This window comes from Grammomys surdaster, unplaced genomic scaffold, assembly GCF_004785775.1.
Source record: "Grammomys surdaster isolate TR1022 unplaced genomic scaffold, NIH_TR_1.0 259, whole genome shotgun sequence".
NCBI lineage: Eukaryota > Metazoa > Chordata > Mammalia > Rodentia > Muridae > Grammomys > Grammomys surdaster.
This window is the reverse complement of record NW_021604700.1, coordinates 263,029-319,891: the sequence shown is the minus strand read 5'-3', so window position 1 is coordinate 319,891 and position 56,863 is coordinate 263,029. Positions and strand designations below refer to the sequence as shown.

Here is a 56,863-nt window from a genome sequence, read left to right as displayed (position 1 = left end):
ACCAACCAACCAACCAACCAACCAACCAACCAACCAACCAACCAACCCCCAAGTCTACTTTGTGTTATCTATATGCTCTCTAGAGGATGGTCAAACTCTCAGTGGCCTGCTTCTTAAATATAATTGTGTCCTTCCCTGCCCACATTTCTGCCAGAAGCCATCAATTATGGAGAGCTATTCATCAGCATCTCTGTCACATATATTAAGAATACTGTTTGGTGATTTCCTGTTTAGGCTACTATTTTATTTTATTTTTATTTTTTTGCAGGGCTGGGGATTGGTGTGTGGGTTGGGGGTTGTCACAGAAGCCTTCCATGTGTCTCCCTTTCAACTGTATATGTGTAGTCATCCGTATCACAGCAAAAGTAGTCTCCACTCAGTTTCCGGCAATAGCACAGACCACAAACATGTCCCCTGCAGCAGTAAGACCCAGACCCAGAATAGGACCTCAGAGGCTGTCCACTGTCTGGCTCCTGGACATCAACAAGGCTCCCAGTGGCAGCACAGACAATGGACTTTTGTGTGGTCTTTGGTGGTAACTTGGACTGTGGACTTCAACACAGACCTTGGCTGCAGTTGGGTGGATCAAGGACCCAGGTATCACCATGGCCTCGGGTGGAAGTGCAGACCATTTACATGACTATGTATTCCCTTCCCCATACACATGGAGCAGCAAGGCCCCTGGATGTGGTTGAATGCTGCAATACAGATCATGATGCCCGCGTGGCCCCTTGGTGGTAACATGACTTACAGTGCTACAGATAACATTCTGGTCTCCAGCAGGGCATCACTGGCCTGACTGTCTCTCAGAGGTACTGACTCTTTCACAGAGCACCCACCCTAGGGGTGGAGGTGTGGTTTTGCATGAGATTCTGGCCCAGTTGCTGGCTCTTTCTCCCTTACACCTGCCTGGTCCAGGGCAGGGGTGGACCTGGGTCCATTTAGGGACTTTTTACTCAGGGATTTTCCTGAGACCGTGGACTAGGTCTTTTTCCTTGCTTTGGAAGGTGTTGGGGCCTATATGCTACGTTTCAAGGTCAGAATTGTGCCTGCAACATGGCATCAGTTATGCTAATGTCTAGGGTCCTGTTATATTCCTCAATGGTCCTATGGGCATGAGAGAAATGATGAACTCATATTGTGGCAAGGGTATTGCATCCTCGGTACCAATAATTTACCAGAATCCTCACTTTGTTTTACATAATGCAGTAGGCAGTTGAGTAAGCCGGATCCTATAGTGTTGCTAGGAGCAAAAGGATTAATGGCCCAACAATTGCTGTAAACAGAATCGTTAACCAGGAGGATTACAGAACAAGGATGCATTCTTTGTTTCATTAAGAAGTCCAATCTCAAAGAATTTCCTCCACTAAGAACTATCTGGGCTTCCAGGTGGGAAAGAGAATTTTCTAGATAGACTAGGTCTACATCTACTGATCACAGAGGGGAATAGGATAAAAGATGGCTCATTTTACATAACAAAGATCACAATTTTGATTTACGTGGGCCCTGGCTTTTTCTCCATTATAGATGAACATACATAGCATACAAGAAGACACAAAGGAGTGAGGTCTCCTCCAGGGCAAACAATTCACTGGTTAAGCTGTTAGTGCAAGCAAGCCAAGTATCTGGGGCCTGAAAATATATCCAACCATCATTCCTGAAGTGAAGCTACTATATTTGGCTACAGGAATTTGTATCAGGGAATTAGCTATGGGATGTCTTGGGGACTTGAAGCAAGCATCAATTATTTGGAGGTCTCCCAGGATAGTTTAGATTAGTCCCATTATGGTTGGCAAGATTGAAAGTGGAGGGAATTAATTCAAATCCTAACAAAATATGGGAGTCAAGCTGGATGATTTTAGGGGCAGGCTTTGTTAGAATAGTAAATTTACTACATGAGTTTTGACCATTACACATAACCTGACATATGCCTCTAACAGTGTCAGTCATACTAAGATCTGGGAGTGTGTTAACAAAAGAAATGGGACAGTGAATTAGACATATGCTATACTACATCTAAAAGAAGGGAAGCACTGGTTGGGTCTAGGGAAACATAGACAATGGTTGTCTTTATCTATCTCCTAGAAGGCAGGGGAGGTAATGTTTACATATTCATAATTTTTCCTCTAATCTTGTTCGTGATATGTAGATGTTCTGGAAGAAGACCCAGCAGAGTTTAAACAGGGGTTAGGATTGGTAAAACTGCTCATGTTGATGCACACCCCTACAATTGTGTATGTGTGAGTGTATGTGTGTGTGTGTTTGTGTGTGCTGTTTTTGCATTGTACGCCAATCACCAAAAATCACGTCTGTCAAATAATATATGCTCAGTAAGCTTTGCTATCTGAGTAAAGTGTACAATATGTTTTAATGTACAATATGTTTAAATGAACAATATGTTTTAATTTAACCAATTAAATTTTTTCCTAATCTTTGAAGCTGAATTCTAGCTTCTGGAGTATTTAGAGTAAATGCCCAATGAATTTAACTGATATTGTGGAGACAAAGAAGCATAACTATCTTATTGGAAAATTTAAGAAATAAAGACCTTAAACAGATAAAAAGAATTTGTACCATTAAGAAAAGGCCACCTCCAGTAGAAAGACAGAACATCAAGTGGAGGGATGGGATTGACATCCCACAGTAAAAAACTGTGAACCAGAATAGTTTCTGTCTAAAAGAACTGGAGAGACAAAAACAGAGAAAAGACTGTGGTTGAATTAGGGAAACATTGAAAGAAGCTGAGGAAGAACTATAGCAAGACCCTATAGCAAGACCAGCAGTCTCAACTAACCTGGAAGCCTGAGATCTTTGAGACACTGAGCCACGAACCAGGGAGCATGCACTAGCCGGTCTGAGGGCTTCCGACACATATACAGCAGTGGACTTCCAGGTCTGCCCTCACCTAACCCTGGAGAGACTTAAGGCCCCAGGGAGTAGGGAGGTCGGCTGTGTGTATGGGAATGTCCTCTTTGAGATAGGGGGAGGAGGAATGGAATGAGAAACTGTGGGAGGGGAGACTGGGAGGGGAACAATGGCTGGATTGTAAAAAAAAAAATTAAAGTAATAAAAAAATAAAGCGCTAACAACTCTGCCTCTTCCCACCCCTACAAATCCCCCAAACCCAATCCTTTGTATTTATACAATGTCTGCCACATAGTTGCTGAGAGGCTAGTTCTGGTTTTAGTTCAGGAAGCAGCACTTTGAACTCTGTGTTATTCTGAACAACCTGTGATGCATGATCACAATGTATTTGCATACCTATCAATAAGGGATACAGAACAAGAAAATGGTACTTACAAATTTTTATAAATCCAGCCTTCAGACACCATGAGTGCTTTCTATCACTGTATGTATTACATATGAGGTTAACCATATGAAAATTTATGCAGAATATCAAGAGCCTTCTGACTTCACCTTGTGGTCCCTTTATTGTGTAGGGAGATCCAGAGAAATTCAATATTTAATTAGTAGAAAAGAGACTATAACACTGGTTGTTGGGAGAATTTGATGGTAATGTCCATGTGGTTCACCATCCTCCCATCCTCACTATAGCTAGAAACCCATTAAGTACCCAGCAAAGGTTTCTCCTAAGACAAAAGAAACAACCACTGACAAATTTAGTGTCACAGATTCTTACTATCTGTTTCTGTCCCCTGTGTCCTTCTCTTTGATCTTGTCTCTCCTGTAATACAGGAATTTAGCAGATTTGAAATAGTCATTATCTGAAATCTCAATTATATCTTCGTACTTTTTGATATTAGATTTTTTTACATATGATTCACCTCTTCATTTACTTAATATTTATTTACCAGTTACTGATCCTCTACATCAAACCAAGTATTTTGTAGTTCCTAAGATATTTTAATTAGAATGAAAGACAAATATTTAAATTTTAGAAGAGCTTTACAACATGGAGAAACAGACAACAAAACAAATATATACATATGTATGCACGATTTAATGAGATGTGCTCAGAGAGAGAAAGGAAGTTGAATACAGTCTTGGGAATAAGAAGTTAAGGAGGCTGTCGTGCTGTTAAACTTTATCAAGATGGAAACTCATGCTTGGAACATTTAGATTAAGGATTTTAAGGAAGAGGTGGACTATAAAATCTAGAAGAAGTAAAGTGTTCCAGGTCAAGGTGCCAGCTGGTAGAACTTTTCAGAGACAAGAGCTGATTGTTTCCATGGGTAGAAAAGTGGTCAGTGCGGTTAGGGGCAAGCAAGAATAGCAGAACATGAGACGGGGACTAGTAATAAGGATGTATAGGGTAGGATGTGTGGTATGTTCCACTGGACAGTTTCAGCCATTCTAAATATGTTGGTGTCTCCTCTGAGTGCTTGGGGAACATGTAGTCAAGAGGTAGAGAAAAGAGAGTTATGATGTAATCTGCACTTGACAGTTTCAGTCTGCCTTTTGTGTGAACAAAACCTGAAGAGATGCCAGGCAGGAGAAGGAAAACATGTCAAGAGAGTGTTGTTATTCCCCAATTTAAAGATAAGTACTCACTTAAGAACAGGTAGAGACACATACTTGGTGATAGATACTGATGGTATAGATACAGGATTCGCTCAGGAAGAAAGACTTATGTGTGTTTGCACTCAAAAGATGTAAATGCTGTAATTCATGCACCTGGAAAAAAGATGATGGTCAGATAAATCCTGACAGCAATTGTGATCCATCTCAGTGGTTCCTCATTCTTTGAACTCATTATCTTCCGTAATGCGACTTTATTTTCAAATTTCAAGATGAGAGGTAGGTGTAATGCCAGTATAGAACTTATGTCACGACACCAAGCACTTACAAGTGTTGACAAATATTTTGATGTTAACTCTCCTAAAATTTTTAAACAAGGCTTTAATTTCAAATAGAAAACCGCTAACCACCAACTTTAATTATATATTTTGCCTTGTAATACTTTTTTAGATGTGAAAGAATATTTTATTTTTCCAAATTAAGTACTCCAATCACCAATTTTATCCTGAATCTTTACAAAAGGATATTTTACTATTTTTAATTCTATGTATGTATGTGTGCATCTATGTATGTTTGCATGGATGCATGTGCAATTGAGTATAGGATGCTCTGGAGGCTTTGGATCCCTTGGAGCTGGAGTTTCAGGCCACGGTGAGCAACTGATTGTAAGGGCTGGAAACTGAACTCAGATTCTCTGTAAGAGCCATGCATGCCCATGTCCTTAACCACTGAGCTATCATTACAGTCCCCCCCCCATACTGGCTTTTAAATTTTAGATTTTCAGGATTGTCCTCTTTGATTTGTTGGTTGTATGAAACCACACTTGAGAATTAATGTGCATGGCAACAGCCACAAAGACACAAAAAATGAAACAAATGAAGCAGAAATAGATTCTAATTCAAATTAGAATATGTCTGGAGCTTAGAAACATTTTCTCATTATCTATATATTCACAGGATAAATTTCTCTAAGAAAATGTAGGTGTGTGGTTTATTTTCCTCTCAGTTTTATCTGTATAAAATACCAGACTGGATAAGTACCATGCCAAGTGGCAGAATGACGAAGTGTTAGCAACCAATGAGTAATTGATTGATGAACGCACCTCAGAGGGCTTTTGTAGTGAAAATACTCTATGCCCAATGTTTGTTGTAAAGCTCATTTCTATTTGTGTTAACTCTCTTTCCTTTTTAGCTTATAATTTAAGTACAACTGTTCTCTCTGTCCCTTCCTTTCTCTAAATCCTCTCATATAACCTCATATAAATTCAAAACTAGTGCAAGAAACCTGATTTTTTTCTTTAAATATGAACAAAGAATCTCCATTTGATTTCTTGTAAATCAAAGAGGATGCCTTTAGCAGAAGATGCAGGTAAATGCTATTTCTTCAAAAACCAAAGTACAATGGAGATATAAGAACGTATTGCAGCACTGGGGAAACCAGCCATAAACAGAGTCTATCTCCCTTAATAATAGTGGCCTAATATTTCTAAGAATAGAATTTTAAGTAGCAATAAAGCAACAACTGAAAGCTCTATAAACTACAAACCACAGGGCACAAGACAGTGAATGCCATTCACATGATTCCTGAAGGGACACTTACAATTTGTTACAATGACATGAATTCTTTCTTATTTTTCCCCACTTAATATTCTTAACATATCTGAAAATGATCAATTACTTTATGTTATAATGTTTTCAGCAGACTGTTCAGTTGTAAGGTTATTTGTGACATGGTTTTTTTTTTTAAGACCAGATGGCATTTTATTTGTGTTTTCAACGTGTTACAAACTGAATACATTTCTGGCCCTCAATTTAGCAAGGAAGCAATCGATCTATTTTAATTATTAACGTTCTCCATTTCTTCATGTCGACACACCAGAAGGAAGAATGTCAATTGCTACTTCAAATAATTTCATGTAGTTTGTCTAATCATTTCAGTGTAAAATAGCATTCTGACTGGTTTGGAGGGGCAAACATCCACTGAGAAGAAAGTCTGTGTTCTCTTTGGTCTCTAAATTGCCTTACCATGATCATTGGATCCCTTTGTCAGACTCATAAAAATCTCAGAACTCTTTCTACAAAAAAGACTTTTTTTAAAGTATAGAAGAAAACACCCAATGCAGATGTGGATGCTTGGAGCCGAATCTCATACTGAGGTCAAGGAACCTGGTTGGGGAGCTGGCAGAAAGACTGGAGGAACAGAGGGGGATTGCAACCCCATTGGAAGAACAACGTAGGTTGGCCTGACCACCCAGTTCTCCCATAGTCTAGACCACCAACCAAAGAGTGTACCTGGAGGGATCTCTGGCTCCAGATACATATGTAGCAAACTATGGCCTTTCCTGACAGCAGTAGGAGGGGAGGTCCTTGGTTCTCAGGAGGTTTGAAGCCCTAGCATAAGGTAATGCTGGAGCGGTGGGGCAGGAGAATGTAGGTGGGTGGGGGAGCACCCTCATATAGGTAGAGGGGAAACGAGAGGACTTATGTGTGATGGGGGTTTGGTAGAAGGGTAACTGGAAAGTGGGATATCATCTAAGATGTATAAAGATGGAATGATTAATGATTAATAAAAGAAGCACCCAATACTACAAAAGAAATCAAACATTGAAATTCAGTTCACACCAGAAGGCTTCTGGGATTCCACATGAAAATCATCAATTCTAGCTAAGAGTCATTCTTATAAATGCTATGACTTAAAAAAAAAGGGGGGGAGGGAGTAGGAAATTTAAGCCAAGTAGGCTGATTCTACCTTTTCTCATCTTTTCCCCAGCCTTCTGTCATCTCCACACACTTATGCCTAGTTCCCGATCTGTGGCCTTCAAAGCTCTGAGTCCATGGCCAGTGAAGTGGTTTTGTTCAGGATTCCCTCTTGCCTAGAAAGTATCTCCTTCCCTCTCCCCATTCTCCAATTCCACCCTACCTACTGTCTTCTTAACACCCACATATCTATCTTCAGACCTATGTTTGGGAGCCATATTTGTCAGGTCGTCTCAAATAAAAACAACACAAATGGCCTGGATTGGACGCTTTGAACAAAGTGAATAGTCTTATAGAAATATTCTCTAAAGAGAGTAAAGTAGATAAATTCCAAGACACAGACTTTAAAAGAACAATTATGGGCTTAATAAAAGAACTCAAGAAGTTTAAAGAAGATTATGGATAACATAATAAAAATCAAAGCAGAAATCAATTAAATAAAAACAAAAATAAAAAGCATCAATTAATCTAAAGTTTGGTCCTTTGGGAAAATAAATGAGATGAACAGATAATTGACCTAGCTAATATATATATATATAACCCAAAGTGAATCTATAATGAACAAGGAAACCAAAAGACACAAAAGAAATTCAGTATATTATAAAGAAATGCTTCAAAAATGTGTACTCCACTATACTGGCAAATCTAAAATAAATTAATAAGTTTCCCGATTCATGCAAACTAACAAAGTTAAATCAAGAAGAGATTAAGGATGTCAATAGACTCAAAACAAATGAGGAGATTAGAACAGTAATAAGAAGTCTTTTAGTTACAAAAAAAAAAGTCCAGGAACAGAAGGATTCACAAGAGAATTTTCATAATAAATTCAAGAATATCTACAATCAATACCTATTAAATTATTTAAAACACAGAAACAGTTGGGACACTCAAAAACATGTTCTATGAAACTAGTATTACTAAAATATGAATCTAGTATTACTAATACTAAAACAAGATAGACTCAACAACAGCAAAAGCAGCAGCAGCAGCAGCAGCAGCAAAGCTTCATACCAATATGTCTGAGAAACACAGATGCAAAAAGTAAAATATTAAAAAGTTGAATATAGGCCCATATCAAGATGATTATCTAGCACAATCAAGTTGGCTTTACTCTGGGAGTGCAAAAATGGTTCAACATAGATAAGTCAATAGATATAATAAATTATATAATAACATTTATAGATAAAAATTACATGATAATTTCAATAGATACAGAAAAATACTTTGGTAAAACAAACACACAAAACAAAATAGAAACATGCTTTCATGATGGTAAAAATCATAAAAGGAGTAGGAATGGAGAGAACATACCTCAACATAATAAAGATTACATATGACAAACATATAGCCAACAATATTCTAAATGAGCACAACTTTAAACAATCCCATTAAAATCAGAAAGAAGACAGTATTAGTATTGTTAACTGTCTCTGCTCTATTTCAATATAATGTTTGCAGCACTAGCTGGAGAAATCAGAAAAGAGAAGGAAATTAGATTGATACAAACAGAAAAGGAAGAAGTCAAATTGTTCCTATTTGCAGAAGATATATTATATCTAAAAGATCCACGAGTCCCACCAAAAACCTAAAAATGGTAAAAAAAATTTCATCAAACTAACAGGATATAAATCCTCTTAGAAAATTAGTACTTTCTGCAGACTACCAACAAACATGATGAAAAAGAGACCATGGGCACATTTTCATTTACACTAGACCCAAAGACAATAAAATATCTTGGAATAAACCATGACAGCAAATGCTGGTGAGGCTGTGGGAAAGAAGAACCACCATTCCCTGTTGGTGGGAATCCAAATTGGTACAACAAATCAGGAACTCAGTATGAAAAATCTTCAAAAGCTAAAATAAAACCAATACATAACCCAACTCAACTACTCCTTGGTATACACAGAAAGACCTTGATATCTTACTATAGATACTTGCTAAACAACATCTGTTGCTGCTTTCTTCACAATTTCCAGGAAATGGAAATAACTGAAATGTTCTTCAGCAAGTGAATGGATAATAACAATGCGGTAATATGCACAATGAAATACCCTATTTTGTTTCAAAGAAAAATGAAATCATGAAGTTTACAGGTAAATGAGTCGATCTGGAAAAGGGTTTGCTGAATGATGTAAACCAGACCCCCCCCAAGACAAATGTCTCACATTCTCTCTCATGTGAGTATATCATTGAAGTAACTGCAGAAAAGTGAACATAGGAAGGGATCATGGATAGTGTAGAAGCTCTAGAGATAAGTAACAGGGATCCGGTGATATGAATGGGAAAAATGAGGAGGGAGCTCTAGCTGGGAAGGACAGAGGTGAACACAGCATGAAGGAGAAAGGACAAATAGCACCACGATTGCCTGATGAAACCTAAAGGGAGAATATTATTTTATATTTCTTAAAACCATATACAATACCTATAAATGTATATTTCTCTCATCTCTCTCCACATATAATATACAACATAATATTAAGTACAATACATAATTATTATATGCTAATATTATATTAATATACAACATAATGTATGTCATCTATAAATGCATGATATGTAAATATTAGAATATATAATGTTAATAATATCTAACTTATATAATATATATTGTATTACATAACTTATATAATCTATAACATATAATACATGATATATACATATATAAATACAAAAATCTATGTATATAAACACACACACACACACACACACACACATATATATATATATATATTTGCATATATTTTAAGTGAAGTTTGAAGTTCTGTCATTTGGACTTAAAATACTTTCTGCAAGAGCCATAGACGGATCATCTCACAAAAAGTCTAGTATCAGTGTGAGAAACTTTATTTCAGTTATTTGTCAGGGTAGTCCAAATCCCTCCAAGCCAACAGAAACTGTTGCTCTTTCCCTCAGTAGCCTAAAAGAAGTTGAAGGTAAGCCCCAATTGATATCGACCCTACACACTCAGCTGACAGGACTCAGATGATTTTAGCTGGAAATTGTAGGAGGGGCTAAGGTGGGATGAGTAAGGAGAGGAAGAGGAGGAGTTGGGAGAGGAAGAGAAAAAAGGAAGAGGAGGAGCTAGAGAGGGCAGAGATGTAGGAGGATGGAGAACCGCACAGGTATGGAGAGCGCTCGTGGGAACAACTTATAAACTTATAATTAGGTTAGCTAATTGGGATACAACTCTCTTTGTATGGGCATCTTGTTATTAATCATTATCAAACATATAAAGGCTTTAATTAATCTATAAGAAACTATAAGAGTCTCATTTTCTTACTGGGCCCGCATGGATGGTGGAATGGTATGAGTAATGCCTTGCCTTGCGAAGACAGTGTGGAAGATTGGCAGCGCCATCTCTCACGCTGGCATCTTGTGGGTGGCAGGGCTGGTGTTTCTGGCGGGCTGGTTCTAGCTGCAGCACGCATGAGGTCTCCAGCCGAGAAACATGGTGGCTGAGCTAGGCAGAGCCACTGCAGCTTAGATAGTCGGATTAACCAGAGACTGCATTAAATAATTACTACAACAGGAACTAACCTCAAAACTTCCTTCCTGTGATCCGGCTTCAGTAGTACCATAAGTACTATGTAAGCTGCCAAGGGAAGGATATAATCAATAGTTCTATCCAGCTGTGAAGCCTTTGAACCACAACAGTGTCCAGCATGACAAAATAAAATAGAAGCACTTTTATGCTGGTGGTAAACAATAGTTGTCTAATTAAGACTCACAGTGGAAACCCAGGCAACTCCTCAGGACTAGTAGTAGCAATGGATCTTAGAAGAGAACCGATTACTGCTGCTTTACCAGCCTAGCACAATTCCTAACTACAAATGTAAAACTTATACCCACAAGTAAGTGTACATATACCTCCTCATCACAGAAACTCCCTTTACAGCAAATGAAGACCACTGTAGAAAAATACGACTGGAAATAATGTAGAGATCTTGGAGAGACCATCCCTGGTTGGGTACGACAACAACACAGTCTTGTATTTAAGGCTCAGAGAACATTGTATAAGAGAGGATGAAATGGTTGAAGAGGATATTTGCTGCAAAACTATCTCATGGACATGGCTATCTAATAGGAACTAAACAATGATAAAACATTCGCATGAGGAACGGCAGAAATCTCACTGGATCCTACCCTTGACAAGCAACCATAGGCAGTGAGTGACTAAAAAGAGAGAGAATTAGTCCAATTCGATAAAGTGGTCAGCTTTGAAATTGTATACATGCAAACAAAAGAGACAGCTTCAGCAGGTTGTGATTATACACCTCTTCATAAACATACACATACATTGCAATAATAACGACTGCAAAGGCATATCTCAAACTGCATTGGTGTTGTGGGATGGGGAGGGATGAGTTGGAGGGAAGGGGGATGGGGAGAGATGGAGAGAGTAAAATGAAAGGGAGTGATGTAATTAAATATATTAATTAAATATTTTAATATATAAATTAAATATATATATTTATATTATATATTTTAATATATAAATTATATATATTAATATATAAATTAAATATTTTAATTAAATATATTAATAAATAAAATTAGCATTTATATTCTCAGTTTGTATGTCGTCAATAATATCCTATGTAGTTTATGTTAAGGTAGGTTTTCTCAAGGTTACCTTATTATCAAGCCAGTTTAAGTATATGTGCCAGAGGAAGCTTTGTTTCTTGGGGATTTTAGTGCTTGAATCTATCCCATTGTTGATTATCCTAGTTGGAGGGCTAATGTCAGGTTATGTAATATCCTGATTTAAAGATACCAACAGTGAAATCCTTTTTGGAATGATTCATCCACATTACTCCAAGCTTGTTATTCCTCCATTTGGATATGAAACATCTACGGTGCCCTTCCGGTTCCTAATTGGTTTCATTCCTGGACTTCTACTATGGACTCTCCCAGCATTACGTGAGCTGCTAACCAGTGCTAACAATGCTAAAGCTACTCAACCGTATTGAACAGAATATTATAAGGTTTTTATTTCTTTTCCTATTTCTGTGATAAAATACCATGATAAAGGCAACTCAAACAAGAAAGAGTTGATATTGGCTTACAATCTCATCAGGAGGTTATAACCCGTTAGGATGGAAGTCAAGGCAGCAGGAGCCTGAGCAGCTAGTCACACTGTATCTTCAGTCAAGAGGCAAGGAATAATGAATACTCATGTTCTGTTCCCTTTTCTTCTTTACACATAGTCTAGAATACTGGCCAATGAAAGGTGCCACCTGCAGTATGTGGGTCGTTCCACTTTAATTAACCTATTCAAGATACCCTAATTCCAGACATGCAAGGAGACTCCTCCTCCAGTGAGTCTGGATCAGACCAAGTTAAAAATTGAGATTAACCATCACACTATAGTACCAATCTAAGCTATCCTTGGTTCTACTTTCCAATAAATAAAATATTGCAGAAATTATTATGTACTACTCTATAGGGTGTGAGAGCAGAAACTGTAAATCAATCGAGTTATATGATATTAAACCCAATCAAATTTTGATCAAAGTTTCCTTACACATTTTACTCTTAGAATATGCTTTAAAATAAACCTAGCAGTTCAGAGATCTGGTCTTTTTACAAATCACTTTACATGGAAAAATAAATAAATAAGTTTGGCTGTTTGTCCTGGCGGCTAGTTCCCACATTCAGTCCTTTGCTGGCTTTTGTCTATGGTTCATCTTGGCACATCGCAATGCAGATGGGCAAACTAATGAGGACAGATGGCCATGAGAGTGATCATGCCAACACAGCATTCTGCACATTACATGTAAATACGCAGTAAGAACTAGCATTTCTTTTGTTTCCATCTTTTTTACTCAAGAACCTCCACATGGCACAGTGGGGGAACAGTCAGAATTTTGAGTGGACGTCTCCCACTCAGAGTTAAAAACAATAATTGCAAAATCTGGCCATACAAAATAATCAATTTCTATGTTCAAGAAGCAATAGCTTCAGGGTAATCTTAAATAATTGAAGGGGAGACATGAAATAATGCCAAGAATATAAACATACATTAACTTCTGTTTGATGGAGATTTTCAAGTTATGGCTAAATGATTTTTGGGTCTAGATTTATGTTTTGTCAAGTAGACAAAATAGAAGCAGATACAAGGCTGAATCCCACTGTGAGAAATTATGGAAAAAAATCTTATTTTATTATTCTCTGCCCTCTGGGTTATCTATCAGAAACCCAGAAAGAAAAAAAAAACTTATAATAAAAACACCCTTGGATCTTGGCTGGGAGTTTGAATATCATTCATATAGAATATGCAATTATAAAAACCACATTTCTCATTTTTAAGTGAACTTGCTTTTCTAGTATAATTAGTTTTAAGACACAAGATCTCAATAATTAGAAAGCAGAACATAAATGAAGATAGCGGAGAAATGCTTTTTTTGCTTAAAAAAACATCGATCAAAAGAATCATAAAACTTTACTTTGTAAAAAATATCTGCCACGACAATGGATATCTTAGCTTTAGGTAAAATGATGATTATTTTGTTGGAGATGGAGAATTGTAACATTTGCGGTTCTTTTAGCCTTAAATGCTTTTTCTGCCTGTCTGATTTTGTAATCAGAATCTGCCACAATGCTATTTACATGTGCCATTATTTGCAGAAGCAGAAACACATTCAGGGTGTCTGAGTTGATAATGCATAAAGTGAAGGCCCTTGCTGTTTTTACTGAAACTTTGTTATTTAAGTGCAGTCCTGACTAAGATGAATCGTGCTTCTTGAAAGTGAGGCTCATCCATGCACAATTGGGCAACTTTCAATTATAGAATTCTTGAGGCTTCTCTTGAATAGGACTAGTTATTAACATTGGCCTCACACTGAGATAAAGCTACATTTTTTAATCTTAAAATACTCACAGTGTTTAAAGCAGCACCACTGTGAGAGCTTTGCCAGAGTCCTACTGTTTGGGCGCACATTGTCAGTATCCTGAGAAACCTCATCTTTGTGCACTCTCAGTTGATGGCATTAGGGAATATGGCTGTTTACATGGGAGTGCGTGTTTAATGCTCTCCTCATTAACTCATCTCTGTGCTTCCAAGATGCAAATGTCTTTTATTATGATAGAACTTGCTATTATCTTTTGGGCAAAAATACTCATTTCTTCCTAAGAGATGGGGTGGGGGAAAGTATAAATGATCATAACGGAGATTTAGAGAAGTAATTGTAAGTAGAACTATTTTTGAACTGCTCCTCTGACTCAAAAAATTGGCCATCTATCAATGCAGTAACAAGAATTCATTAGAGATACTGTGAAGTAAATTATGATGTAAAATGACTATTCCTCAAATGAGCAAATCTCTATTCTTTGTTTTCATTTGGACTGAAGTAAAGGAAGTAGACAATTAACTTGCTATATAAAATAAAGCTACACAATAATTAAACTAGAAAAAAAGGGCTTTTAGGTTTTGATTACACAAAGCAAATGGTCCCTTCAAGCTAATGCTAAGATAACAGCAAATGTTCCAATTCTCCATCTCCAGCAAAAATAATCATCATTTTACCTAAAGCTAAGGTAATTGTCATGGCAGACATTTTTTGCAAGGTAAAATTTTATGACTCTTTTGATTGATTTTGAGTTTGTTAAGACCTGAGGAATAGTTACTGTTAGCTAAGGTCTTTAAGGTGAATTTCATGTTGAGTATTAGAAGCATGAGAAGATCTTCCTTTATTGTGAAATGATCTTAGAGAAGATGAGATAAAAGAAACACATTACAGGTAGCAATGTGCTCTGACTAACCAGGATCTATCCAGATACAGCAATGAGTTAGAGTTTTCATAGTGAGGAAGGACTGGAGAACTGAGGCGCAACCTACAGCTTGGCAAAACTGACAGCTTTCCTTGCTTCATGAAATTCTTATGAATATCACATGTTCCCCAGATTCAAATATGTATAAAGCTTCTGATTGTCTCTCTCTTTTTTCCCCTCTCAACTGGATCTTCACACTAGGAAAAAGTTAGATTCTATTAAGTGCAGTATATATTCATTATAAAATATACAAACCCCTGTTTTGCTTTATAAGTAAACATTTGACGAATTTGGTGAGAAATATAAATTGAGTACTCAAGCATCAAACATAAATGACAATATCAGACCTAGATTAATGCTGAACATATGACCACCAAAACAACATATCCAAGAAATATTTGCCTCCATCCTCAATGTACAACTTGTATCTGAGGTATCTATTGTATAGATAATAGGTTGTTTAAATGTAGGTGTTCAAGATTGTGTACCATTGAGTGGAGGAAAGGTATTTTTGCTATTGTTAGACACAATTTTATACCTTTGTTCAAACAATGAATTAGGGATCACACTTCAATGAGAGAAAAAGCAGCTGAGCATCACTTTCTCAGAAAGAATTGAAGCACAATAAATTTGTTATGTAGCAAATATTGACCTGGAAAGTCTGAGACATATTGTGAATATTAGATTGTGCTATTGATCTGTTTTGAATTTACTGACTCAGTTACCTTTTCAGTTTTCAGTTTTAGTATTTCCATTTGGCTTCTATTTTATAATTTTAATTCATCTTCTCATGTGATTCTTTTTTAATTCAGCAAGGCTATAGTTTTCTGTACCTCACTGGATTAAATGATAAAGCTGCTTTTATATTTTATATATTATTAAAGTTTTTCACCACAATGCTGATATATATTTATTGTTATTTTTCCTGAAAATGAGTAATGCATTTTTACATTGTATCATTAATATAATTATCATGATGTAGAGCCAGGACTCTGTTAAATTATCAGAAAGGCCTTCTTTTTAAAAAGTGGTGTTTAATATTGTATTTAAACTACAAAAATTACTTCTTATGATGCAATCAAATCAGAAGTTCATGTCATTAACACTTACATAACGACTTTGAATTTAGTTGAATCACACACAGTTTCAAAATAATTCAAATCTTTTGCAAAAACCTAACAACAGTATCTAGGACTGTTCTATTCTTTCTGTTGTTAATTAAGAATTTACCTTGAACTCATGAGTAATTGTAATCAACATGCATTTTTTTTGCCTCCGGTCATTAAGGCCAGAAATTAAATATTTACTGTCATAGAATGGTATGATTTGAATACTTGCCTCCTTCAAATATGTGTTTACTTTTAATTTTGTGTGTCAGTGCTTTCCAGATTCTGACTACTCGCTCTTAGCCTTCCTGTCTCCCAGAGCTGTGAGCTGATACATTTCTGTTCTTTCTAACGTATACTTGACATACAGATTTTTTTGAAGTAAGCTTCAACCATCTCTCTAACTGGAATTCTTTCTTTAAAAATAAAATTAAAATTATATTTATTGTTTATTTATTTATATTTAGTGACTGCATTCCCAATTTACTGTGCTGGCCTCTGCCAACACCACCTCCTCCTCCTCCTCCTCCTCCTCCTCCTCCTCCTCCTCCTCCTCCTTCTCCTTCTTCCTTCTCTTGTTCTTTTTTCTTTTTCTTCTCCTTCTTCCTTCTCCTCTTCTTTTTTCTCCTTCTGTTCTTCCTTCCCCTCTTTCCTCCTTTTTGTTTCTTTTCCTCTTCCTCCTCCTCCTCATCCCCCTCCTCCTCTTTTTTTAACCTCCTTTATTTTACTGTTTTGTGTGATTGGATGTTTTAACTCTGTGCATGTCTGCATACCATATACATTAAGTACTCTTGGAGGTAAGAAGTATTATCTGGTTCCCTAGATCTAGAACAGTTGTAAGCTTCCATGGGGGTATTGAGGATCAAACCCAGGTCCTTTAAAAAAGAATCCAATGCTCTTAACCAATGGGCCATTGCACCAGCCCCAACAATTTTTGCTTGATATGCCATAAAAAGTACAGAAAATGATAGGATAAGTGAATGATGGAATCGTTGCTAGGACCTCCTGCACAGTAATGGAAGCAATTGACAGAAACAAAGGAAAACAAACAGGATAGGAGGAAATATCTGCCCATTATATACATAGTAAAAAGTTAATATCCAAATTATGCAAGTAACTTTTACAACTCAATAACAGTAAAGTTAAACAACCTTATTTAAGCATGAACAAATTCTCCACAGCAAACATAAGTGACTGTCAGGATTAAAAAAGATCATCAGTAAAACCATCTATCAGAGAATATAACTTAAAAGTCAATGAGATATTACTCAAATATTTGTAGGAATGAGAAAGTTTGGGATCTTAGTATACTAAAAGGTGTAATTATTCCTCACCACACACACACACACACACACACACACACACACACAGATATATATATGTATATATATATATATTCATATGCATATGTATAGATATATATTCATATGCATATGTATATGATGTATATGTATATGATGTATATGTATATAACAATTCTACTTCTTGATATTAATGTATTTAAATAGGGATCTCAAAAAGCTTTTTTCATTTTCACATTTGCTGCCCTATTTGTCACAGTAGAAAACATATGGGGAAAACCTAAGTGTTAACAAAGACATGAACATATAAAGAAAATGTGGCATATTCACAGAACAGACTATTATTTGTCCACAACACAAAGAAAATTCTGCTCCTTACATCATGTTAAGCAAAATAGACTAGTCAGAGGAAAAAAATCCACTGATTCCATCCCAGTTACAATGTGTACTTTCTTTTTTTTTGCTGTTCTTTTCAAGACATAGTGTTTATCATTAGTGTCACTATGTAGGCTTGACTTACACAGAAATAGCTATATACTCTAGGGTACCATAAACATTACAGACATGTTCTTGTTTCTGTTTTCCAAGTGTTGGAATTAAAGGTGTACACCACTTCTTTCTTCTTTCTTTTTAATTTTCTTCCCTCTGAGACAAGCTCTCAAATAACCCAGGTTAACCTTGATCATACACTGCAGCCATGAACAACCTTGCATTGCTGATCTTTCTCCTCACCCCTCAAGTACTGGAATTGCAAGAGTCTTCCCCATGCTCTGTAAGATTGCTTACTTTCCTTGATTTCTGAGAGAGTGACTTTTTTCAACATTATATAGACATAAAAAGTAGACTTCATTTTAACATATCTAACTTTATGTTTAGTTTTATAAAAGTAGATATCTTCTAAGCCACCTTATAGCTACTACTGATTAAGAAGAACATTCTTTATACTTTACATTTACTTCCCCTAGTTGAGAGGGAGTCTTACAGAAATGCTCAAGATATTTTCCCACTGCTAAGCCTTATACTGAGTGATATGCAGTTAGCTCAAATGCAGTCACTGCATAAATACGGTTAAGTGAGACCTTTCTATTTGAATTCTATTCTGTATTCTGCTTACTTACTGGAACATGCAGTTTGCAAAACAAACAAGGGTTGAGGGCAAAATGGCTGACATTTTGACTCTTTTTACTAAGTACTGAGAAATTGACCCATGTGATTTTAAAAGTACAGTGCCATAGAATTTAAAACATCTCTGGATATTAGTAGTATGTGTGTGTGTGTGTGTGTGTGTGTGTGTGTGTGTGTATTTGTTAATGTGTGGAGTATGTGGGAAGACAGCTGTGTCTCATCAATCAATGTTATTTTGGGCAGAATGTTTGCTTCTCCTTGGGTGACACATATACCAATTATCCATGGGAATTCAATGCTGTCTCAGCTGCTTCCAGGCCTTATTTATGGGTTTCTCTATCACGCAGACTTTTCCTAGATATGTAGCAATGTCTGCATATGTCTAGAGATGTCAATTTCACCTCTATGAGACAATTTTGGTAAACACTGTACCTGATGAGTCAAGAATAGTCTGAAAATAGAGAACAAAACTGAGTATCAAATATTTTTTAAAAAATTATATTTTGATCACAATTTCTTTGGAACATAAACACTTATATAGTAATGGTAGCGACTGAATCTAGCATATGGCCCTAAAATTGCACTCCGTTTTCTTCTTTGAAAACACATTGCACAGGAAAAACTATTTACACTCAGAATAGATATTCCATTTTAGATTGTCAAACTGTTATCATTGTTCTGAATGAAGGTTAGTAAATATTATATTTACTTCTAGACTCTTTATAGTAAAAGCCACCACCAAAGGCCAAGATAAGCAATTGAAAAGAAACAGATTCTGACAAAATGGTATATCCACTGGCTACACAGGAAATTTGGGTTATTATGCTTCTTTGATCTAGTTTTGTAGATTTGACTATAGATTTAAGATTTTAGTTTTAGTCCATTACTGTACCTATACAGCAATATATTTCTGGAAGTATTACAGTACCTTCTGAATCCCAAAAGCCATATGATAAAGCCCTAAGTAGTGATGGGTAAATTGCTTTTTCTTTCTGAATCAAGAACAAGTTATTTTATCATAGTAACAGACTATTCATGGTATTCTTCTATGTATGCACAGAGTTTTGATAGTTATATGTTTGTATCATGCTAACACAGTGAACAAGCTAATACAGGGAAAGTGTTTACTAAAACTTATATTATATTTTTCTTATACAGTTTTAGAAATTATTTCATTTCTAATCTAAAATGTAGAATTGTCCAAATCACATTTTGGATAAATAGTAAACTTCTGTAAGTTAGTTTTAAGTTCTCTAAAAACAGAACCCTATCTTAACTGTTAGTGTTAACACATTTATAGAGAAAGAGTTGCCAATCAGAATATAAGCTCAATGACTAAGGCATCAAAGTTGCCTAACCTGTCTTGTGTCTGCTAAGTTCTTCACATAGTCATTCATTAATAAAATCTTTGAGGAAAATTCATCTTCCCATCCACAAGGACAGTGACTTGAACTTCAAGGAGAGGTAATAATTTGTTCAAAACCTACAAAGTACATAAGCTAGCATTAGGTTCTTCTTCATAAAATTAGTTATTGTTCTATATTAGTAACTAGTCTTTTTGGTGTGAAAACCAATGTGACAAAGAAGACTTAAGAAAAGCAGGCTTAGTTTGAGTCTCAGTTTGAGTGTGACATTGTGGCAGCAAAAGCCTGGGCAGTTGGTCATGTTGCATCTACTGAGGATGCAAAGAGAATACATGCTTGTACTCAGTTTACTTTCTCCCCTTTCTGTATCCAACACTCCAGTCCATGAATGGTGGTGTCCCCATTTACAGCTGGTCTTGCCACCTGAATTAATTTAATTTAGAAAGTCTCTGAAAGACTTGCCTAGAGGCTTGTTACTTCAGTGATTCTGGATCTTGTGAAGCTATCAAGTTTAACTTTTGTATGTTCCACCAAGCTTAATCTCCATGTAAAGATCATTTATATGCAGTATTCTTATCAGAAATAAATGCCTTGGGATTAAGTTTACTAAGGAAGTAGTTCAGGAATCTTTGTGTAAATTGTCATGGATACAAAACTAGACAATACTTTCAGCTAATCTTTTATATCTACTACTTGGTGGCAATTGAAATAAGTTATTATTGAATATAACATGTATAAATACAGTTATGTCAAAATTATTCTAGAAACATCCCTCTCCCAGAAGGTTAAGTTTAAGAATGGGATTTAGAGTGCAATATGGAGAAGATAATATACATGAACTGACCAAAAATTATCAAGTATATAGAATCTGATACAAAGTAGTCATTATTATCTTTTCAATGTTTATTTTATTTACTAATTATGTATATATGATTCTATTTTTTATAATTTTCTTGAATCATAAGTATCACCATTAGCATTTTTGAGAAATAGTAGTATTGGCAAGTAAATTGAGGAATTATGAAGAAAGAGCTGGCTGGGGAATATTATTTTCATAATTATAACATCTATGTTTGTTTTTAGTATTTTAAGCACAACATTTAATGGTACTAGGATTTTGTTAATTACTTTCTCATTCCTGTTTCAAAATATCTGGTAAGAGCAACCTAATGGAGGAAGGATTTATTTAGACTCATAGCTTAGATGTTAATAGCCTTCATAGTGGAGATGCAATATTGTTATCACAGTAGCTGAAATAGATTGGTCAATGTCTTGGTAACTTGCAATGGCTAATCATTTCCTGGAAGATCAGATAGGTAGACCTCTCATGCTGAATGTGTGACTAGGCTATATAACTCTGAAAGCCTGCCTCTAGTGGTGTGCCTGTCAGCCATGTTTCCTGCCCAAAATGTTCTATAACCTCCTCTAAAAGGAACACTAGCTGGAAACAAACTGTTTAAAAACCTGAGCCTGTAGCCATTGCTTTACATTCAAACCATAGCTATTGTTATCACCATAGGTGCATTTAATTTTTTAAAGGCATCTCAGAGAAAGTAAGGAAATTGTTTAATCTTATAAAGCTGTTTCTATATCTTTAAATTTTATAATATTTAAATTTGGTGCAGACCTATTTATATTCATTTTCTGGGGAAGATTATAGATTTCATCAACTTCTCAGGGGAAGAAGATATATAAAATGATATTATGATCTCTCTTGTTTATACAAAGAGGATATTGGTACAAGGAGTCATCACAGTTCGAGCACGGTGTAGACTCTAAGAAAGAAAGTTCTGTGTGGCATGTCTCCCTTTTAAGGTCTGGACTTTGTCCACACAGAATAGGGCAGCTTAAATAAGCAAATATATTAATGACAATGGATAGCTGCTTCTCACTGTTGGAAGAAGTACTTGCAAATGTGAAGTAGTGGAAGCTGAAGTGTAATTGCATTGCACTGCAAATTGTTGATGGTCTACGGTTTTCAGAATATGACATATATTGAATATATATGTATAATATTGAATATATATATAAATATATGTATATATGTAAATTTGGATATGTAAATATACTAAAACATATTTATTGTCTTCTGCTTAATCCAATTGCTTAATCCAGATAGTTAGACCTCATGTACTGTACTCTTTGACCACACTGCTATAGAATGTAAAAGTTTGCTAATGAGTAGAAAGTGAGTGTTAACACTTAATCACACTGTGAACACTGAGATTGTGTTATTTACTGAAGAAAACTAAAACACAAAAATATGTTTTTAACTGTGGTATGACTCAGCCCTTGGTACACACCTTTCATCCCAAACAATGGCGGTAAAATTAGTTTGTAGAAGGAAGCATGATGTTTTAAAATGACATCTAATTGAATGGTAGACAAAGTGATGAATCAGAGAAAGATTTAACAGAATAAGAAAGAGGAAAAGGAGGCTACCCAAGAGAGAGCAGCACAGAGAGAAAAAAAATAGGGGGGGGTATTTTACCAGGAGAGTCTCACAGAGATAGGTTGAAGGAAAAATATGTTAGATACGGGTGAGGACAGAACAAGCCAGAGCACGTGAAGGAGACAGAAGATTACAACATACTGTTAGAATTAGTTTGAGGCCAATCACAACAAAAAGTCAGAGGCTGAGAGAGAAGGCAGGTTGAATTAGTCAGCTTGGAGAGAAGTTTTGAACCAGTTGAGTTGGAGCAGCCAGAGTCCAGAAAAGACAAGGAAAGGGTGAGCTTGTTCAGCAGCAAGTCTAAGAAGCTGAAAACATTCTAGGTCTACGTTGATTGCATGGAGGTTACAATCTTCTAGGACTATGCCTGGGTTAACAGATTTAGGTAGTAAGGCTCTCTGAGATCACACTTAAATCAGGCAAGTAAGTTACTGTAACAGGTGAGAAATAATTTTTATCTGCTGAAAATAATTATTTCAAAGCCTTCAATAAAATTTACATTAACTATGAAAATCTTTGTTTCTTTCAGTGTTAATTTGCAAACCTATAGCTTAACATCTGTTTTTCCAGAGTGTTCCTATTTTTATTACCTTTTCACAGTAGAATGTGTATATATTTTTTGGAATTCAGATATTTGCATAAGTGAATCTAATTAAAAATAGTAGTTGCTCAAGTTTCAGAAAATGCAATAGCTAATCAGTGTGGTACCATATTTTGTAAACTTTCTCAGTTAATTCCTACAAGACCCTGAATTTGGGTCTGCTAGTATCATCACTTTATGAAGGATCAATCTCAGTGATTCTGTTTATTAATCTGATCAGATAATTTATTTTAGGCTCTGTTTCACTGATTATTATTGGATTATTATTACATTTACTCTGGAATCACAAGCCTATGATATTGTCACTCAGATTTACTGGATATCCATGGGAGAAGAAATTGGGTTAAAATATCTCTCTATTTTTCGAAAACAAAGCCTTTGTGGGAAGTGAGTTCATGACCCCCTTTTATAGTCTGTTTTACCTGGGATGGATGAAATTTTATGATGTTTTAGAGGAGTGCTTTTAGGAATTTAGGATAGTTGAACATGAAAGCTCATACAACTTTCACTACTCAACTTACTTTGTCTTTCTAGATATTGTGATTTTACTGTCTAAAAAAAATGAAAGAAAGAAGAGTTATTTTATCATACAGAGATAGACCTACAGGCAATATGCTCCACATGCTTGCCCTGACACAGGGACTGTCAAGTGGTGAAAATGTTAGTGACTAGAACCAAGGATTAGAAAGGCTTTTAAGATATCCAGTTACACTGTACTTACTGAGAAGGATGTGGAAGTATAAGTCCCAAATGACTCAACTGAAATCCCTGTAGAGATTTGAATCAGCTGTAGTTAGAAATATAAAGCAGACACCACGGAAATACAGCATAGACATAAAGCAAATGGCTGCTGAAAATAACCAAAGCTAAGTTTGAGATGAAAGAAGGTATCATCCAACAGCTGGCAAAAGGAAACCTGAGTCTCTAAGAAATTAGAATGGGGCATTCAATGGAACACATATGCCTGAGTAGGTACTGTATGGGGCAGTTTGTATGGGTGGAAGTTAATGTATCAGAGATACCTTACTTAAATAATTACATACTATCAGTTGTACTAGATCTTGAATGAGATTGGGTAGAACAGTTGAACATAACCATGGGTTAAAAAAAAAATTACAAAATGTTGTGAAGTATACAATAGCAAAACATAATTGGGCCAGAAGAAGCCAGTTTTAGCTGGGTTTTAAAAATATTTTCTTTTTGAAAAATTTTATTTTAAATTATTTTTATTTTTGTCTGACACTTTAATTTTTATTCACTCTTTTCTATTTGTACATTTAAGTAGGAACTGTATGATATTTTAATGCATACATTACAGTGGATAACTGTCAAATGTGGGTGATTATCAATCATTTATATCAAATATTGATCCTGTCTTTAATATTGGTACATTTACAATCCTCTTTCCAGTTATTTTGAGATTGACAATGCATTAGTGTTAATGGTCTTCACTCTGTTGTGTCAGAGATGATCCACCTTTTTCTATTTGAAGATTGTACCTATCATTTGACTCACAAATAGAGTGTAAAAGAATTTGTCTAGTGGAAGTCGAGCATGTAATAGTAGTTACCAGGACTAGCAGAATAGAGTAGGGTGGATAGAAGGGCTTGATAAGACCATGCTTTAGCACGTATCTAGTCATTAAAATTCAAGCAGCAGGGTCAGAGATTCTCCAGGAAACCTACCTCATACATTGCTGTCATCACTATTAACTGTCTACTCAGAGTACATTTATTATAATCGATGAATCTGTCTTGATACACTGTTACCAGCCATACTCATAGTTGATCTCAGGATGTATTGGAGATTCCACAGGTTTTTTTTCAAATGTGTGATAATATGTATCCACCATTATAGTGTCAAGTAGAATATTTTCAATGTCATAATTATTTAGGATAGGATGCCATGTTCCATTGATCCCAATTTATTCTCTATTTGTTTTTTGACTGTCTCCATAGCTTTGCCTGCCTAGTGTATCATGTGGTTGGAATTATATATAATATAGGCTTTTTGGCTGTCTTCCTTCTCTCACTTATATGCATTTAAATACGCTTTTCGTTTCCCTTGGTATTTCAATTCTTTTCAGTATGTAATATTCCTATTGTTCGGATGAGTGATTCCAAATCTAGGCAATTATAGGAAATGCTGTCTTCTAGAATAATCTAATCTCAGAGTCTGAGATACACATACAAAATATCAAGAGAATCAAGAAAAGGGAAATCATACAAGTTTTGTGTTGGGCAATAGTGCTTTATCAGATGTACCTTTTACAGATATTAACTACTGGTCTTTGGTTAGTCTTCTCATTCTTTTGACCTAGTTTTCCAAACAACAAAAGTATCTTATTTTAATGATGCTCATTTCATCAATTATTTGTTTTGTGTCCTAAGCCTTTGTCATTATAACTAAAACCATATCCCAGAGTCACAATGATCTGGGCATGCTGTTAGGTTATCCTCTTATAGTTTATAATTTTCAGTTTTCTGGAAGACGCTGGATCTGTGTTTATCTTAATTGGATGTTGATAATCCTTTTCTGAATGACTACCGTTGTTCCTGTATTGGATTTGCTTTTTGTCAAAATAACTATGCCTGAATGGGATATTTCTGAACACTTGGCTTACCTGTTCTGCTTCGGTCTCTATAATACACTCTTTTGCTTAGCACAGCTTTATAGTAAATCCAGAAAGCAGGTAGCTGAATTCCTCAAGCTCCATGTTTCCCTTTCAATGTGGCATTAGTGATTATAGATTTTTGCCCCTTAGTAATAAAGTTCAGAATCAGGAAACAACTTACCAAGGTTTTGTTCAGCATTGCTATGACTCAAATTACTAAGAATTTGTTGATGACATGTAACTCTCTTATTGCAGATATCAGTCTAGTTTTGTGGCTTTGTTTTTGTTTGTTTGTGTTTGGTTTTTGAAATTTTTATTATTTGTAGTGGGTTAGCCTAATGCTGCTTGCATTCTAAAATTAATTAATTTAGATTTGGGTCTCCCAAAACTGCCTCATAGAAGAGAGATTCTGCAAGTAAGACACTGAGTGACCCTCCCCGCTGTTAATTGTGTTGGTGAATAAAGACGCTAACACCTAAAAGTTGGGAAGAAGAGAAATCGATGGGATTGAGTTTTCATGGGCTTAAGAAAGGAGAGCACCACGAGGGAGAGAAGAAGGAAGCCACCATGGAATAGAAGAAGCACTTGCAGGAGGTGGGGAGAGAGAGAGAGAGAGAGAGAGAGAGAGAGAGAGAGAGAGAGAGAGAGAGAAGAGGTCGAATAAAAAAATGTGGCCCTGTTTATGTCTTTCTTGCACAGGACACACAGGACACATGCTAATCCTTCGATGTCATAATTTTAGCATACATGCTGTCAAAGGAAGTATTCTTAGAATTTTTAACCCTTGGGCATGACCAGAACAAACCTGCAGAAATGTGTTTAGTCTATTTCAGGGTTTCCTGTCTCAGCATCAGTTTTTGTGGTGAACTGGGCTCCCTGTGTCTGTTAAGCTCTTCCATTCCCTGTCCATCTCTCTCATGCTGATAGCTGAGACTCCTGTGTCTTCTCTCCTCTCAAAGCCAGAGTTGTGTATTTTTTCTTTTTTTTCTTTCAGTTTTCTTAGCTGTTTTACGTATTATTCAGGCAAAGTGGCAACATATAAGCTCCTTATGTACAGAAATAGAAATGGGTTGTCTGGCTGCTTATATTTGAAAAAAAAATGGTTTCCAATTATCTACACTTGTCAAGTATTTTTTTAAATCACTTTTTTCCAGACACAAAACTGTAGTGTGCAAAATATATATGTATGTATGCCTCTTGAAGTTTATTTTCCAGCAAATTAAGATGCAGCTTAATTTTCTGAATGTTGTTGAGCATATATCAGTTCAGTTGCCATTATAATGAGGGTATTAAGATTAACCCATAATTTTATTTGTCTTGTAAAAGAAGGGCCATAAGCTACACTATTCTATAATTAACTACTGAAAACTTTAAATAGGAGTGTGAATTTAAAATGGGAAAATATTAGTTCACTTTAGTCACTGATACATTTTATCAAGACTTGGTATAAATATGTGAATGTCTGAACAAAGCTTGATTGTTATCACATGGGTCATAACTACATTTACCATAAATAAGTTATATAAAGAAGGGCATACTGCAGACATCCAGCATATGGAGTGGTAGATTTGGCTTCAGCTAGGGCTCTCACTTGTCCTCTTTCAGAGCAAGTGTAAATGACTCCACTGAACATCTTTTAAAATTAAATGTGTAGGTATTTGAAATTCATGCATTCAGAAGTTTTATTGAAGTAAACTCTCTCCATATATTCATATCACTGAAAACATAAACCTGCAAGGAAAATTGCATGATATGTTCTACACTGAAATGTTCAAAGATGTTTCACTGTTTCGTTTGTCAAACTGATATAAATTTGAATAACAGAACTAAAAATGTTTTATGTTTAGTCAATTTGATTCCAGGATTTATATATAAAAGAAAACAATCAATATAAAGTCTTAGAACGCTATTTACACATAACATATAGTAAATTGACCTATATGAACTGAACATTAACTATGATGCCTCCACTATCACAGTTCTCTTCCCCCCCTTCTTTCTTGCTCTGCCTCTCTTTCTCTCTCCTTCTCTCTCCCTCTCTATTTTTTCCTCAGCAACTATTTAATTTTGAAAAGTATCACAGGGTTTATATGACTTTATAAATTAAAAGTAATAGGCAAGGTAGTTATCTAGGTCTTACCTAGTAAAGATAATCTATGGACCCTCACTATATCTTGGATATTAATCTGTGCTGCTTTAAAATCACAATCCAAGTTTTTGCTTCTTTTCTTCAAACTGTTTCTAACCATGCACATGTCCATAAAAATATAAAGGATTTTCATTGTTTGAAATGTCACATATACATAAGTTTTATCATATTCAAACTTCAGTCCTGCTTCCAGCATGCCCCATGCCCCTATGTCTCCCTTCCTACTTTACAGAAATTATAGCAGAGAAATGAGGAAGCTCCTGAGGCCTTTCCCTAGGCAAGGAGTTGTTAGGTGCTAAGGGGAGGACAATCATTTTTCTTTCAGTGTGTGGTCACTGGTAGGCTCAGCATGCCATCATGGATGACCCCACACTTCATGCACATATGGGCTGTACTAATTGGACTCAGTGGGTTAAAAAATATTTTGAAATACACATAGGGAAGACAAATCTAAATGCAAAGGAAGTGACAGTATCATGACTCTTTAAGAGGCGTCCACAAAAGAAAGTAAACGGAGTGTCTGGGGCATAGTATGGTGTTATTTTCTTTGAGACTTTAATATATTAGTAGATTTGGACATAGAAAAGGGCTGATGAAAAAAACAATTAAAAATGGAATTCTCTCTGAGAGGCTCAGAGTATGGACTTGACGTTAGATTTCCAGAAGTAACATGCGATTTTCTGCTGTTAATTTTGAGTAGTATACTCTATGCTCTTTCTTATTACTATAGATAGAGACAGAAATCTTTCAGGAAGAAATGAGTCACTAAAATGAAAAGAGCGATAACATCATTAATACAAAGTGAAATAAGTAAGTTAAAAAATGTTCTTGATTCATGGTTGCCAGAGTGTTATTTTTCCCTTCTGTCCGCCCTCTCCCCTCCCCTCCCTTCCCCTCCCCTCCCTTCCCCTCTCCTCCCTTCCCCTCCCCTCCCCTCCCCTCCCCTTCCCTTCCCTTCCCTTTCTCTCTCTTTCCTTTCCTCTTTTATTTCCCTACTCCTTTTTATTGTCCTCTCCTCCTCCTTATTCTCTCTCTCTCCCTTCCCCCTCTCTCTTTTGAGTTTAAAAAGATGACACAGGGCAATGAGAGAGCTCAGCAGGTAAAGGTCCTTGCACCCAAACTGATGACCCCATTTTGATGTGTGCAATCCCAAATGTGGAAGGAGAGGCAGACTTTCTCAAGTTGTCTTCTGACTTCTAAGTGTATGCCTTAGTACACACACACAAACAGACACACACACACACACACACACACAGAGAGAGAGAGAGAGAGAGAGAGAGGAGGGTGGAGGGAGGGAGAGAACAGAGATGGAGAGACAGAGATAGACCAGAGATAGATTAAATAAATAAATATTATACAGCATATTGAAATAGTGTCTTCTGTAAGAGTAGTGTATATGCTGGCAAACATCTCTACAGCCCCATATCACATACATGTTTAGGAAAGAGTTTAAAGTGGATAAATGTTAAAAACTACACATTTCACACACCTATGTGTTTACATGCCTGCGTACATGCTTTGGCATGCAGAGTAACCTTGCAGGTCCTGAGGATTGAATACAAGCTGAGGCTTGGCAGAAAAAATCTTTACTCACTGAGACATTTTGATATGATTTCCCAAGTCCTATAGGTACGTATTATTATTATGTTATTGGATAATAATGAGTTGATAATGTGGAAACTGAATCCCAGTATAATTTGACTCAGGTGGTGAGTGTAGCAGTGCATGGGGCAATTATAAGATCCTCAGTCAAGCTGCTATGCTATGCTGCTTTGAGTCCTGATCTGGTTAAACTTAATCCCGCTCACAAATCTGGCCTTCTTGTTTATTTTAGACATTGTCTACATCACAATAATGTCTTAAAAAAACAATTTCAGCATGAAATCTTTTTTCTCTTATATTGGAAGCAAGTTTGTACGAGTACTGTACTGCTAAACAAGTCAAAAGAGTCAGCTATGAATTCAAAGCCAACCAATGGCCCATTTCATAAATCTCATTTTTCACTGAGACAAAACCTTAGAAAGGAGAACTATAGAGGAAATTCAGTACAAGAGCTACACATCTGTAAATTATGATTCACATTCTTTTGACAGAGAGAGTCAAAGGCATTCAGAATGGTGTTCAATTGTCTGAACCATGGGGAATGGAGAGCACGGTTGTTTCTAATATAGATGGGGAGAAAGAAGTAAGGTAAAGTGTTAGCTCAGGATCCTAAGGACCAAGTTCTCAGCACAAAAGCAAACTATTTGCCCCAGAGAGATACAAGGCAGGGAATAAGAGACAAGAACAGGAGATAGAGGAATAGAGAGAAAAGGAAGGGAATGCTGGAGAGGGCACATAGATATTTGTCTGAGAGGAGAGGACAAAGGACTGCCATTGGATAGAGTGTAGAAATAATTGGCTTTATGAACAGGGCCTTGGTCCACTTGGATTCTCTCTTGACTTGTTTAGCAAGACATGGCACATAAGAAAATGATGGTTTATAAAGGCAAAGGGGGATGAGATGTTTAATTTTAATTGGGCATATAATTGGGCGTGTTAATTAGGTGAGCCAAAGGGGGCTTTTGATTGCTGGACTTCATTACTTTGAGAGTTGGACCTAGTTGGTCAGCTTCAGAGGAGAGAAATTGTTCAAGTAAGACAATAGACCTTGGTGGTTAGCTGTAGAAATATAATCTAACGATTTTCATCACGGCAAAAGAAACCAGAGAGATGTGCAAAGCCTGCCAGGGCCATGCTCACCAAGCTCCAGTTGTCTGAGTCCTGTCCAAAGTGGCTTGGTATCATTTGCTGTAGCTTGCTGAAGGTGACCTTTGGTGGGTAGAACACAGTTAAACAATGAAAATTATGTCTGTAGCAGGGACTAGAGGAAAAGAACAAAGGGGCATCAGACATACCTGGAATTCTAAAACATTTAACCGTGAGAAGGAGATAAAATTAGGTTTAATAAAGTAGGAACTGGACATCTGCTGTGGAAATTCCAGCATGTTTTGACATGTTTCCCCCAGTTGTAAGGAATGATTATTTAGTAAAATAAAATCTGCTTGTAAATGCTTGCCAGTGCAAACCTAATTGTTTTATTAATACTTCCCTAATTATTGCTCTCCAGTTTTCTTTGCATTCTTTTCTCTTCGAGCATTGTGTATTTTAAAAGGAGCATGTTGATAAACCAACCATATAAGAAGCGGAAGGTCAAGTATTCCTATTGGCTTTACATTGTATTGTTTATTTGCCAGATTTCCCATGCTGCTTAATGAATTACCAGTTTAGGAGGCTAATGAGAACATTCATGATTTGTGCTTGACATTGCTGTGCTAAACTTGACTATTTAATCGTCAAATTAATTTAATGGTTATAACCATAGTATTGCACAATGCTTACATTTTAAACATCTGGGGACTTTAAAATAGAAAAGTGCTTAATATTCCTAATTGTTTCAGTTTGTACACAGCTATGGGATTTAAAAGTCTAAGAAACACACAAACAGCTATCAATAACCGTGCACTGTTGATTTAGTGCAAGAGTTTTTACCACTGTTGTGTTTCTGATGACATTTACCTTTGGATCTTAATTGTTCTTTATATCTTTAGTATACCTGAAAACTGAATATAATCTCAACAACAGCTGGCTTTGGCATGGAATAATAAGAGTAGCATTTAATAATAATTATGATGATAAAGCTTTCATGAAAGGTTTTTGCCTGAAGTTAATGACCCCTCCCCACTAAGTATTATTTTTTTATGTTCAAAACACACTTATTTATGAAATCATCTGAAGTTGACTTGCATAATTTCAGCAAGAAAAAAATTTGACATACAACGCACTTGTCATTAGAGAAGTCTTATTGACACACCGAGGAGCCAAGGTTTTCCTTTTCTTTTCTAATGCAGATCTCTGCACAACATCCATCAAGCAGCCTGGTACTAAGAACGCTTCAGCAGGGGAAGCCCCAGTCTTCTCAGTCATACTCAGAGAATCGAATGTGCTGACTGGCTTGCTGAGTTTTAACCAGTCTAATCTTCTCAGCTTTGGTGATTAGCTTTTCTGTGCCTCTTTTCTTTTCCCGAGGTTGATTAAGTTTGGCCTGTCTATCTACCAAAATCTTCTGCCAGTACCTCTGCTCGTGATCACCAGAAAGGACCTCCAGGTTCCAACAGTGCTTCTTTCTAATTTCAGTCTGTGCATTCATTACTGCCTGAGCATCCTCCGGGGTTTTGAATCGGGCATGGCATTCGGTATCACCTTCTAGCAAATCAATGTAAACAACTTCTGAGATTGTGGCTAAAATATCCTTGACTTGTTTCCTGCTAGGTAGAGGCTCTGCACTCAAGATCTCCACAATCACTCCAGTCATGAACTGTGGGCCTTGTGCACTCACCTTCTCCTGGGTGGAGCACTCTTGAGCACTGCCTGCTGTAGGCGCTTTACAGCCTGTTTCCATTTCCGACTCCAATTTTATTTGAGCTATTGATTTTTTTTAAGAGAAGCCATGCTAGCTTTTTGCAATGCCAAATACTCTTTCTTCAAATCCATCCATTCAGTCTTGGACAGCACTCTCAATGGTATAACCTCCTTGCCCATCTTGTGTCTCTCCTTACGTTTCTTCTTATGCTTCCTCTTCACCTTTGAGAGCGAGTCACCTTTTCCATCTCCTGTCTCCTTCTCCTCCTCCGTAGAGCATAGTTCTAAGTCTCTGCTTGGAGACTTCAGAAGCAGCTTGGCCAGAGCCATCCTTCTGAGCCCTTTTCTTTGCTTTTGGCCTTGGGGCTAGACAGTCTTGGTCAGCGCTGCTTCTCTCCCTCTTCTCTGCCCTGACTTCAGGTAAGCTCGATGTTTCAACCGTGTCCCGCTTTTTCTTGTTCTTTGCAGGCTGCTTTGGAGCTTCTGGGGTTTCTGCTTCAGAGCCCTCAGTGGCAGTCCTTGGTCTCTTCGTGGCTTTACACACACCAGAGCTGCTGCTGTCCACAGCTGACTCTTTGGCCTGCACACTCTCTTCCTTCTTTATTCTGCCTTTTTTCTTTTTCTTCTTTTTCTTCTCTTCAGCTACTCGTAAGGAAGGGATGGGCTTGTTTTTCACTGTCTTGGGGAATATGCCAGGCTTTCTGGGTGCTTCTTCTGGTGGGTTGTTCAGAAACTCAATGGCTTTTGCTGCTTGCTCTTTTGTTTCAAACTCCTCAGAGGTGAATCCCTTCGGATCCCCAGTAGACTTGTAATGCGGAATACTTATGTAGACCACATTGCCGCATTTCCCAAATACTCTCTCAATCCAGCTGTGTGTAACATTTTTGGGGGTAACTCCACATATACCGTGTGTTCTTCCTCGTCCTTTGGTTTCTCACCTAGGGGTTTTTTCCTCCTGATTCTGGTCCCTTCTAAGTCCAACTCTTCAACAGATGAGCTTTTCAGTGCTCTGGCTATTAGCTTCCCATCAGTTGTCAGCTTCTTCATTTTGTTAAAAGACACCAGAAGAGAAATGTCCACATATCCATCTCTAGATTTTTCAATTTGCTCTCGCAGAAACCTGTCCTTGAGAAGGTTTGCATCTCCAAACCAGAAGTCCACCTGCTTAGCAATGTCTGCAAGCACCTGTTTAACCCGTGATCGCTTCTTTTTTTCTTCTCTTCTCTTCTCAGTGCTTTCCATAGTTTTTTGGTTTTCAGTTTCCATTTCCGTGCACGTCCCCAGATCCACGGTCAGCGCTTATGTTCTTCCACGCTTTCCGTCTCCCGACCCTAGCCCCCACCAAGTATTATTAATACTCAGAATTTACTGTTCTCTTATTAAAGAACAAAAGTACATTCATGTTCTATAGACCAACAAAATATCTGTAAAATTCCATTTTGTTAGAAAAAATAGAGAAGTCAAATCATGTTTTTTGCTCTTTGGATTAAAGAAAAAGAAAAAAGAAAAAGTGAAACTGGGCAAATAAGATGGTGTAGCAGGTAAAGATGTTTGCTGCCAAGGCCAATGAACTGAGTTCGAGCTCCAGGACCTACATGGTAGTAAAAGAACAAACTCCTGCAGTCCTGTGATATATGTCTAAATGCTCTCAGTACATAAATGTGAGTATAATAAAAATTTAAGGCAGAAATGAGTATTTTTAAAGAATCTACAGTTTATTTATAAGCTTTATGAAAAGAAATGCTAGAAAGTACTATCAGGTTTCCTCAGACAAAGGGATATAGTGTGCATGGGGGCTACTATGGTGGATGTGCTCCTGGGGGCCAGTATGTATTTGTAATTTTCTGGTGAGGATTCAGGAGTAAGGAAGAGAACAGTTAGCAGTTAAAAGGTATATTGTCTGCTTCTCTTCAATAAGATAAGACCATGGACATGTCTCAGTAGCCCTAGGCCTGTCCTTCTCACCAAAAAATCTTTATCCTAGGACCAAACAGCAAGTTTGTGATAGAGGGGAACTACTATTGCATGGAGCGCTTTATTTTCATTAATATACTGTATTTGAGCTGTCATCACAATAGCACCAGGCCACAAGAGGGCACTTTAAGTTAAATAAAATTGCAGTTGCTCAGTTCTTCATGTTCAAGTATCAGGTAGGGGTCTCATTACTAATGGTAAGTGAAGCCAATAAATCTGATAAAAAACAAGAAAAAGATTCTAAGAAAACATGACTTATGTAAACACAAAACATAATTTTGAATAAACCTTTCAATTATATTCAAAACAAATTTGTTGAGGAATTTGCTTTTCAGAAATGTGAAGCCACCAAGCATATTTCCAAGATGAGAGATAACTTGTCGTTCAATAGGTTGATTTTCCTGAATGCATATGTGTTGTCAAGTGTGTTCAATGCTTCTTTATCTGTGGGCTATGTGTGCCATCATAATACCTATCATTAGTAATACCGCACTATGAAATTGAGCATCTGTCAAGAGGATGGTCTCAAGGTAAATATTTTAATTTTATTGTGGTATGATTCACCCCATGGTAAACACATGAACATTAAATAAAGTACGTGTGAACAACCAAATTTGTGCAGGTGATAAAACATTTATTTAGTACCTTCATTTTGATGATATTACATGATATATTATACACATGTCCAGACTCATCAAGATGTATATACTCATTATATGAAATCTTCTGTGGTCAATTATACCCCAATAATGTATATATATTTTAATACCTTAAAAATTCTTTTCCCAAAGTCATGAATGTTAGTCAAAAATATTAAATTTCATGGAATAGTTCTGAAAAAGTCAAAATTAAAATCTTTTCAAAGCTCCAAGTATTAATATTTTATGGTTTTATAGTTGCCTGAGGCAGTGTTAAAAAGCCTAATTTAATATGGCAGATGAGTAAGGAACAAAGTCTTTGTTGATCATTTATTACTTTTTAGCTTTAAGGACTATGGAGTATTAAACCAGTAAACAGTACCTTTGTGGCCTGCATAAGTTAGTGAGCCTTCCTAAGGTGCAAACCATCAATGACTGATTAGCTTAAACCTAGCAAGCACATAGTACACAAGATGTAATTTATACTAATTATCTCCTTCCCTCCCTGTAGGCTTTCTAGATGATTTCTGAAGAAGGACAGCTAAATGCTTCTTAAGCACATGCTTTCTGAAGTTCCAGTCCTTTGCATAATAATCCACCACAGACATGAGCACGTTACTTTCCTTTAGCTATTGCTTCACAGGATGCTTAAATCATGTACATAGGATATGTAACACTGTTGGTTAATGAGGAGTTAGAGATGAGAAGAGATGCATATTTTAGTAATAAAAGAAAAACACAAGTCGACAGAAACGGCATCAGTTTTAATAAAAGTAGTAAACAGAGGAAAGGACCACATTCTTATTTGTGTCTTAAAGTGTTTTTTTCCTCCAATAATCTTATAAATCTGTTCTCACTATCCTGTACTTCTGTGGAAGATATAGGAAGATATAGGGTATCCTTCGGGAGGTAATAACAACAGGAGGCATTGGGCAATTTAAAACATCAGGACACTACCATAATTTTTTATGGCATTAGAACAGAGGGTAACTAAAAGATAGTTATTGCCCGGTCATAATCACCTGGAAAGTCAGCACAGCTGGTATAGAAAACCTTGATTTGCTTCCATGATCAGTGGCCAGTTTGTGAGGAAGAATGGGCAACTTAGGACCTACGCTGAGGCAGGTTCATAGAATCTGTTCATAGGAAAAAACGCCAAAAGTCTAGATGAGAGCTAGTTCTATGGACTCTTGGAATTGGTTGTAGTTGCTTAAAAAATAAAACAATTGTTAATTTTAGCTAATAGAAAGAGAAATGAACACATATGTACAAGGAAATTAATAAAAGGTGTCACATGGTTTCCCAGAGGTTGGGACTGGGAACATGGACATTTCATGAACTGAATGATTGTGTCCTTCTGAAATTCTGAATTCAGAACATATTCTCTGGTAGGATGGTATTTAGAAATGGAATTTTTGGCATGTAATAAGAGTTATATTAGTTCATGATGGGATCTGTGTCCTAACTGGATGGTGAAGGGAAAGGAACCTCTAATTTGCTATGTGAGAATGGAAGCAGAATAGTTCTATGTGCAAGACCAAAGAAGTGCCATTTATAGACACCAAATCTTTTGGGTTTGGAGTCTGAGATTCTCAGCCTGCAGAACCATGAGAGATAAGTGCCATTAAACCTGCCCATTCTGTGAGGTCCTGCTATATTATTCCATGCAGACAGTAGCCTTTGCTATCCTTCCAGGATGTGAAACAGTGACTAATTTTTTTCTTTGTTTCCTTGTATCAGTGTTCCTCTAACTACTTGGCTGTCTCTAAACACATTTCAGAGCATTTAGAGGAAAATGTTTTCTCAACAATGAGTTCGGACATGTCCTGATCATTTTTTATATTTTAAACACATCTGAAGTTACAAGGAAATTAATAAAAGGTGTCACATGGTTTCCCAGAGGTTGGGACTGGGAACATGGAGAAAGATAATCTGTAGCTGGAGGCTGAATAATGAAAAATCCTCAGATATATTATCTAGATGAACCCTGAAGCACAGAGAGGGGTCAATCAACAGAAAAGAGGAAAGAAAGTCATCTTGGGGAACATTAGATAGTAACCAATGCATCAACCTATTCCGGAATCCTTGTCTTTGTGACGTTATGGACTTACTTTTTAAGATTGTAAAGCTAGTATCTGATCTACTGAGGATCAATGGAACAGATGTGATGTGGATGCTAAAGGAGATGGTACTTTCCAGACACTGCTTGTATTTCAGGCAACTTAGTAGGGCATCTGTGGTGGGGTGAGAGTGACTGTGGCTACTGGAATGGTCTAGTGGAATGGAAGTTCTGCAACAGCATCTTGTTGAGCAATCTTTCCAAAATGAGACATATTTTGATGTTAACTGTGGAAAAATAAAATAGAAATAGAATAATTCTTGCTCCCCCTTTTTGAAGAAAAAATACACGTCGTATTTATCACATAATTCTAGCTAATATTCTAAATGTTCCCTAAGACTGGTGGCTTTCATATGTCCCCAGGAAGGAAATGGGTCTATACGGGATTCAGGTTGTAACTGTTTTGGTACTTGGGCCCTATGATCCAGAAGCTCCAAGAGTCTTTGATAGATGTTTTGTCATAAATGTCAATATTAAAGAATGATCCAGACTCCTTGGTGTTGGCAGAAGGCCATCATATCTTCTGACCATAATTTTTGTTCATGGTAAATCAGCTCTTGGTCTGTCACTGGAGCACAAACTGACTGTACACTCCTGATTGCCTATTATGAACTGAATATTATATGCTCTACTCAACTATAAAATTGAATGTGCACAGCAGCATTCTGCTATAAGATGGAAATGTTATGTAAGAGATTAAGATTGAACTGGTTCAGGAGTGAGTAAGCAGCACTCCTAGGTGGCTCAAATTCCAAGCACACCTAGATCTCTCTGCTTTGGTGGGACTTTCTAACCCATAACTTTTATCTTTTGGGTTGTAATCTGTAATTAAAGGAAAGAAATAAAAAACCCTCTTATCTAATTTATGCATGGCTATGTATAATATGCTAGAGCTAGCTGGAAGCAGGTAGCTACCTCATAACAGCCCCACTGTGAAGTTCTGAAAAGGATAGTTAAGAGAAAGAACCCTCACAGGCAGAAAACTTATCATACAGCTCTGCTACCCAAAAGAATTGTAATAGACTCCAAGACCTCAGCCCTAATTGTGGGGGATAAAAACTTTAGAAAAGCTCAGTAGACATGGAGATACAGACCTAAACCACCTGGAAAATCCTGTTTCCCATATAAAAGCAAGTTAGACATATGAGCTGAAGTTTTTCTTCAAAATCAAAGAGGACTGAACCTCAATATGAAACATGGAATCCTCTATGTGTAATCATGCCAATCAGTCAGAAAGAATTAAAAAAATGTTTAGTTACAGTCAAAGATATTCTGCATGATACAATGAAGAAGGAGGAGGAGGAGGTGGAAGGAGGGAGGAGGAAGGAGGGAAAGAAGAAGAAGAAGGAGAAGGAGAAGGAGAAGAGGAGGAGAAGGAGGAGGAGGAGGAGGAAGAGAAAAGGAGGAGAAGGAGGAGGAGCAGCAGCAGGAGGAGGAGGAGGAGGAGGAGGAGGAGGTGGAAGGAGGGAGGAGGAAGGAGGGAAAGAAGAAGAAGAAGGAGAAGGAGAAGGAGAAGAGGAGGAGAAGGAGGAGGAGGAAGAGAAAAGGAGGAGAAGGAGGAGGAGCAGGAGCAGCAGCAGCAGGAGGAGTAGGAGGAGGAGGAGGAGGAGGAGGAGGAGGAGGAGAAGAAGAAGAAGCAGAAGCAGAAGCAGAAGCAGAAGCAGAAGCAGAAGCAGAAGCAGAAGAAGAAGAAGAAGAAGAAGAAGAAAGAAAGAAAGAAAGAAAGAAAGAAAGAAAGAAAGAAAGAAAGAAGAAAGAATAAAAGTCTCTTTCTGTAGCAGATAGAGACCAATATAGAGACCACAGCCAGACATTATGTAGAGAGTGAGGCACCTTGGAATACTCATGTCTAGGAGAGTCTCCATCAAATCCTTTCTTTCAGGACTCATGCAACCTGACAGAAGAGGAGGCAGAAAAGGAGTAAGAGACAGAGGGAGATATAAGACACTAAGAAATCAAGGTCCTCTAAGTCAGCATCTTAAAAGTTCATATTAACTGACAGATATTGAGGCAGCATGCACAGGGCATGCACACAGATCTGTACCACATCCTTTGTGTATATATTATAGATTCCAGTTTTGTGTTGCTGAGTGTGTGAATGAATGAGTCTCTGATTCTTGTGCCGTCTCTTGTGCTCTTTGCCTTCTGTTTGTTTTGTCTAGCTCTGATGCGTTAGTTTTTCTATATCAATCATATCATTATCTGCTAGAAGCCTGTTTGTTTTCCAATAAGAGGTAGTTGATCTGGATGGGTGGAGAGGGGGTAAGGAAGAGTAGAGGTAGGGTAAACCATAATTAAGATATGTTATCTGAGAAAAATATCTATTTTCAATACAAGGAAAAAAGGCATTAGATGGAAAAATAAGAAAAATAATCTTTAAAACCATCTATCCAACCAACCAAATGAAAAAAAGCAAAACAAAACAATTGAGTTTACCAACCGGTATCAGTCCTTGTTCTCCTGGTGATCTGGGTTAACTAAATAAATACAGAAGTGGGTAGGGGCATTAATCTTTTTGCTCCAAGCTCTCAGTATAGGACCGTGCTCGCTTAAGTACCTATGTAACTATGTAAAACAGAGAGGAAACTCTTATGAATTGTTATTGATGAGAGGGCACAATATAACCCTCTGCTCCATGAGGAATTCATGTTTTGGTTCCTGCCTGTATAATCAGCAGGGAATGTAATAGGTTTCCAGACCATAGAACAACCATCACAATGTTGGAGGAAACATTCTGACTTTAAAGTTCATCACAAGAACCTTAATAATTGCAAAATGGTAACAAAGTCCTAATTCATTGAAGACCTAGTCCATAGTTCCAGAATTCAGGAAAGTCCCTAAATGCACTAACCTTGCTTTTTTTAGTTTCTGTTATTCCCTTTTATGCTAACTGCTTAACCAGGATATGGTTTTGTTTATAAAAGATAAAGAACAATGAGCCTTAGAACTGTGTGATTTGGGGAAGTTCCCTGTGAAGCAGCTGGCCAGCAATACAGGCATTCTATTAGGCTTTAAGACTGTCTATATACGTTCTCTGGTAGGTTTAACATGCAGCAGAATTTCCTGCATTTCACTTATTCGACCATCTTCCCTATTGCTCAGTTTCTTGGCAACCATGGCTCTAATTTTTGTAAATCATTTTTTATACTTTTCACTTTTCTAGAACACTCTATATGGGATCATGGATTACAAACTTGTTTTATTTTAACAATATGCATTGAAAATTGTTATGAGTTTTTCATGTTTTGTAATCTACTTTCTTGCAGTTTTTTTATCTTGATTTTTTTATATTGTATTTTAATTTCAACATTTCCTTCTTCTCCTAGCTCTCCTTCAAATTCATTGCCACTTTTTGAGTCAATTGTTATTGCATGCATGTATGTGTTTATATTTACATATATTGTGGGGAGATGTGAAGGTCAACCTTGGAAAGGAATACTAGGATGGAGATCAAGCTGCCACAGGTTCCTGCAATTCCTCAAAGAGTCCTGAGCTGCCTTACACAGTAGACCAAAGATGGAATGCTTGTGAGACAACAAGATTGCTCAAGGATCTAAGGGCTTGGGCTTGGTTCAAATACTGTATATAAGCTTATACACTATACAATAAACTCAGATCTGCATGCTGGTGTTGATCTCTGGAGCCTGATTCCTGGGATTTGTCATGTGACTCTGTTGCCTGTCTCCTCCTACTGCTCAGGCATGTTACCATAATACATATTTCCGTATGTGTATTTGTCTATGTATATATACATACATATATATACATATATATATATAATACATGTATGTATGTATATATAATATATAATATATATTTCTATGTATATAATACATATGTATGTATATATAATACTTATACACACACACACACACACACACACATATATATATATATATATATATATATATATATATATATATATATATTGATAGCCATATACATTTTACAATATGTAATGTTACTTTACATGTTTTCTGGTTGAAATACATGTTAAGTTATCAACTACTTGGGAATTAGTCTTAATTCATGTATAGCTATTTTTCTTGAATATAAAAGTTTGGGTAGTTATTTATTTAAATTACTTTTGTAAGCTTCTAAGTTTGTATATTGAATTGATTGAATCCATGAGGATGTCATTCTCTACACCTTTTCTATTCTTTTTAGAGAACATTTTTACTAAATGTGACTTTGATTTTTTCATACATGTGTACAGCACATTTGATTTCTCATGTTTCCTTTGGTTCTCAGACTTTAGTGAAATGATCTTTCTTCATGTGACATGCTTTCTCAATATGTCAGTCTCTCATGGATGTCCTTGGTAGGCTTTTAAACTTACTCATTGTATTTTTTCTTTGAATTTCTGTTTGGTTCTTATCCATTTCTTCTTTTATTCTTTCTTTTTGGCAGTTAAATTTATGGTACTTTCCAGATTTCATTTAATTTTATATTTATGTTTCCTCAGTATATTTGTGACAGTTGCATTGAAGTCTTTGTCTATTAAATCCAAGTCATGTGCTTCTATAAGGTATATGGCTAAATATTGGGTTTGATCCTTTGAATAGGTCATAGTTTCCTGTTTCTTTTGTATAGATAATTCTTGTATCAATTATGCTTTTGAGAAAAGTGCACATTTGAATAAAAGTTTACTTCTAGTCTTTTACAGAGTAGTTTGTGCAAGAAATGCACAAATTATGTGAAGATGAATTCTTCTCAGGAATTGTTGGACTGTAGTCCTGTGTCTATGTGTAACATACATACAATAAAATTAAGATAAATATTTATATTTAAATGGATAAATATATATATATTTATAGGGATTCCTATGGACCATGTTGACCCCTCTTTCTGAAATCACCTTTTGTTCAGAGGTCTTCACTATTCCTGAAAAATTTTTGGAACCAATTATTGCTTTTATTGATCTACATTCAAATTCAAACTATGGCATGTTTTGATCTAAGCTGTGAGTCAGGTAAGACAGATTTCCATCTCCTAGGAAATTGTTCGATGAAATAGAATACTTGACAAACCTTTATTCTTTTCCTTTTGTTCTAAGGAAGAAATCATAGTTTGAACATTTCTCCTCTAAGCACTCTATGATTGCAAGGAAGGGGTCACACATGACAACTATGTACCACATCAATTTTTTTAAATTTTTACCTTTTAATGTGAAACTTTCCTTGATCTGTATTTCTTTTGTTTCCACCAATCACTGAATGATTTTTGGAGCATCCACAAAAACATTTTCTCCATATTTTTGCTCACTTGATTTTTGGGAAAACTAAGCTCAAGAACTTCCAAATTGCATTTTGCTGATGTTACCTCTTAGTTATTAAAAATTGCTTATTTTTACTCATCTTCTTATTTACAGCTACTTTAATTTCTATTTGCATTTTAGGGCTCCCCATTGCATATTGTGGTTTCTGAAACTAGGTAAGGAAGTACTTACAAAAGTATGGCTTACTACCAGTGGTTACATCACTGAGTGTAATGTGTCTTTCTCCCCCAGCAAAGCATGAACTGTCTATATTAACACCGATTAACTGGCAGTATTGAGTTAGTGGGCTTTGTAATATCCTTGCCTATAGCTACTATTATCTGCCCATAAGTCTCCAGGGAGGGTCACGTCTTTATAGATCTTTAAAAGATAATGATGTGCTTCATTCTTCTTCTTCCTCCAGCTTTTACGTTATTTCCACATTCTGTTTCTGCAATGTTCCCTGAGGCTTCTAAGGGATGATATAGCTGTTTTTTTTGTGACTGAGCATTCAACAGTTCCTTGTTCTTGTCACTTTGACCAGTGATTAGTCTCTGACATTGGTCACTCTAAAAGTGACTTGTTTCTAGATAGAGTTGATAGAAACTCTAATGTATGAGAAAAATGTAATTATTTAAAGTGCAGTCTGATAGGCACAATTACTGTGACACATTCGATAATCTTCACCATGGTTTGTGATCTCCCTATCTCATTAGCAGGGCTAATTTATTAAATAAATATTTTCGCCTATAGTGTACATCTCACATTCAACCAGAAACCTAGTGGTTACCACAGTTACTGGCTTGCCACTAATGCACCAATGGGAGATTTTAGTCTTACTGTTTGGAAGCATATACTATAGAATCTACAGCTGAGGTATACTTGTTAATGATGGAAATTAACCCCTGGTAACCTGTATTGTACTCTTTGGCAGTATTGAGTTAGTGTGTATTTTTATCTAGTTGTATTTGTTTGATGAGATTGGATCCAAACAGATGTGTTTGGTATGTATACGTTTATAACTCTAATGTCCTTTTGATGGATTGTTCATTTAACCATAATGAAATGATATTTTAATATCTCTTCTTTTAATTTTTGTTTGAGGTCTATTTTGTTAGACATTAGAGAAGTAGTTCTTGTTTGTTTTTTGGTTCCATCTGCTTGCCATAGCTTTTTTACCTCTCACAGTATGATTTTTCCGTTGATAATGGAGGGTTTTCCTTGGAGGCAACAAATAGATACACCATGTTCAAACCAACTGGTTCATTTGTGTCTTTTTAATAATGCCATGCATTTCTTAAGGATTTATGAAATTTTATTCAAGTATAGAATTGTCTATGAACATCTCACATGAATGCACCAAAAGCATGCCATGTTTTGAGTTCATTATTGAATTCAAGTCTCATGGATCCATACTTTATTCAGACAATTTGTGAATTTCTATTTCTGGCTATAATATTTACCTTAGTATATTTCTTTTGCTAATATATATTGCATTAAATACATTTTGTATAGTAATTAATGCTATCATAAAATAATTCGATGTAGTTTTATTAGTTATTGAAACAAAAATTACTCCACTGTAATGAAATCACAAATGAAACTATTACATGGTTAGTTTAAGATAGATTCTAAAACACTTGAACAGTTTCAATGATATAGTTTTAAGCAGAAGACAAAAGGGAAAAATCAAGTTAGAAAACTTTTACTAGAAAACATCATCCTGAGTGAGGTAACCCAATCACAAAAGAGCACACATGGTATGCACGCACTGATAAGTGGATATTAGCACAAAAGCTCAGAATACCCAAGATACAACTCACAGACCATATGAAGCTCAAGAAGAAGGAAGACCAAAGTGTAGATGCTTCAATTCTTCTTAGAAGAGAGCACAAAATACTCAAGGGAGGAAATACAGAGACAAAGTGTGGAGCAGAGACTGAAAGAAAGGCCCACCTGGGGATCCATCTCATATACAGACACCAAACCCAGACACTATTGTAGATGCCAAGAAGTGCAAACTGACAGGAGCCTGATGTATCTGTCTCCTGAGAGGCTCTTCCAGATCCTGACAAATACAGAGGCAGATGCTCGCAGCCAACCATTGACTGAACGCAGGGTCCCCAATAGAGGAATTAGAGAAAGGATTGAAGGAGCTGAAGGGGTTTGGAATCCCATAGAAAAAATAATAATATCAACCAACCAGATCCCTTAGAGCTCCCAGGGACTAAACCACCAACCAAAGAGTACACATGGAGGGACCCATGGTTCCAGTCTCATATATATTAGAGGATGGTCTTGTTGGGCATCAATGGGAGGAGAGGCCCTTGGTCCTGTGAAGGCTCGATGCCACAGTGTAGGGGAATTCGAGGGCAGGGAGGCTGGAGTGGGCGAGTGGCGGAACAGCCTCATAGAAGTAGAGAGAGGGGGATCGGATAAGGGTTTCTGGGGGGAGGGGAACCGGGAAAGGGGATAACATATGAAATATAAAGAAAGAAAATATCCCATAAAAAAATCTTTAACGCTAAAAAACGAAATAAAAAACCCACCTTTTCTATTTGGGTCAATGTGAAAAATATATTCAGTCACTGATCATGTCTAATTGCTATTGTGCTAATGTTCAATGGGATTAAAAATAAAATCAAGGGGTAAGAGACATGATTCAGTGGTTAAGTGCATTGGTTGCTCTTCCAGATGACCAAGGTTTAATTTCCATCACCCACAGTGATGACTCAGAAGTGTCTGTAACTGCAGCTCCCAGACATCTAATGCCCTCTTCTGGTGTCTCTGAGGACTGCATGCATGTGGTGAATAGATGAACACGATGCCACAGTACCCATTAAACATAAAATAATTTTAAAATTTAAAATAAAAAGAAAGCCTAACTTGCATTATTACTGCCTTAAAGAAATAACACACATTGCATTTTTTTTTTTTTGGAATGCAGAAAATGGTCTTTTGAGCACTGAAAACATAGATATTCAGAATTATCTTTTAGAAGTATATGCTAATACTGTTTTTTGTTTGTTTGCTTGTTTGTTTTATTTCCTTGTGTTTGGTCTTTTCCTAATCCTCATTTACTTAACTACTACATGTGGTTCCTGACCACCAGACTGTGTGCCTGGTGCCTTTAATGGCTTCCTCTCTGGTAGCTGCAGACATGTTTGCTGTGTCTGTGGGCAAAAAGTCTGAACAAGTCGGAGTACATGAGCAAATGGGTCATGGTGTTGCCATAAACAGCAGAGCCAGTGATCCAACTGCACTGTTAACTGGATTTAGCTCCTTGCTGAGAGGGGGCTTCCATCATCTTATGTAGAAGTCTCATGGTGAGTCTTATAAAAATCCTTTTCATAAAGCAATTCTCCCAAAAAATATTGAGGTTTTTCTATTCTGCTTTTGGTGTGGACTATGGCCTTTTCGTGGAGGAAGTAATGCTAACCTCATTACACTAAAATTAATGACTACAGCATTGGGCTTACATTTTCGTAACGTCTCCTTTGCATCTCTTACTGAGATTACTGAAGTTTTTCCTTTATTGCATGGATTATTTTTGGAATTAAAACATTAAAAACTTTTAAAAGGCACGAATGTGGTTGTTTCCTGAAGTTATTTTAATTTTTTGAGACAATATCTCTCAGTTTTAAAGAGGCAGCCATGTTTTTGCCTCTCAAATGGGTTATGCACAAACATGTCTGGATTGTTGTGTAATTTGCAAATATAACAGAATTCTAGATATTAACATAATGCTAGGAAATACACATAAAGCGGATAACATAAAACAGATTTTCATGTTAGCCTTCTTGCTGAGATGCCCTTAAGGTCCTCCACACCCTCCATACACAGCTCACTAAAGTCTGTTTTATGGTTATTTTTTTGATCACACATTTTCATGGCAGTAACATCTATAAAATATATGGTCTATCATATTTATGAAATTATGCATTTATATTTACCAATATTTTAAAAGTTTCATGTTTTATCATTTTCTTTTTTGGATATTTTATTTACATTTCAGATATGATCCCCTTTTCCCTGTTCCTCCCCCCACCCAGGATTCCCCTATAATCCCCCCTCCTCCTACTCCTATGAGGATGTGCCTCACCACCCCCCCACTCCTGCCTACCCATCAATGAATTTCCCCAAACTGGGGCATTCAGCCTTCACTGGACCAAGGACTTCCTCTCCCATCTATGCTCAACAATGCGATCCTCCCCTACATATAAAGCTGGAGCCATGGGTCTCTCCCTATATGCTCCCAGGCTGGTGGTTTAGACCATGGAAGCTCTGGTTTTTTGGTATTGTTGCTTTTCCCATGAGGCTGCAAACCCTTTCACCTCCTTCAGTCTTCTCTCTCACTACTCCATTGGGAACTCCATGATCAGTTCAATAGTTAGCTGTGAGCACCTATCTCTGTATATTTCAGGCTCTGGGAGGCCTCTAAGGAGATAGCTATATCATGCTCCTGTCAGCATGCACTTCCTGGCATTCACATCAGCATCTACCTTTGGTGACTGCACATTGGATGGATACCCAGAAGGAACAGTCTTCAGATGACCCCTCCTTCAGTTTCTGTCCCACGCATTGTCTCCATATTTGCTCCCTTGAGTATTTTGTTATGCCTTCTAAGAAGGACCAAACCACCCACACTTTGGTCTTCCTTGTTCATGAGCTTCATTAATCTGTGAGTTGAATCTAGGTACTTCGAGCTTTTGGGCTAATATTCACTTATCAGTGAATGCATACCATGTGTGTTCTTTTGTGATTGGGTTGCCTCATTCAGGATGATATTTTCTAGTTCCATCTATTTGCCTAAGAATTTCTCAAATTCGTTGTTTTTAAGAGCTAAGTAATATTCCATTGTGTAAATGTACCACATTTTCTGTATCCGTTCCTCTGTTGAAAGACATCTGGGTTATTTCCAGCTTCTAGCTATTATAAATAAGGCTGCCATGAACATAGTGGAGCATATGTCCTTGTTATATGTTGTAGCATCTTCTGGGTACATGCCCAAGAGTGGTATAGCTGGGTCCTCAGGTAATGCTATGTCCAATTTTCTGAAGAACCACCAGACCGATTTCCAGAGTGGTTGTACCAGCTTGCAATCCCACCAACATCAGAGGAGTGTTCCTCTTTCTCCACATCCTCGGCAACATCTGCTATCACCTGAGTTTTTGACCTTAGCCATTCTGACTAGTGTGAAGTGGAATCTCAGGGTTGTTTTGATTTGCATTTCCCTGATGACTAAAGATGTTGAACATTTCTTTAGGTGCTTCTTGGCCATTCAAGTTTCCTCAGTTGAGAATTCTTTGTTAAGTTCTGTACCCCATTTTTAGTAGGGTTATTTGGTTGTCTGGAGTCTAATTTCTTGATTATTTTGTATATATTAGATATTAGTCCTCTATGGGATATAGGATTGGTAAATATCTTTTCCCAAAATGTTGGTTGCCATTTTGTCCTATTGACAGTGTCCTTTGCCTTACAGAAGCTTTGCAATTTTATGAGGTCCCGTTTGTCAATTCTTGATCTTAGATCATAAGCTCATTGGTGTTCTGTTCAGAAACTTTTCCCCTGTGTCTAGGTATTCGAGGATCTTCCTCCCCTTTCTTCTATTAGTTTCAGTGTATCTGGTTTTATGTGAAGGTCCTTTATCCACTTGGACTTGAGCTTTGTACAAGGAGATGAGAATGGATCAATTTACATTCTTCTACGTGATGACCTCCAGGTGAATCCACTATATAAACAAACTCAAAGAAAAAAACCACATGATCATCTCACTAGATGCTGAGAAAGCATTTGACAAAATTCAACATCCCTTCATGGTAAAAGCCTTGGAAAGATCAGGAATTCAATGCCCATATCTAAACATAGTAAAATAATATACAGCAAGCCAGTAGCCAACATCAAACTAAATGGAGAGAAACTTGAAGCAATCTCACTAAAATCAGGGACTAGATAAGGCTGCCCATTCTCTCTCTAGTATAGTACTGGAAGTCCTAGCCAGAGCAATTAGACAACAAAAGGAAGTCAAAGGGATTCAAATAGGAAAGGAAGAAGTCAAAATTTCACTATTTGCAGATGATATGGTAGTATATTTAAGTGACCCAAAACTTCCACCAGAGAACTCCTAAACCTGATAAACAACTTTAGCAAAGTGGCAGGATATAAAATCAACTCAAACAAATCAGTAGCCTTCCTCTACTTGAAGGATAAACAGGCTGAGAAATAAATTAGGGAAATGATACCCTTCACAATAGTCACAAATAATATAAAATACTTTGGTGTGAACCTAACCAAGCAAGTGAAAAATCTGTATGACAAGAACTTCAAGTCTCTGAAGAAAGAAATTGAAGAAGATCTCAGAAAATGGAAAGATTTCCCATGCTCATGGATTGGTAGAATTAATATAGTAAAAATGGCCATCTTGCCAAAAGCAATCTACAGATTCAATGCAATCCCCATCAAAATTCCAAATAAATTCTTCATAGAGATAGAAAGAGCAATTTGCAAATTCATTTGGAATAACAAAAAAACTCAGGATAGTGAGAACTATTCTCAGCAATAAAAGAACTTCTGGGGGAATCACCATCCCTGGCCTCAAGCTGATACAGATCGATAGTGATAAAAACTACATGGTATTGGTACAGAGACAGGCAGGAAGGTCAATGGAATAGAATTGAAGACCCAGAAATGAATCCACACACCTATGGTCACTTGATGTTTGACAAAGGAGCTAAAACTGTCCAGTGGAAAAAGGAAAATATTTTTATTTTCTTTTTGACTCTTGACTTTTGTTGAGACATAATCTTTATTTTCTGTTATAAGTTTATCTTCTGTGTTGAATTTGGACTTTTAACTTCTTCCAAATCACTGTGTGATTTCTCAAGAATAGCTCTGATTTCCTTTCTATATTTTTGTGAAATATATTTCACATATTTTGATGTAATGTTTTCTTAATGTCTTGAACTTCTTGCTTTTTTCTTGAATTTTCTACAGACCCTTGTCTTTTGATTTATACATTCTTTTAAAGCTATTGTATCTTTATTTTTACTTATCTCTTTTTGTGGGTTTGTGTGTGTGCATTTTTGTGTGTGTGCCTGTGTGTATGTGTGCCCATGTGTGTGTGTGCCTGTGTGTGTGTGTGCCCATGTGTATGTGTGTATGTATGTATGTATGTGAGTGCAAACAATTAATTAAAGAAAAAAATCATGAAAATTAAAAATGGAAGGAGGAAGGAAAGAGAAGGAGGCAATGGTTAGATACAGTGTAATCCCTAACACTAAAAGACATAATTTTTTAAAGGCACTCTATTGCAGGAAGTGATTTTCTATCTCCCAGCAGGTATCAATTGCAAACAGCTTCTTGGTTAGGGGTAGGATTTTGTATCTACTGACTGCCCCTTTTCTGTGCTGTGATATTTTGTGGTTTAAATTTGTACAGGTCTTGTTCCTGCTGTCATAGTCTCTGTGAGTTTATGTGTTCATTGGAAGTACTGTCTATAAGACACTATTTTATTTTACTTTTTAATCTTGTATCTTTGAGAAATTTCTATTGCAATGTGTGTTGACTTATTTGCATAAGCTTATTTCTTTCATTTTTGAAACTTCTAATATTTTGTCAAAAATTCATTATTGATTTGTCTGTCGAAGATATTTATTTATTTAATGTTGGAGGGGTAAAATTTTGGGTGTGAACATACTGGACAAGTACTGTAGTGGGATATTTTTTCCCACAAGTTGAGAGGAGCTAAGGTGGGAGGAATAGGGAGAGGAAGAGGAGGAGAAGGAGAGGAAGAGGAGAAGGAATAGAAAGAGCTAGGGGAGAGAGGATCAGAGACAGGGGAACATGGAAGCAGACGTGTGCCTGTCTCTAGCACTCAAAGGTAGATGATATATCTAGGTTGGGTATTAAGTTACACCTCTGATTGTCTGGGCATCTTGTTATTAAGGGTTATCAAACATATAAAGCCTTTGAATCATCTAAGCATTAGAGTCTCATTTTCTACGATGTCGTGGATAGAGGGATGGTCTGGGCTCAGCCCAGCCTTGTGGAGACAGTGTGGAATACTGGTAGAGCCATCTCCCATGCTAGTGTCTCATGGGTGGCAGGGCTGGTGTTTCTGGCTGGCCGTTCCTAGCTGTGGTGTGTGCATGGCCTCTGGCTGCTTCCAACTGTGGAGTGCTTGGCTACAGGCCCAGGTGCATGGCAGCCTGAGCTAAGCAGAGCCTCCACCACATAGATAGTCAGCTGTCCAGAGGCCTTCATTTAAATATCTAATTCAACAAAGTACTCTACCACTGAAAAGCACTTAAGGGTTAAAGAACTTTAAAGTAAATCAACAAAGTAAAGTCACATCCTGTAGCCTTGCTCTGTGTATAGATAATATGTAATTTCCCTATATAGCCTTGCTTTCAGAGATGCAGTAAACTCTACCCTTTCAAAGGTGAACTCGGTCTGTGCAAGATCAACTAACCCAAACCCAGAAATGGAACAAAGCATCAGAAACTGCTACCTTGAAGCCCAGCTTCCTACCTGGTAAAAATGTTATAGCCCCAGAATCTTTTCCTGAAAAATCATTTAAGTTCGATCTTGAATGTCCACAATTTGCTGGCAAATTCAGTGACTCAGGTATCTATTTCCTTGGGTTTCTCAAACTTCACTCTCACTTTTTGAGACTAAATGGGAACATCAAATGGAGATGAGGGCCATTGATGTTCAGACCCGTAGGCATCAGGTGAGACAGACATCCACAGCAGTAGAGAAGTTTCCTGGAAACTCACTTAAGCCTACATTTTCAGAACAGCAGCTCAGGAGGCAATTGCTTATCTGCATTTCTTGGATGGGGCATCCCAATAATGACATTGATTCTCTTCCCTTTTGCTAACATTTTCAGGAACTTGAAAAAAAAAAGCCTATCATGCTTTAAGCCACTTTACAGCCCTGTTGCTCCAGTGTAGCAAATTTGCAGGTCAGGAAGTGCTCAAAGTCTTGAGAGTTCAGAAAAGCTTTAATGGAGGTTTTGAACTTACACAGTTAATATCTTCTTCAGCTCTGCATCAGACCTGTCCATCAGGCAATCTAATCTCCATTGCTTCTTGGTTTGAAGTTTGTCTATTTCTACCAAAAGTATGCCACAGTAGACTTGGCTGAAATGGGCTAATAACTTCTCGAGAGATGTCGCCTTCCCTCATGACTTTGCAAAGTCTGAACTAGGAATATGATTTTAGACAGTGTTCAATAGGGCTGACACAGTAAAAGCAGTTGAGTTTTCAGTTTTCTTAGCATCTCTGAAGTATTTTTACTAAGGCAGCAAAATGATGGTCATAGTTCACACTATAAGTTCCTATGGGACACATAGGGCCAAACTTGTCCTTACTGGTGTTCCATATTCTATGACCCCATGCTGCTTCCTGGAAACGTGTTAGCTTGGCCTACCCCATCCTCACTTTTACTCCCACAAACTATGCCTGTGTATCGCAAGTTCTTTCTGATTTCTTTTATGAGCAAGACTGGTTATTTTTCAGAGTGTGTCTGTGTATGCATTATAATGGTTAAGTTAGGAAGTCCCAGAACATCATTTCCATATAATTTACATTTTTCAGGATTGTTATAAGAAAATAAAGAAAAAAGCTTATTAATGTGTTGAACCAATAAAATATTAAAAGTTTAATATGGATGAATAATAAGAAAGTTGATGACTGATCTATATTAAAAATTTTATGTGTACATATACATGCACATGTGTGTGTATGCATGTGGGTATGTGAGTGCTTGTGTGGGTGCATCTATGTGTGTGTGTCTGTGTGTTTAGGTTAGAAGATAATTTTCTGCAGTTTGTTCTTGTCTTCTACCACATGGATTAAACTCATAGATTAAACTCAGATCCTTAGGGTTAGCAACAAATGACTTTACCTACTAAGCCATCATCACACGAGGTCAAATTTTAATCTTTAAATTTATTTGTAACTGTTACATAAAATGCATAAAGTTTCTACATATTTTTGGAGCATCAGGGAGTCCTTTGACACGAGCTGGAAATTGCTTAAATCAGATTAAACATACCATTCCCCTCAAACATTTATCATGTGTTTATTATAATTACATTCAAAATCCTTTTGTTTTACTTATCTATTTATTTTGAAACTATTCTTAAATTATCATTTTATTTATTAATATGTATGGGTGTTTTACCTACATGGATGCATATCTCTTTACCACATAAAATTTTCATAACAGCCAGAAGAAGGTGTCAGATCCTCTTATACTGGAGTTTATAGGTGGTTGTCATCTGCCATGAAGGTCCTGGGAATTGAACTGAGCTCCTATGGAACTGCTTAGACATCACTCTACCCCTCTTATTGTTTTAATATATAGTACATTATTGTCTCTTTTCACCCTAGCATTCATTTTTAAACAAGGACTACTTACCACTAAACTGTAACTTAGTACTCACTGATTAACAGAAACACTTCTAGCAAATCATTAAAATGTTGGATTTGGACTACACACTTGTAATATACATGCACTTAACTTGTACATATATCACACATCTATAACACACATAGCCCACATACAACACAAGCATATAACACAGATACACATAATACATACATATAAAACACACATATGACACACATAAAACGCAAACATATCACACATACAGATATATTTATATATACTTATCAGAAACCTGATATAAATTTTGTGAGATAACAAGTCTTGGCTTTGATGTTCCCAGGGTTTTCAGAACTAATGCTAACATACAATGAACACAGCAGCATCTTGTTAACAACTGTTCTTATCTAGTCAACTTTATTCTTATGGTTCTGTCTAATATGGAAATTTCATTTCACCACATTTTCTTCAATTTTGATATTCATGTTTGTTTCTTATTTATTGTATTATAAATTTTCAGGAATTTTTTTTAATTTTTACATTAACACCCTTTAAATAATAGCTTCTGGATTTTAGCCAGACACTGACAAAAGACTTAATATATAAGACTTTTATTTTTCATTTTTATTGGATATTGTATTTATTTACATTTCAGATGTCATCCCCTTTCTCCATCTGCCCCTGCCCCCCAGAAACTCCCTATCCCATTCCCCCTCCTCCTTTTTGCTTTTATGTCATTTTAATTACATGCAAGCATTAAGGTCAGTTATAGGTTGAGGAACTAGCAATACAATAGCTGCTAATAGTCAAGGAACAAGCAAGACAATAAACACAAGCAGTCAAAGAATAATGAAGGTCGTAAACAAAATTTTGTGATCAGTCCCGTGATCATTATTTCTAAGGTCTTATCAGGATGACCAAAATATCTGAACCTACTACTCTGTCCTAGTGCAAAGTCATTTTCATACCTGAAGCCTACTTTTTTTTTCTAGCCTAAGATTTAGATTCCTGCCTGAAATTACTTCTTTGTTCTAGCCTAATATCAGATTTCTGCCAAGCAGCCCATATCCTTGTCCTTGTCCAATGTCAGATTCTTGCCAAGCACCCCCATAAGCTCTCTGCATCTTCCCCCTTTTTTTTGTTTCATGAACAAGACTGAGCCTGTTTTGGGTCGTTCTGACAAGAGTGCCTTCCTTACCCCTGTCATGGAATATGCATTATCAAAGGCAATGCACTTCTGTCTTAGGTTGGTATGGGTCTGTGCAGAATCTTACTCGTCCTTGGCTTGCCAGCCTATTAAAATAATAACCCTGTCTGGGGGTCCATTTTCAGGTTTAAGCCGTGTACTTGGCTGCCAACATGTTGATATTGTTAAAGACAAGCTTTAACACGATGGGCAGGGATAAAAGTATTCCCAAGACAAAAAGAGCTAGCATAATCAAGCTATATATGCCATTCTTGAAGCTTGACCAAAATAGAAATACTGAGCTCAGGCTATGTGTAATTTTATCAGCAGCATCTGCTTCATCAACACTCAGCAGAGCGGCATTATTTAAATTCATAAGCTCACTATGAAAAGTTAAAACATCCAGAGAGGTGTTAGGATTATGCCAAATACACTGCAAGTGTCTATAAAGTTTTTCTTAATTATAATGACTATCATTGTAAATTTTAGAAGTAACACAGTTCTAATGGTATTTGGCATGACACTCGAGATGGCTCCTTACTCTTCAACTATGAACCTCCTTCCAATAATTTGAATAGGATAAAGAACATCAATCTGATGTTCCCAATGCCTATCTAAATCCTCTTGTATACTCAACACATTAGTAACATTACTTTTTGATAAATTATTAACAAAAGTAGCTGTCTTAATTTCTTGTGTGAAAGCAATTGCAGAAGTCATGGTGCTAGCAATTAATGTAATTAAAGCTGTTATACCAACAATGATCAAGCCTACTACTCTCTTGCTTCTGCTTAAAGCCTGACTCACTTCTTATAGTATTTGCAACATTTTTCAGAATACCAAGGTTCTGTAATACTCAGGGCAATAAAACAAAAGCTGGTTCATAGACCTCCATAACAAACATGCTAAGTTTCAACACACTAACACAATTAGAAAGTGTAAAATCAATGTAACTTACCTTAAATACTGTAGAAGAAACAAAAGTAATTTTAACTTGGCAATTAAAAGAGCCTTAACATATGTACTAACAGTTTTTGAAATCCAGATCCTGTCCAACTTTATCTCTTGTTAACATAACCTCATAGAGAGCTGCAGCTAACTTCCAAATATGTCTCTGAAAATGTTCAGAATCAGCCTTCCAAATGAAGACTATTATTTCCAATACTGGATTGATTTCTAGACCAGACCATGATTGAGGCAGAGTAACTGGTCACATGTCTCTTTTTGATTCTCTGTTCTACAAGGTCTAAAAACTTGAGGCAAGGCAGCTTGTCCCATCTGGGATATAAGAAAGCAAAGCTGAGTCTGGAACATATGTCCAATACAGTTTTCCAGTCACCATTGTCAAGAAACTCAGCAAGCTTACATGTTAGCATCATTCTTTGTCCCAGCATCAGCATGTCTAACCAATCACTCTGACAGCCACCATGCTCCTTCAGTATCCTGCAGAAAAAAACACAAACATGCCCTCTTCTCCATATTAAATACCTTATTGGGATCATGCCATATGCCAGTAAGTGGACCTTTCCCTTTCAACTAGGCATAAGTACACCTAGTTGTAGGGTGCCATAGGCACTCAGCAGAAAGTTCATTGGCAACCAAATTTTTAAAAATATTTAAAATAAAAATAACATGATTTAAATAAATTTGTGGTGTACAGGGATATACCTCTCCCCTTTTTTTTTACAAAGATATTATTTTAAAGTTCCATGAGCCCCTCCCACAGTCCCTTGTCCTTGAGCATCATGCTCTAAGCATATATTCACTATGCGTGGAGACTTTGAAAGCAAAATCATCTCTCAAAAACCAGATTTCAGGATATTTATAGAAATTCCTGTTGAAAAAAATTTCTGCTACTTTATTTTTGTTGTTGTTCATGGAAGAGGAACTTTTCTTTATTTTCTGGTTCCATAGTGTTTGGCAAGAGGCATACAGCATAAAATTATCTTATTGGCATTTTTCATTGACAGTTTTAATTTTGTATTTTAAAAATGGTTCATACTAATTTTCTTATCATTTCCTCTTCTGATGTAAGACATAATATTAAATTTCAAATTAAAGAAGCCACAGTTAAAATTCTAAGGCTGGTATCATTAAAGCACAATATGATACTAAATATTGAATTATACATTGGTTATACTAGTTACACATTTGGGTTTTCACTCAATGTTAATGAAATCCTTTACTATATAGAATTGCAAATTGAAAGTGGTTTCAGGAGTACAAGCCATTGGCTTCAAATGGCCTTAAGTAATGCACTGACAGCCCTTATCCAGTCAAGTCCTGACCACATTCGTCTAGCCAAGAATGGAGGACTATCTTTATCCAGGAGGGGTGACTGGATGATGCTCAGCTCTTAGCATCTGTGTTTCTATGATAAATTTGGAATCCTTCACCAGTGAATTTAGCTGTCCATGGCACAGACAGTGCTTTAGTTTTCAGCATAGAGTGTTTATATAAGATTTACATGTGTTGTTAATGTAGCTAAGGAATGAAAATCAAAAACCTGGAGAGAAAAGCATATACTAAGTCAGAAAATTTGTTCATTTTTCAGTTCCCACATTGGGTTCCCATAGTTAGCTATTCACCATAATGCAAGAACTTGTGAACACAAAATTCAAAATGAAGATACCCATAAGGAGTTAGATACTTTCCTTCCCACTCAACGAACAATCATTTTGTGAGTCCCACACTCAACCCTAATACTTTCATTTTATTTTAAGTATTGCTGCTATGGGTTCTCTTTCTATTTTTTGAAAAAAAATTATCCATATCATTGTCTGTTACAATAAATACAGCATTTATACAAGGTATTCAATAATGAAAGAATCTATTTCAATGCCGTATGTAGTAGAAAGTAACATCAACTTCTAAAACTGACATTTATTGCATGCTGCTTCTATGCAACATGAAGAATCATATCTGAGCCACTGACCCACATCACAAGAAGGAACTGTTAGTACTACTTTTCTTTGATAGAAAAAGATATTAAAGATCGGATAATATCACACAGAAAGGGGTCATTTTGAGGTAAAAATTGAATAGTTATTGTCTTGCCTTCAACTGTTTAGAATCTTGTAGCCCATCCCTGATTTCTTGGCCAAAGTTTAATAGGTGTGTGTCTGTCTTTGTGTCTGTGTCTGTGTCTGTGTCTGTGTCTGTGTCTGTGTCTGTGT

At 36.6% G+C, this 56,863-nt stretch overlaps 1 pseudogene; it reads right to left on the bottom strand.

The window, feature by feature from the left end:
* Positions 1-31,678: 31,678 nt before the first annotated feature.
* On the bottom strand, positions 31,679-33,451 carry LOC114627869 (annotated as a pseudogene).
* Between the last annotated feature and the right edge of the window lie 23,412 nt (positions 33,452-56,863).